The following is a 72,089-nucleotide window of genomic DNA, read 5'->3' as shown; positions in this document are numbered from 1 at the left end:
CAATTCATTGTATCAAAATAATTTTCACTCCCAGGCTTTCATTTCTAGCATTTTTGCCATATGTTATCATTATCACTTTATCACCATGTTAACGCACTCACACACATTCCAAATAATAATAATAATAATAAATATATAAATGCTTCCAAGAATTGCATTCACAATAAACATCGCACAGAGCCATATTTAAAAAGAAGTCAAGATTACTTATCTTATACATATTATCAAGAAAGAAAGCATTTACAAAATTAATTTAATAACAAATTTGAGTCCTATATCATTTTAGCAAGTGCTCTTCGCAGTATAGATATTGCTCTTCGCAAATGTCTTGGTAAACACATCAAGAATTAATGAAAATATATATTTTTATTAGTTGTTGCCTAGTTAGTTGGATTTTCTTGCCCAAAAAAAAAAAATATATATATATATATATATATTGCAAAGATAGAAAGAATGATAATACGTAGACATATTAAGCATATCATACAATAACTATGATGAAAGATATATGTCATACGTTTTTGTTTTTATTTTATAAATAATATACTTCATAATATTAACAAATATGCAGTGTAGAAAACGTTTATGTCGTTATGTTTATATAAAATTAAGGACTCCAAGTAAGTTTGAATATAAGAAAAAGAGATTTGTGAGGCAGAAAGAAATAGTGATGGAGTACTCTTTAAAAAAAAAAAAAAAAAAAAAAAAATTATTTTTATGATGAGCTATCCGATTTTCAAAGAAATTGTCGGACTTAAAAGTAACGATACAAATGACTCAAAGAGAAGATCGTTGTTCATGAAAGAACATGATAAAATATGAAGAAGAACAGTCTCCAATAAATATGGTTTTCAAACCAACAATGGAACCTTTCGTTATTGTATGGAACTATGGATATTGCTGATTGTTTTTTTAATTTATTTTTTAATTTTTTTAATTTTTTAGTTATACATATTTGTTTCTTTTTGGATTCATATTTGCTGAATTATATCTAACTATAATAGGTTGTTCCTTGAAGGCCTGAGAAGACCATGTGTATTGCATGTTCAGAAAATTTGGAGAAGGAAAGCAGTAAAAGAAACATATGGTCATCACTAATTATATAATTGATATAGTGGGGTTAATTTTTCATAACCATATGATGTCTTTTCGTATTGGTGTAACTAGTTGATCGGTCAACCGTGTAATGCACAAGAAAGTTAAATAGGCATTTATTACAATTGTATTTGTATATGAAACTATATATTATAACATTAGGCAATCATCATAATTGTGTTTTTATATGTTATTGTATATTTTATTATTTGAAAATATATATAATGTACCAAGATTTTAATAGAGGGTTCAAATATGGAATAAAATTTAAATTCAATTATAATATATATGAGAATAATGACATATAAAATTATGAGGCTTCAAAAACTTAGATTGCATAATATTATGCAGTCTGGTCACTAACAGTCAAGCCTTTTTGGTTTTATATAAATATATATATATATATATATATATATATTTGAAGCTTCTTTGCCCAATAGCACTTCTCTATTCCTTTTTTTTTTTCTTTTAATTTTCTTTTTTTCCGTCCTTTATTTAGGAAGAGCTTACTAATGGAAAACTTATCACTTAAGCATCCCTGCCATACAATTGAATGACACATTTCTAAAGGAATGTTCATGAGGATATTCAATGGAATTACATTAGCTTAGGAATGAACCAACCTTACACCACTTTGGTGGAAATTCAATTCCTAGTGCATATAATTAAGTAAGAATTTGACATCCAATTGAAGTTAGTCTAAAATGAAGAAAATTTTGAACAACTCAAACCTTCGTTCTATTATGCTCTGGCTTAAAGCTTTGAGTTTGGTTTGTAATTTTGTAAAGCAGGTGATCTAACAAACAGGAAAACCTTAGAACCTTTGTTATCTTCAATTTTCAAATACCAGATTATCCTTACAGAATGATGAAAAGAAATACAAACACAGCTCTATCATATATGCTACGGAGACAGAGAGAAAAGAAACCACACAAAGAATTACAAAAGTCAATTTGATTCAAATAATTGATACAGTATAAAAAGTTCAATCCATTTACAGCCATAAACATAAAAGCTACCATAGGAATGAGGGATTCAAATCCTTAAACCACACTTGCAGGCAGGATAAGGAAGAACATGGCATTTTTTTCAACTCTATTTACAATGATGGTATGTAGACGGATGCTATACAGCTGACTAATGTAAAGCAATCACTATGATTAATGAAATACAAAGAGAGGTGGGCATTAAATTTGAGTTGCTCTTTTCCGTCTGATCAGAAAATTATCTGGAATACCAGTCAAAATCTGAGGTTGATTCTGGGGCAGGAAATTGCAGGCCATCAGTAAATTTACAATCTCAATGACTTTGGAGACTATGGTCTTCAATCCTATCCTGATTATAAACAAAATTTCATTCCTTTCAAGGATACCCTATTTCATCACTCATCTTTCTCAGCAATTACCACAAATACATCCTTCAATGACCACCTTTGTCTCTCGCTTTTAGCAGGGGGATTGATGACAGCTCTCTCAGCATTGGCAAAATGATAACCAATCACAATCTCCCTCCTTTGTCGGGCTCGTAAGAGTATCTCATAGAAACTCAATTCCTCCCCTTCACGAAGATAGAGATCTGCTTGTCTTATATGCATCTCATTCCCCTGATATAAGCCAAAACATTTATGATTGATTAAATGGGTAACTCTCTGCGTGCGCGCGTGCATGTGTGTGTGTGTATTGATAGGTAAGCAAAGTAAAGTATGCAACCCATTTACATGGATAGTATTACTAAGGCATGGACCCCTGAAGCACTAGCCAAAAGCATGTGTTAACACCCAATCAATATATTCACACCTAATGTTCCTATTTCCCACCTCCATTTTTTTTTTTTTTTTTGCATTTTCTTCCATTTCAAAGATTTAGATACATATTCACATATTATAAAGCTCTCTCAATTGAAAGAGGAGGGATTGGGGATTGTTCAAAATTGACAATTAGGCCAACAAGCTTCTGGCCTCCCATGGCGTTTGTTGTCCAAATGAATCCATAACATTTTTGTTTCTCAGTTTTGGTATACTTGATAACAGCATGAAAGAAAAACAGGCTCAGATATCTTACAACTCAAAGAGAAAGCAACTGATAAAACCATATGGAATAGAGAAACGAAGAGGAAAAATATAATGTTGCAACTAACAAAGGCTACAAGAACATCAAAGAAAGATTATTGTTCAAACATCAACAGTCAAAGCAAAGTTTACCAGGCCTAACAGTTAAGTAGTTGGGAAACTACTAGATAATCCATAATTTAGTTAAAATGGAATTTCTGCAGACTTTTTGAGGATATTAAAATAAGGGTCTTGTTAATGTATGCCCTTTCTAAGAGAAACTTCTCTATCACTATAGGAACTCCATTAACTTATGCTCACAAAAGAATTGGCCCCCCAAAGGAACAAACTTTTAAGGAATTTTAACACCAGAAATTTGTCATACAACCTAGGCTGAGTGGAACAAATTTGGTCAGCTGTGTAAACATTCTGGCGTCTCAATTATTTGTGGCCTTTGACGAGTGTTTTTGTAGATATTAAACATACAGATTTATGTGCACGAGGATTCACATATGAACAATTTAAAAAGTTTCATGTGCATTCATTGCAAGTTTTCTATATGCTGTGTGTGCATATCTCATTACATTATCAGAAGAAGACTACCTCCTCAGCAAAGAGCTCTTCTAATACATCATTTATTTGTCAATCCTCTGCAACCATGGCCAGTGCCATGCTGACAAGCTCATTTGATAAAACATAATCGCTGATCTTTGACATGGATAATAAATTTTTTGTCCTTGGATCCAGAATTTCACTGATTATAACTGATTTATCTGAAGCTTGCTGCATATCTCCTATCCAGGACCCTTGTGAGAAGCTTCCTCTATGAACTTGAGTGTCTCTGAATGGGAGACGTTTTGCCTGGAAAAAAAAATTTGCTCAGAATTGATGAAAGGGTGAGAGATGAATCATAACTCAATCTCATTGGCAAGCACTGTGATATACTGTCTAACACTAATCTCAATAGTGCAATAAAGAAAAAAGCATCTATTTCAAATCCTGGCCTACTCTTAGTCTCAAATTATGGACAAAGGAACATAAGCCAACATTATCCAACAAATTCTATACAAGTATTGGAAAAAGTTTATAGAATATTTGAAATCTAATCTGATTCTTGAGTCCATTGTTGGTCTAGAGATAATGCCAAAACATCCAAAGTATAGAAAGCATTGAGATGGGTGATATTAGGAACAAAATTTGAAGAGCTAAGTTTAAAGCTGATGGATAAGCAGATAGATATAAGTAGAATTGATCATCATAATCAGAATTACTCATTACTAAAATGGAACACTCTAATAGGAAATATTAAAGTAGAAGAAATAATGCAAAAGAGGTAACGATCTTAATAAGGTTCACAAAGGTCCATTAGAAGATCAAATTTTAAGGAAACTACCTGAATGTCACAAATTAATAGTAATGTGGCAAGAGATCTGGAATCAGCTTGAATTGCAGAATCTTCCACAGATTCATCAGCCAGAATCAAGACCTGTAAAGACCAGAAACTACATCAAAATATCATAAACCTAATTTATGATTCTCACAGCCTGATTTACTACATTAAGAAGGTAAAATTATGGCACTGTTCAGGAGAGGTATGCCGTAGACCACTGACATGGTTACATTAATCCAGTTAGTTTTTTCCCATGGGAGATCCAGTTGGTGGTGCCAATACTTCCACAAGAATCACAAGTCCTCAATCTCATTAACTATGAAAATTGTTCCTGAATGCCACCCTAGTGCAAATGTTTATAGAGGAGAAGCTAAAATTTAATGCTACTTACTGAATCAAAAGATTGCAGGGGAAGGCTTTCTAAATGACGCCGTATTACAGCATTTCCCTCGCGATGAACCAAGGATATATTCACCAATCGGTTTATGTCAAGTCCACCATCAGTAAGCTTCTTCTCCCTCTCCTTTCCAAGAACATCATTGAACATCCAAAGCTCTGAACCAGGTGCTAGAAACGCATCCAATACCTTAAAACATTGACGAATAAATGAAAGTTGAGTATTTCAATTGTTCTACTGTAGCGCCAAAGCAGATATGGCAAGTGAAGACAGGGAAAGCTAGTAAAAACTAATTTACAAGTGTCCTGGTTACGAAGATTAAAATAAAAAAATTTTAAAAAGAAAAAAAGTTTTTGATTTGATTACCACCATTTCGTTTATACCAAGAACTGGGCCCAAGAAGTATTGGGAGCATGATTGCAGATTTTCGTGTCACATTACCATAATCATATCTTCCATATCTCGTCGCCAACTACATAAAAGTATCTTTTCTGTAGATTTTGGAACAAAAAAATCTTTGGGTAGACTTCCTCTCCAAACCTGCAGCATTCAGGCCAAAAGAAGATGGAATTAGGGGCTTCAGTAGAAATAACTTACCATAATCATATCATCAATGTCCCTTCTCCATCCACAAAGTAGAATCTTCTATGACTTTCTTGCTGGTTGGGCAATGTTTTTGAATGATGCTTCTTTGACCTGAACGATCAGATTGATCATGCTTTTGTAAGTTTTAATTATGGTATGCCTCATTCACTTAAACTCCATGGTAGGCATCATTCCAATGTGCACAAATTAGAAGATCTTTTATTTATTTTTTATTTTATATTTATTTATATTAGTTTGATTGGCCTAACTGTGACTTATTAACTATAATTTAACAGGAAAACACAAATCATGCTCTCGTATTAGATTGAAGTTATGACTTCACCCTCCACCAATTGTCAGTTATGAGAGAGATGTCATTTGGTCCCAAAAACATTACACTTACTCTATTTCCTACTGTATTTAGTTTGTCAAATCAAATTTAGCAAAATGGAAATGACTACCTCTGCATTAACAATGGGCACCATCATCAAAGTACAGTTGTGTATACGATACACAATCAAGGCATACATAGGTTGACAGATCCCACAGCATTGCACGCCACTTAAGACTTAAGAGATCAAGTAGGGACAACCCACATGATTAAAAAATTCAATTGGTCAAGTAGATGGGTTTGTTTAAACCTTCAAGTGCATTCAACAACTCTTTATTTCCTATTAGGTGGTAGACCTGTCTAATTTGATTAGGTTATTGTGATGGTATAAGCATTGGCATCTCAATTTTATGGAATATAACAACAAAAACGGACAATTGCTTTTTTATAATTGATAAGTTACACACACATCTAGTGGGTTTTGAACTCAAAACCTTACCCGCAGTCAACTCTTGCAAAAAGAGGAAGTGCCATTTGAACTAAAGCTCATTGGCAACAAACAAACATGCACAACATATAAATAGTAAAACCTCTTAGTGAAGCTACAATTATATTGTTGCAATATTTATCTTTCTTGCATGTACACTGAACATTTATGTCTAGGAAATCCTTTTTAGAGGAAAAGATCAGCCAATAACCAAAGGACTGAAGTTTATGAGGGAGAAATAAATATTTAAATCAATATAATTTGAACCTAACATCTAGCCAAATGCAAGTAACACTCAAATTATCAATGAAAAAATATTAGCAAAGTTGTCCAGTGCAGTCCAATGGACAATTTCACTTGAACACTAGAAAAGCATATATTTCAATACAATAGAAAATTCTGCAATATGCTGACGCAGATCTGTATTTCCCCAAGAGATATTGATCATTGGCTTCTTGTAATGTTGACTACTAAATCAACTATATAGCCTATATTTGCTCCTAGCCAAGTCATAGAAATGTTTTCCTAATTCAGACAGTTACTTTTTTCTAAGCCTATATTTGTTGCTTCCTTTCCCTTTTCAATTGAAGGGTCTGAATATCACCTGATGTGGACAAAAAGTAATCAAAGTATTTCTTTTTCTTGTGTGTGTGTGTGCATGGTAAGTGGAGTAAACTAAGTCTCCCACAACAAAATACCTCAACTATGCCACTAAACAAAAACAATTAAAACAAACTAGCAGAATATCAAGCAATTTATTTGAAATCTATATGTTCCAAGGAAAATGTAAGCACCGTAGGCAGTGCTGCTGGAGAATAGGTGTCATCATCCTCAGCTATAACAAGAACTTCATCGCCTTCTTGTAGGACATAGGAATCCTCAGGATTAAGAACAATTTTACCACTATATGATGCAATCTTGACTCCACAAGGAATGGCATCAGGAAAACTAATTAAGACATCCTCAAATTGCATGCCATCCAACTGTGGCCATCTCTTGATGTAGAACTCACAATTTTCAAACCCAAGAATATCTTCCCAGATCTGCCACAGACAACAACCCATCAGGGGAAAAAAGTATAGACATCCCATACTAGGAATTAAATGAATCTTATTATAGAACTTAATTTGCATAATATGATGATACAGGGCAGTAAATGAAACTCAAATAACTAGTAATATAAAAAAGAAATACTAAATTAACATTAAGAAACTATCAAAATAATGTTAAAGGGTATAGAGTAATGGAAATTAACCTGTGCAAGTCCTGGCTGCCGAGCACATTGAATCATCAAACGACCAATTACATCATGAGCCACAACAGTTTGTACAGGATCTCCGCCAACAAGTTTAACAAGGACCTTGTTGTCAAGATCACTAAGTTCCACAACTATGTGTCCTCGAAGCCCTTCCTTAACTCCGGCTAGACTTAAAACTGTTCTAAGTGCACGAGCATCACTCTGTATCAGATCAAATGTGAGTTAATAGCAATTTAACCTTGTCTCATATCAACCAAAAAATATCAATGTTGTCACTCAAGAAGACCTGGTCAGCATTTCCATCTTCAGCAAGGACAATGATCGCACGGGCCTTGGAGACAGATACCTATGAAGCAAAAGTTGTCAGCAAAATTCATGAAGCTTACATTGGTCTTATCATCAAGTAGCTCTTATCCAACAAAGAATAATTAGTTCAATGAGGCTGCAGTATATTGTACATCTAAAATTAAAACAACTGTTATGTAAAAATAACTGCTCAACAGACTTGACACTGGGGGCAGAGAAGCTAAAATCACAGAGTAGTAAAAAAGTTTGTGGAATAACTAATTTATATTTTCAAATTGACTTTCAGTTTTTGGACTTTTTTTTGGAGGGTGAAGAGGGGGGGGGGGGGGGAATGGTTATACTTATTTATTCAATTCACTTTGGACTGATAAGAAAATAATGACTTCATTCCCCCCCCCCCCCCCAAAAAAAAGAAGAGAGAGAGAGAGAGAGAGCACAAAAAAGGATAAACATAAATCTAAAATGAACTCAAAATAAGAATTATATATTAACAGACATAAAAGTCATTAAAAGTTATGTATTTTGTGGAAATCTGTAAACTCTTTTGCCAAAAGTCTTTAGTAGATTTATTGGAGAGTTACGAACACTTAGGCAGAAGTTAGTATACTGCATTCCAACCAATGATCTCTTTAATGATCCAACTTTGCCAGTGGATTGAGATCAGTCAGCAAACTTACAGAATGGGATACATAACCAGAAACTAGTAATATGATAAGGCTAATATGTTGAACAACCAAAGTAGGTAGACCTTTTTCAGGTCAGCTAGAATCAGAGGGCTCCCACTTCGGCATATCACTGATGTTCCTTTAAAATTGAATTCCATCTTAGCAATGTCAAGTTCCATTTCCTCTTTGTCTCGCTCGGCCATCACAACAACAATTCCTCCTCCCAAACTCTCATTGGCTATAGCAAGTTGATTAAGCAGTGATCCCTGAGTGCACAATGGCATCATTAGCAACGGGAAAATTTAAGCGTAGAAAGAAAGAAACAGAGTGAGATGTCTTCATACAATGAGCTGGTGGAATCCAAATCTTACCAATTTATCACTCCACCCAAGTATCAAAGTGTGGCTTTTTTCGACCACCTCACTTCTTCCTTTCCTCAATGAGTCAAGCTTCTCAGAAACTGCATCAGAAACAAGTCCAAGCATCATTGCAAATATAAGCATCCCACCAAAGCTAATGGAAACTGAAACTAGTTTCCAACCAATACCTTCAGAGTCAGCATGGTTGCCAGAATCAGCTACATATGTCCAAGATAACCAAAGACATTCTGCTAAGCTACCATCAGTCACTCCATGGAGTGCCAACCCCCCAAGACATATAAGTAATAGAGTTGCAACTAACAAACCCAATGGCTTAGCATATGGGTGTACCGATAAAAACAAATCCACCCAATATGCTAGTTGTTTGTTAAGAGAAACTTCTTCTGAAATATTGTCCAATGATCTTGACTTAGAGACATAATCAACATACTTGAAAATCAGAAAAGGGACAGATAAAAGTGTGATAGAGAGAATGAGAGCTAAAATTTTCAAGTTTTTGCTTGGAAGATGATCAATCTCCTGTTCAATGGAGTTGGTAGCACCTATAGAGATATTGCAATTGGAGATCTGGTCCTGTAAGCAGAAACTAGTTCCAATCATTAAGATTTTACTTTATAAATAACACACAAAATTAATAGGTCCCAGCCAAAACATAGACAACAAATTCAAGTCACTGCTAACCCAAAAACAAATCATGCAGAAGTATTTTTAAACAAGATCGCAGACCATTGAATAGTAGTAGCTCCTTCAGGCTTTATCACAAATATACAAATTAATCTTAAGCAGGTGTGAAATTTGATCGCTTAATAATCCAAGATTATGCAATGCCAACCTAGGCTTATTCAGGTCTTACCAAATGAAGTAATCATCATGAGAACATAAAACCATGACAAAACACTAAAAGGTGGAAAAAGCTTTTAAAGGCATTATGGTATCACAAATGATTTTGTTTTAAAGCAGTAACTACTGGATTAGGTCACTAGGATAAACATTTGGCTCATGAACAAGTCCAAGCATGGCTCTACATATGAACAAAACTTAAATCTGTTAGCTAAGCCTGAGCTCAAGCTCAACCTAAATTCTATCTAACTCCAACTTTAACAATACAAGAGAACATAAAAACTTCACTCAGTCCAGCTCACCATGCTTGCGCGTTCCTAAATTCATGCCGAGGAAGCACGGACACTTCGTTTAGGGTGTCATATCTGAGTTGTACCCGTTTCATACCAATGTCATACCGGCCATTTCATGTTTTAATTTTTCAAAATTTGCTCGTGTCACTGTGTAGTACTTGTGTCCATACCCGTACCCGTACCTGTACCAGTGTCTGTCTCTGTGCTTCCTTTAGATCAAGTATTTTCACAAGCACCTGTTGGTAGTAAACCCATGACCTCACCCTACAACCGATATAATGGAAGAAGGAAGAGATAGTTGAGCTATAGCTCATTTACAAAATGAATTAAAACGACAACCTGAGTCCCAAATTTTTTAGGGTCAGCTATACATCCTCAACAAAATAGTGTAATTGGTGGCCACATGTATTTTGTACCACCATTCTATTCTTAATCTAAAGTCATAGTCTTTGTTACTACCTTAATCAACCAGTCCTTTTTAACTACTTCTATGAAATGTATTAAAAACCGCTTCAACTAAAACAATCAATAATCCATCATAATAGTAAAAGCAACAAAAATAGAAATACAAGCCAAACCAGCTTTTAATTTAAAAAATAAAAATTGATTAAAGTTTGAAACAAACTTTCATGTACCTGAAGCTCATTGACTTGGTTCTGTAATGAGAAATTCTTGTACAGCAATGAAGAAAACACTGTTATCAAAACCTACACTCACACACACACACACACACACACACACATACACGTTTGTTAGCCATACAATTGAGAGAGAGATTATTAAAAATTCAAAATTAATACACAAAAATTAACAAAATTAATAGAAAAATAAAAAATAAAAATGATAAACTAAAATTTCATTGCAATGTTAGAGAGAGAGAGAGAGAGAGAGAGAAGTACAGCTACTGAGACCGCCATGTACCACCGATTTTTCAAGTCCCGAACCGAAACCCCGATAATTTTACTCACTTTCTTCACCGCCGAAACGTCCTCAATTTTCGCCGAAACGGCCGAAACTTCTGGCTTCGGTCCCGAAACGGCGCCGTTAGACTCTTCGGAAACCTTACTCCTCTGGCTCCGTTGAGATACGTCGACTCTCCGGCGAGTCCTCGCATACTTGAAATCCCGATACGGCGTCGGTGCGGTTTCCGAAACGTCTCGGAACGACGGCGTTTTGGGAGGAGGAGGAGGAGGAGGAGGGAAATATGGGAAGGAGCTTTGGGGTTTGCGGTGAATTTGCGAGGGCATTTTGGGTATTTCGGTGGAGTGGGAAAAAACCAGTCTCTGCTAGTCGAAGGAGGAAGAGAGACTGAGTCTAGGGACATGATGGGGATTATTGAAAAATATCGAGGGCCTTTTCGGTACCTAAAATTTTGAATTTTTTTGGGGTTGTGTTTTTTGCCGTTTTGGGTTGTGTTTGCTACTTTCTAAAAGTTCTTTTTATAATGACGTTTTACGTGTTGGAATTTGAAAGCGACTGGTATTAAAATATGTAACACAGTTTATTTAAATAAAACGATGTCGTTTTGGGATTTTCTAATGATTATTTTTGTTTAAGAGAGTTTCAACTTATAATGTCTACTCTTAATGATAGTTATTTATTATCAAACTAAAACACCAATCAATTTTTGGTGTAGGTAGAGATCAAACCCCAAATCTCTTATTTAACCATAAAAAACTTTACCAATTGAACTAATTGAAATCTACTTCTAATAAGTGGTTTGAGTTTGACCCAAATGAATTTTTTTTTTTTTTTTTGGTGGTTCTAAGAGAATGTATAGAGCTCTTTGAAACCGGACTGATGTGCGAGCATGTACCATTTTGACTCCTAAATTAATTAAAATATGTAAAATGATTAATTTATTTGAAAGAAACAATCAAAATTTGGATTGCATAATTTGACCAAATAGAGTTTTATAAGATTTTGAGGTTAAATTTCTAATCACTTATAATTATTTATAGTGTTAATTTCATGCCTTGATTTTCAAAATCAACTCAATTTTATTATATAAAATAAGATGCAGATTAACACAATTAATATAGAGATTTAGGAAGATGCAAAATTGAATTTTTTTTTATTTTAAATAATTTGTTATTTACAATTTTTTTTTTTGAGTTATAAAGCTCTTAACTGCAGAAATTGAGTTCATTTTAAAAAGATAAGGGACATAATTAATAATTAATACGACAAGTAGAATTTTTCCTAATAGTTGGTCGATCAAATTAAAAATATATCCCTTTTTTTTTTTTTTAATTCCCTAATGTGGTGTGTAGATAATTATAGTGCCCTTTGAGAGATAACCAATTGAGAATTCTCCCATTTGTGCAATCTCCTTGTCTCACATAAAGTAGGTAATTATCAAAATAATCATGTGAATGGGCCCAATGGTGGTCCAATTGAAATGTAACTTTTTATTTTTTAATTTTTGGGTAGAATTGAAATGTAACTATATATATATATATATATATATATGAGATGGGTTCAAGTTACACCTAGTGTAACTCTAAAGAGTTACACATTTTTTAAACCATTGGATTTAAGTAGATCCAATGGTCAAAAAAGACACTCATTAATACTAATATTCTAATTAGTATCTCATTAATTATCCTTTATTTATTACATTCCATACCTATCTCTAAACCCAAAAAAATGGTCTATGTTTTTCTCTCTCTCTCCTCCATAGTTCACGTTTTTCTCTGCTCTCTCTTTCTCCTCCATTGATTTTCCCCAAATCAATTCCACTGCCTTTCTCTTAATTCCAATCTCACCAGCATGCTCCTTGCCTCATCAACATGAACAAATAAAAAATAAAACCTTATTATTAAATGTATTTTATGGTCCACCTAATAAAAAATTAAACCTTATTATTAAATGTATTATTCCCCAAAAGGTTTTTGTTCTTATATTTGTTTGTTCAGAATTCAGACTTCAGCAACCCAAAAAATAAAAATAAAAAGGTTGGGAAAGTGTGACATATCTAGTATAACAACTCAAATAACGACTTAATTTAGTGTTACACTGAAAAGGACTTGGTGGATTTGTCACCTAACAAGCAAAAACTACTGGTCTAGGCTCTGGATATTCTTTTCAATTTTGCTTAATTACGAAAGGAAACATAGCAAAAGCACATGTAGGAGAAAAATTTTATGGACCAATATGTTAGTCAATTTAGTTAGTAACTTGGTATTGTGGTATTCGCATTAGTACTGATCATCTTCAAAATTTTGTAGTGGACGAGTTTACATTCCAATAATCATATATGTAGCACTAGTTCAGTCGCGTATGGGCCTTATAGGCTACAAAATATGTGAAATTATCAGTTCCTTTTGAATAAACCTAAGGCCCAAGCCAAGTGTGGTGATCAGAAATTCCAATTGTGCGTCCAGCGGCTGTGGCTTTTTTTTTTTCTTTCTGCTGGCAACCTAGCCATGGAGGTGGAAGAGCGGTGGAAGAGCAGTGGAGGAGAAAGAGAGAGAGACGTATACTCTTTTTTAGGTTTAGAGATAGGTATGGAATGTAATAAATAAAGAATAATTAATGAGATCATAATCTAAATATTACCATTAATGAGTGTCTTTTTTTACCGTTGGATCTACTTAAATCCAATGGTTTAAAAAATGTGTAGCTCTTTAGAGTTATACCAGGTGTAGCTCTTTAGAGTTACACCAGGTGTAACTTGAACCCATTTCTATATATATATATATATATATATTAATAGAAATGTAACTATTGAATCATACCCGTAGTTGTTTATATTTTCTAGTCACATTTACGATAAATAAGTTGCATTCATATGACCACTTTGATAACAATATTAAACCAAATGCATTGAATCCCTTTCAAGAAGTTATGAGTAACCATGAGAGAATGAATAACTGTGAGAAGCTAAAGTCTGAAGTAAATTAACCCTTTTTTTTCCTCCTCCAGTCTTTCTTTTTCTTTTTTCTAATTTTTTTTTTCAAAAGTAACTTAACTTGTTGAAACCCAAAGGCCAACTTATGGTTATCGCCATCATTCTTAATATGATTTGACCATTATTTTGGAAGTGTCAAGACTAACCAAGAGGCATCTACCATTTGCTTAGAAATTGGAAAAATCGTTTGTAGTCAAATATACCTACAACTCATCTCCATCAAAAAAATATACCTACAACTCATAGGCTTGGGTGTCAAATAAATTTTTTTTTATTTTTTTATTTTGCAATGATGGAAAGAAAGCTATATATACATGGCAAAAAGAGAAAAGAAGCTTATGGTCCAAAATGTATGTATTAACAATGTTGCAATACCATCGTGTATCATTGATGTAATGGTCACTCTAGGAGGGAGTTTTATATGTATATATACTTAGATTAAGTTAGAATAAAATTTTTATCTTATATAAAAAAATTTATTCATAAAATCATCAAATTCATAATAATTTAAAATATTATAGGTTAAAATTAACAATGTGGTCTGATAAAAATTACTTGTAAACAAATCGAGTCTCTTATGTTATGAGCGCTTAGAATTAACTCCCAAGACAGATAGTTTGATCTAGTAAAACTGTGATTATTGAATCACGCCCCTCATTTATATTACATTTACAGTCACATCTTTACCCCCTAGAAAGTATTAGTAGCCAAGAGGTAAGACTGTAAATGGGAGCAGTCAAAATGTAATTTAACTTGTAATCCAAAAGCCACCGTATAGTCTATCCAAAAAAAAAAAAAACACCATCTAGTAATTATTGTCATTCTCATATTATTTGACCATCTATTTGGGGGAGTTGAGACTAGCCAAGAGGCATTTATTAGTAAAATCTCTGATGGTTGTATAAGAGATCTGAGGTTCAATTCTCGTTTACACCAAAAACTGATTTGTATCTTGGTCTGATAATAAAGAGCTATCATCAGGAGAGTCATAAGTTGAAGCTCTCTCTCAAAAAAAGAAAAGAAAAAAAGAGACATTTACTATTTAACAGTGGAATATTGTTTATTGTTTATTGTTTTTTAGTCACGTGTGTATACCTGCAATTCATTAGATTGGGTGTTAAATAAGGCTATTATTATTATTACAGACTTACAGTGAAGAAAAGTAAAATTTTAAAATCAGCGAATTAAGAAAGGAGAGATATGATCAAAATTTATGTAGACATTTGGATCATTTCATCTTTAGAGCATGGAAAGCCTTGGATTAATAATTCTCTTTTTTTCTTTTTTCTTTTTTTTTTTCTTTTTAATGAAAGGTTAGAATTAAGAATATTGTCTTCAATCTAATAACTCTAGGCAAAAATTTTACATATTGACCATGAATATTACGTAAATCTCAAGGGATAGTACAATCAATTGAAACTCCAAACTTAAGTCTCGTGCAGTAGAGATCATTAATTAAAAGGTTAATGAGACAGAATTGATCTCACTTCTTTTGAAGTTTGGAATCACTTATCACTGGCTTTTGAAGCATATGATCACCATTCGAGAAACTCATCGGTTTCCACTTCCCCAGAGTGAAATTTTCTCCAACAATTGTTTAGTACATTTGGAATAATAATCTCTCCTAGCATTCTAGGGTTTAGTTCTTCAAAATTCAAAGCTTCAAATCTTCTAAAATTGCCTCAAGAAATGGTCTTTTTTTTTTTTTTTTTTTTTTTTTTTTTTTAACTTCTCTCTAGCTCACTTTACTAATTAATTGAATTATGCAACACAATAATTCATTTTTAATCCCTCTTCAATCTAATTTGGGTCTAGTTGTTTACTATTTTTGTTTGTAAAATAGGAGGTTAATTTCTTTGGTTACAATCTTGCCCCTTGGGCCGTCTTTTGTAATTGGAATTAGCACTTTCTCACCTTCTCTCTTCTGTCCTTGATTTTTTTTCCCAGAAGATGGAGATGTGCCTGCTGGGCCCTTCTCCCTTTTTTTATTATTTATTTTATCAATGATATATATTTATTCATTATAAAACTTATTTTATTTTATTTTTTGATAAGCAAGATTCATCTAAAATGATACAAGGTTCAAATTGGAAGCAACCCATTCTTACAACTTGCAAGCATGCCTGCACATTTGTTAGCCCTCTCACAATCCTGTAGGAAGAGAATACATGAATAAATAAATTAAATTGTTCTATAAGGAATTAGTTTCTTTTTCTTCGGACAATAATCAGATCCAAAATCTTAATATTTCAGCTCTGCTTGGGTCAAGGTCAGGGTCTAATCTATCTCAATCGGTTCCAATTGTTTACCTCAAACTTGTGGGCCTTGGTACCTTTACCACACCAATTCCACCATTGACTTGACTCATTCTCCTACCTAGTATAAAAACTGGTATAGCAATGAGCTTACATAGGAGCGTTAACACATTTCACTATTACTTCTACATTTTCATAATGGAGTGGCCTATACTAGTGAAGTGCTTAATGTGGGGTTTGATAGTTCAAATTCAAATCCATGGTCACAGAGGTTGCTTTGAAGAAGAGAGGATGGGTCTATCAGCCATTCTAATATCTATACTGAGCCAGGGGCCCAATCCATGGAAAAACCCCTCCTCGGACATGGAAAAATCCTCCTTGGATGGATATAGCCTAGGGTAAAAGAGGTAACAGATCACCGGTGGCGAGACTCCAAATCGTTCCACAGGGTAGGGAAAGCACGAAAGTAGAGATAGACAACAGATAGAACGGAAGCGTCTAAGAGAAGGCAGCCTTTATTGTATTCAGTGCCTTGTGTCTGACACAGCTATACTTCTCTGTCCTTACAACCACTCCCAATAACTGGAGGTAGGGGCGGATGGGACAAGTACCTACCTTAGGGACCCCAGCCAGGAGGAGGAAAATGACTATAAAAAGGGGAGTAAAGAGAAAGAAAAGGGGAGGGGGGAACCCCCAACACACCGGAAGCACCAAGAAAAGCTCCTCGGATTCTGCCGAGGACTAATTCTCTCTGTTAAATTTGGCCCATGGGAAATACCTTGATGGTGGTCATTCACACACCAAAACCCAGTTCTGTAACCCACCCTCTACAAATTCATTGTCTAGGGCTCCTTGGGCCGGAACCGCCTAATTGTTGGGCCTGGACCCCAAATCGAGACCCTACAACAAGGATAATTACATTAATTACTTGGAAACAAATCATACAATGTGGTTCTTGAACATTTCTTTATTTGATGTTTTCAATGAACTAAAAGTCTAAATTTATCCATGAATGAGTTTGAAGGTTGGATTGGGAATGAAGGTATAATTTATCCCTGTTATTGTTTCTTATGATTTGTATAGAATCGTATGCCAGCCAATGGATAGTTGGTTATACAAATATTTCTTCCAACTATTTGAAAACTAAGGATGCTAATTTTAGTTTCATATTTTTTTATCCAGCAATTGAATTGGTTTATTTGTGTTGATATTATAGTATATCATGTATGTATTATAATGAAAATTGGATCTCGGTATGTTGTAAAAATCTTCATGCTAATTGTAAAATCAATTTATAACACGTGTAATAAATCTCTACCATCACTCAAACTCTATTGGTTTCTACACTCAGTTAAATCAGAATGCTTTGCTATATAAGGTTTATTAAAATTTGATGCAGTTTTAACTTACATGAGCATTGTTTTTTACTCTCTTGCATTGCAATATATAACAACAAGCAATATTACATACAAAAAATATTTCAAACATTTTTTCACAACAGTTAAGTTGACAAACTTTTATTGTATTAGTTTTCATTTGAACTCACCATTGACATAACTTTTTCACATACTGTTAACAATTTACCACATCATTTGGGCTCACCATTAATGTCACTTTTGTATGTATAGATTTTCTTATATATAATACCTTTTTTATTCTAAATATGTTACATTTATGTTGCTATCAAGGAAGTTAATACCGTACCAGTACCGGCCGTACCGGCTGGTATGTACCGTACCGGTATCGAAACATTAACATTTCGTATCGGTTTAAATACTGGCCGTACCAGCCATGTACCGGCCATACCGGCCAATTTCGGGCAATACCGGCCGGTACCGGGCGTACTGGCCGGTACTGAAAAATGTTTTTTATTTTTATTTTTTAAGTTTTGTAATTTTTGAATTTTTGTTAAGGCAGAATGATAACTTATTTGCATTAACTTATTAGTATTATTTGTTTTCTTAGTATGCAATGGTAACTTTTAAGCTTTCTATTTTTTATATTGTGTTTTTTTTTTTCTTTTAATTGATACTAAAGTCTAAAACTATGAATAATTAGTTCTGAATTGAGAATATGTTTTATGGTAAAATTTTATATTTATTATAATATATATACACACACATACATACATATATATATATATATATATTTATTTATAAATATAAAAAATAGCGGTAAACCCGAAATGGTACAACGGTATTGACCGGTATCCAAAATATATCGTACCGCTGGCCAAACCAGTACAGCCTTCGGTACAGTATTAACTCCCTTGATTGTTACAGATCTTGCAAGTCTAAGAACCTTGGAGATCTTCATTTTGGGGGGCAAGGCTTTCAATGGTTCATTACCGATTCAATGTAATAAATTTTCTTTTTATTGAATCATATGGTTAAATTGCCTTTGGTTGCGCATGCCATTAAAACAATCTTTATATACACACACAAACACAACTATGTCAATAAAGATATCTTCTCAACACAAATAATATTTATTTTATTTTTGTGTATGTAGCTTTTGAAGCTTTTGATAGTTGGAGATTTTAGATTTAAGTTGGAATGGATTTACTGGAAATCTTCCTCATTCTATAGGGGCATTATCCTCTCTCAGATCTTTATTATTGTCCAGTAATTATCTTACTGGCTCTTTACCAACTCAAGGCAAGTATTTCATCAAGATTTTATGTAAAGATGTATTCCTATCCTCATTGCAGTACACTAGGAAGTGCCATCCAACCATAAGTAAATCGAAGAAAATTATGTCAAAACTTATAAATTGATGTATTACTAGTCTTAGAATTCTATGTTATTCAAAACATTTTATATATTATGTTATTGAGATGATACCAAATTACCAATCATATTCATTATCATGTAAATTTTAAGCTTTTTGTAGTAACATTGGTAATAGTTTTAGCATTTTTCTCTTAAGTTATTTCTATTTTTGCAGGTTTATGTGAATTGAAGAAACTTGAAGAGTTAGATCTTAGTAGGAATTCTTTTGAAGGGACCCTTCCTCATTGCTTGAAAAATTTGACATCTCTTCAACTGTTAGATCTCTCAAAGAACCATTTCAAAGGGAACATTTCATCTTTAATAGCTGGCCTCACACCTCTTAAGCATATAGATCTCAGTTATAATCTTTTTGAGGGTTAATTCTCATTTGACACATTTGCTAATCACTCCAAGCTTGAATTCATTCAAATTATATGTGATAGCAAGAAGCTTGATATAGAAACAGAAAATTCAAGGTGGGTACCTTTGTTTCAGTTGGAGTTCCTTGTGCTATATAATTGTACTCTGAACAAGCTCTCCAATCAAATGCCAACATTCCTCTTTCACCAGCACAACTTCAGAGTGCTTGATCTCTCTCACAAGCAATTGAAAGGACCATTCCCTAGTTGGTTGCTTGAGAACAACACAAGGCTAGTATTTGTCTCTCTTAAGAATAACTCTTTCTCAGGTCATTTCCATGTACCACTCAATCTTGACTTTGCTAGTTGGATGGATGTCGGACAATCAGCTCATTGGACAGCTTCAAGGAAATATAGGAAATGTCCTACCCAACATATCATATCTAGACTTATCGAAAATCAATTTTGAAGGTTGTCTCCCACACTCAATTGGTAACATGAGTCTCTTGGATGTATTAGACGTGTCCTTCAACAACTTCTCAGGAGAAGTACCAAAGGAATTGCTTGCAGGTTGCTTAAAATTGCTGGTTTTGAAGTTATCTTATAATTATTTCCATGGACATTTATTTTCAAGCAATTTTAACTTAACCAATTTAGAGGTATTGAGAATAAATGACAATAAGTTCTCTGGAAGTTTGTCAAATGTGTTATCCAAATGCTCTGGTTCCCAAAGTTTCTTGGATGTCAGCAATAATTACATGGTTGGTAAGATTGCCAGTTGGATATGTCACCAAACAAAGCTTACTCTACTACTCTTGCGGGATAAATTTTTTAATGGTCAAGTTTCTTGTGAAACAATTTCATTGATCTTTCTAGACCTTTCTCATAACCTTTTTTCAGGGTCTTTACCTTCATGGTCACACAAGGGATCTCTTAATCACATACATTTGGAGGAAAACTTCTTTTTAGGATCAATACCAAAAGCTTTTCTAAATGTGTCAGGTCTTTTGTCATTGGATATTAGTCACAACAAGTTGTCCGGCAACATTCCAAGTGCAATTGGTAAACTTTCTAGCTTGAAAATTATTTTACTAAGAAAAAACCGGTTAAGTGGAACTATTCCAACAAATTTATGTCAGTTGGTCAAAATAAGCCTAATGGATCTCTCTAGCAACTTCTTTTCTGGGTCCATTTCTCATTGCTTTCAAGACATTATTTTTGGGAAGAATCATTCTTATGAGTTCAGCCCTAATTATGTAATAATTATGACATCCACGAAATATGGAAGTGTCTCGGAGGATAGTATGCCTCCTAGTAGTTTTTGATGACTATAAATCAACGGAAGAAGTTAACTTCATTACCAAAAACTTGCTTAGCTCTTACAAGGATAACATTCTAAATTACATGTCTGGATTGGACTTGTCTTGTAACAACTTAACAGGTGAAATCCCACTTGAGCTTAGGAAACTTTCTTCAGTTCGAGCATAGAACTTGTCTCACAATCAATTGACCGATTCCATTCCACAAACATTCTCAAACTTGGTTGAATTAGAAAGCTTGGACCTTTTTGAGTGGACAAATCCCTCCAACACTTATTGAGCTCCATTTTCTAGCAGTGGTTAGTGTTGCTCATAACAACTTATCGGGTAAGACATCAGAAATGAAACAACAGTTTGGAACATTTAGCTAGAGTAGCTATGAAGGAAATCCCTTTCTTTGTGGTCTACCATTGGATAAAAAATGCACTAGTATAGATGATTTGCCTCGGATGCCGCCAAAATCCTCAAGCATAAGTGATGGGAAATGGTATGAAGTAGATCAAGTGGTTTTCTATGCCAGCTTTTCAGTATCATACATCATGTTCTTTCTAGGAGTTATTACTGTTCTTTATATTAATATTTATTGGCAATTGCGATGCTTTTAATTTGATTGAGTTTTAGTTGTATGCTTGTTATTATTTTGTTTCTGATACTCTACGGGAGTTATCAAACTGTCTGTATAATTAGGCTATGGATTTCCAAGACTTAAATGCTTGGCAACTCTTGTTGTAGCAAGCTTTGCATATATATGCATATCAATAATGAAAAATTATTTCAAAAGCTAAACAAGATGTTCACTTACATTTCGAATATAAGAGGATTTGTATTCATACATTTCCACCTTGTTATTTTTCTTAATGTAGTCTTATTTATTATTGATGTTATGCTTTGTGGGATTGAGCATTATTGTACACTAGAATCGTACTTTGCAAAACGAGACACTAAAAATCATGTTGTGACCTTGGTCCTACTCATAGTTATTGACTTTAAGTTATGATTTCAATTCAAAATCTAAAATTTGTGTACATTGTGTATAACAAGTAGTGTATAATAGACGCTACTCTTTAGTTTTCCCTTACCCTATGTTTGGATGGAGGGAGAGGGACTTCCAACCACCTCCCGTCTACTGCCTTCTCTTTTCTCCTTCATTCTGAACAAACCCTTAACCTTGTCAACTATATCTTGATAGTTAGATCGAATCGCATTTAATATCCCAATTAGTTTCCACATTTTAAATGATAGTCATTATAACTATAAGGAATCCATATTGAGTAAAATAGTTATAGATGACTAAGATTAAAAAAAAAAAAAAAAAAAAACTTAAAAATGATTTTTCACCTCAAATCGTGACTATTGAGGTAAAAAGTTAACTTATTAACTTTTCATCTCAACCCATCTAAATTGATGTGGCTTAAGCATTGACCAATCATTTGGGAATAAAGAATCCTCCCCTCTATTACTATGGCTAAATTCAAACAAGATGTCATGTGCCTATATATTCTTTTTCTTTTTCATTTTAAATTTTAGTTATTTTATGAGATTAAAAAAAAAAAAGTAATTAGTGGAGTGAAAAGCCGAACAAAAAAAATTAGGGTAAATTGCAAAATATACCCCTAACGTTTGGGGTTGCTTGGATTTTACACCCTGAAGTTTGAAAAACTGGATTTTACACCCTGAAGTTTACTTCTGTTAGCAAAATCAGACCCTTTGTTAGTGGTTTGCTGATGTGTCCGTTAAGTGCCACATCATATTGTGACATTTGCTAGTTGAACCAATTAAATAGTGACATGTGTTATTAACTATTTAATATCTTTAACTCAAATTAAAATAAATCTATATTTTTTTTTATAGCATTTCTGATTTTCAGGTTATTCGAAATTTCCCCAAGAAAATCAAGAAGCTCTTTCCAAAGAAACACTGAAAAATGACAACATGATGCAAAAATCTAAATGAATCCAGCCATAGACAAACAGGAAAAAAAAAAAAAAAATCCCAGCATTTTCTGAGTAACCAAACAGAAAATTTTCCCAAGAAACTCAACACAAAAATTAATGAGCAAAACCAACAACCAAAATACTTAAAATACAATATTTTGGGCATTCAAAATTTTCTCAAGAAATCAAGATTTTCTATCCAAACAAACACTTAAAAAAATTACAACTCAAATTAAAAACCCATTCGAAAACACATAAACAATTTCAACAGGGCACATATCAAAACCCACGGATCTACAAGCCCTCATTTTCCAAACCCAAATGAAATTCTCAAGCTTTCATAACCTAATCACCAAATCAACGAAAGGATAAAACAAAAAGAGAGAGAGATCGGCGGCCATCAGTGGTGGAGACCCCGTTGACTTGTGCTGGCTTAATCTCCTCTTCACTCTCTCTCCCTCTGTCTTTGATGAACACATCAGTTTGTGGTTTATTGATATTTTGTTGGTTTGATTGTTGCTGTATGAGAAGTTCTTGATGTTCATAAAATCTGAATGAACATTTTCTAACATTTTCTCTGGCTACCAACAAAGGCTTAAGTTTAATGGAAGGGAAGAAGACATTAAAGAAAGTGAACAATTCCCATGAGAAACCCAGCACGATAGTTGCCAAGGAAATTAATTATTTTATTTTAAAAAAGGTTTTATTTAATTATTTTTAAAAAGTTTTTATTTTATTTTATTTAAAGTTTTTAAGTAATTTATTTGATGTGGATTTATTATGTCCATATGTCATATTTTAATTGAATCAACTAGTACACTTCATCAATTTATGTGGCACTTAACGGACAAGTCAACAACCCACTAACGGAGGGGCTGATTTTGCTAACGGAAGTAAACTTCAGGGTGTAAAATCTAATTTTTCAAACTTCAGGGTGTAAAATCCAAGCAACCTCAAACATTAGGGGTGTACTTTGCAATTTACCCAAAAAATTAAGACAAAAATATTTGTATATACAGTTTCACACTATTAAATACAAGAAAGAAAATCTAAACAGTGTAAGTTTGGACCAAAACGACGACGTGCAATGAAAGATATTAAACCGGGATCCAAACTCTAAAATAGAGTCAGATCCCAAATCTCCTTCACTATCGGAGAAAAAAAAAAGAACTCTCTAGGGTTTAAGCTCAACACGCAAATCTCTACCAGGTACTCTCTCTCTCTCTGCAAAAACCCTAATTCCGTACAATTTCTGTCATATTTCTCTGCTATGATTCCATGAATTGGCATTTTCATTTCTGTATATGTATTACTCTGCTGTTATTGTTATTGTTTTGTTCATTTTGGGAAGTTAAAGATTTTGGTCTGTTTCGTTGTTATTAGTGTTTGGGAGTTCGGGTTAGATTAGCTTTTTGTGGTTTATTTGAATTTCTTTTGGGGGTGAGGGGATGGTTTAATGCTTTAGCTGTCTGTTTGGTTACTGAGAAAGTTTTTGGTAATGGATACAGTAAATGGTTGAATATTAGGTATACTGGGTTTAGCTTGAAGACTGGGAAAAAAAGGGGAAGTTTGATGATTTAGTTTTAAATCTTAGTCATCATATTGGCTAGTTCGATTCCATGAATTGACATTTTCCTTTCTGTAAAGGTATTACTCTGCCGTTTGGTTTCTGAGAACCTCAATAACCGAGCTTGATTTACCTTATTGTTTGATTCTTTTTGGAAGTTAAGATTTTGTTCTGTTTCGCTGTTTTTAGTGTTTGGGAGTTCGGGTTAGATTAGCTTTTTGTAGTTTATTTGAATTTCTTTTGGGGGATGGGAATGGTTTAAGGCTTTTTAGCTGTCTGTTTGGTTGTTGAGAAAGTGTTTAGGTCATGGAAGAAGGTAAAGTGGTTGAATGTTAGGTATACTGGGTTTAGCTTGAAGACTGGGAAAAAAGGAATTTTAATTATTTAGTTTAAATCTTAGGTATCATATTGGCTAGTTTGATTCCATGAATTGACATTTTCATTTCTTTAGAAGTATTACTCTGCTGTTTGGTTTCCTAGAACCTCAATAACTGAGCTTGATTTACCTTATTGTTTGATTCTTTTTGGAAGTTAAGATTTTGGTCTGTTTTTCTTTTTTTAGTGGTTGGGGGAGTTTAGATTGGATTAGCCTTTTGTGGTTTATTTGAATTTCTTTTGGGGGTGAGGGGATGGTTTAATGCTTTAGCTGTCTGTTTGGTTGCTGAGAAAGTGTTTAGGTCATGGAAGATAGTAAAGTGGTTGAATATTAGGTATATTGGGTTTAGCTTGAAGACTGGGAAAAAGAAATGAAAAAGAAATGATTTTAATTATTCAGTTTTAAATCTTAGGTACTGCATGAGAAGCCTTATTCCTTGGTTGAAAGAGCGCCAATTTTACTAAAGATTTTGATGCATGCAGTTTATTTAATCTTCTATTTTATAAACATGGCCTGGATATCTAGATTTGTACAATGGAGTATGTTAATGGGTGCCCTTGGGGAAATCGTTAAAAAGGATAAAATGGGTATCAACTACATTGGGAAGCAGCTAAAGTAGCAAAAGTTAATAAGAAGTTGGGACTTTTTTACTGGAAGTGGCTCTGACTGCCTAGAAAAATTGGTTTGACTGCATTGGGAATTCTACCTTAATGGTTTCCCTTAGGTCCACAGTATTGCAATTGGGGTTATTGAGTTGTAGGAACTTAACTATACACACAAACATAAAGAAATAGAAGAAAAATTAAATTGTATGCGGCAAAGGATATTGGAATATACATGAATCTTTATTACTTATCCAAAAAAAAAAAAAAGTATATTGGAATATACATATTAAAGTTTCTTTTCGGTATGCAAAATTCAGGTATTTTATATACTTTTTTATTGAATGTTTGTTCCTAATTCTGGGACTTAGGATTTTATTACTACTACAATTTACAAGTTTTATGGAGTTTTATGTCTGAAAAATAAAGTATCAATCTAAAGAGAAAGAGCTAATGGATTCTTTGAGTGTACCAAGTGTATTTAAAGTTTTAAACTAACAGTTGACTGAGTATACATACTCAGTTGTCTAATAACCGTAATAGTTCCTTTCTCTCTCTATTTAGTCTTGTTGAATGATGAACTCAGGAATAACCAGAATACATTTTCAAACTAGTAATTGATATAGCTGAATACTGTTTTTGGGTGCACATGAGCGTGTATTCTCTTTTTCTTTTTTCATTATTAGTAAAGAGGTAAGATATGGTTAGTGTAGATTTTAGGTCCAAATCTTACTAAGTTAAAGAAATTAGTAAGGCTTGAACGAAAATCTAAATCAGTCCCATCTCACATCTTTATCACATTCTACCCTTACCTCATGGTGTTGGTTTTATTCTTCTTTGATCATTGTCTTAGGATTTATAAAAAGGAGGTAATACCATTGAGGATTGAGCTCTAGCTCAAGTGGCATCTACTCTACTTTTTAAGAAGTAGGTGGTGGGTGTTCATGTACCAAAAAAAAAAAAAAAACACGTCTACATGCTCATGAGTCATGAGTTTATGTATATTATTGTTCTCTTTCCTTTTTCCCCCTTAGTAAAGGGGTAGGATTTGTTAGGCTACATCTTAGGTTCAAATCTTTTTGATAAGTAATAAGTTTATTGATATCAAAAAGGGGAGCGCCCCCTAGTACACAGGGAGTGTACAAGGGGTCAAACAATCAAGGACAAAAATTACAAGAATCTAGGAAATCAAGAAAAGATAAAAATGATTGGTTCCGCAATGCTGCCAACCAATCCATTAAAGTTCTAAAGAAAAATAGCTTCTAGTCTGATATTGATCTCTCCTTATCTTCAAAGCACCTACTATTTCTCTCTCTCCAAAGACACCACAATAAGCAATGGGGAACAATCAACCATATATACCCATTTTGATGACAACCAAATCTGCCTTGCCAACATGCTAAAAGCCCCACTACAGATTGCGGCATAACCTAGCTCACTCCAAACAATCCGAACACCATAGCCCACATATCCATTGCAACCGGACAATGAAGAAAAAGATGATCAACTGATTCACCATTACACTTGCACATGTAGCACCAATCCAATATCCAAACCTTCCTTTTTCGTAAATTGTCAATTGTTAAGCACTTCCCCAAAGCATCAGTCCAAACAAAGAAAGCTACTTGAGAAGGGATCTTCTGTTTCCAAATACTTTTCCAAGGAAAGCAATAGTCATTAGAGCCCACTAAGAGACTATAATAGTCTTTAACCAGGAAGCCCTTCTCTCTATCAAGTTTCCAGCACATCTTATCCTCACCAAACCCTTTCATTGAAGCACCATAAATGGTATCCATGAAACCAGCCAGTGCCTCTAATTCCCGAGCATGCACACCCCTAAAGAAACTTACATCCCAAAAAAGGACTCCATTATCAAGCTTCATAAGCTCAGCCACACTAACCTCCTTGTCTCGGCAAACTCTAAACAATTCAGGATAGCTGACTGCAAGAGAAGTCTCACCACACCAATGGTCTTGCCAAAATTTCACCCTAGACCCATCCCCAATATCATATAGAATGTGGCGAGAAAAAGAAAGCCATCCCTGACTAATATATTTCCACAAGCCAACACCATATGGACCATTAACAGGCCTAGAACACCAGCCACCCCATTCACTGCCATATTTCACCTCTATCACTTGCCTCCAAAGGGCAGCCCTCTCCGTCCCAAATCTCCATAGCCACTTCCCAAGCAAAGCGTCATTAAAAAGTCTTACCTTCCTTATCCCCAAGCCACCCAAAGCAATGGGACTGCAAATCTTACTAATTTGATCATTTAGTAAGATTGGAACCTAAGTCCTCATCCATTCTTTCTTACCAATTGATGTTTACTTATAAAAAAATTATTAAAAAAAAAAATTGCAAATGGTCAGTCCTTGACCATCAGCAACATTGTACTTGTACCTCATGGTAATAATTTTTTTACCCTTGTTTTGTCATCCCCTGGATGATTATAGTGAAACATAAAAAAGAAAAAACTTTTCCTCATGCACTGTTAGGATTGATAAGAATGAACATTTCTTTTGTGTGCTTATGATTTTGTTTATTCCCCTACTAGGTGTAATGGTGTAAGTAAGCAACTTGAGAAAAATTAATGTTTCACACATAGTACGTCATGGACCCAAAAAAATAAAAACAATGATAGTAATCAACACTGTAGAAGTATTTTTAATTTTTTATGTTTAAACTTTGTATGACTATAGTTAAATAGGGCCCAATTCATTTAGTTTTGACTGCATGTATGCACTAATCAAAGTTTAACACGCACCTTGTTAACTTTGATTGAAGCATGTGATCAAATCTAAATGCTTTTCAGTTTCTTTTGTTGCTAACTAGATCATCATTTCTATTTATAATGATTTATGCCTATATTTAATTGTATGGGTGATTGTCAATTTTTGTGGGTTGACCATGCAATACAAAAATGTTTTTGTTGTAGTGCTTAACAAATTGATACATCTAGTGCAACGTTAAACATCATTGGCAAGAATAATTAACTCATCACCCAAAAAAAAAGAGTGCAGATTGTAACAATTGCTTAGTTTTACTCATTTTCCATTGTCTTTGCATGCGCAATGCTTTAGATTGGTTGTGACATGACGTGGTGGAGATTCATAGTATAGATGAATTTTGATCATTTTCAAAGTCATACTTTTAAAGAGAGAAAAGGGCGGGGGTGGGGGGAAAGGCTGCACTAACTTTTAGTTTTTGGATTTTTTTTCCCTAAACTGGTTGAAAATTGGAAGTTCAACATTCTGTTCTTCCAACATTCTACCAGTTTAGGGAAAAAAAATTAAAACTAAAATAAGATAGCACGGTCTAGTTGTTGATTTCCTGTTTTTCTTTATTATGGTTTTGATTTTTTACTTTTATCTTGTTTAACCATTGACTTTATGAGGTATCAGAAAGACTGAGAAAAAATTATAGCCTATGTAGGATGTAGTCATGATAATCAGTTTAAGTTATGTCATCCTGCTTTATTTAACATGGATGACTAATTTCTTTAGTTTTTATATCAGGATATACGCCATAAAGATTAGATTTATCACTGGTTAGAGAAAGCAGAAGACAAAATGGAAGTTATTCCATCAGGGGGTGAAAATGCTTTGTCTACAGTTGGTCCAAGGCCAATGGAATGGTCTACTGTCCCATATAGTACTCCTCAAGCACCTGGACCAAATGGAAAACAGCGGACATCAAGTTTGGAATCGCCAATCATGTTGCTGACGGGCCATCAGAGTGCCATATATACAATGAAGTTCAATCCTGCAGGAACAGTTGTTGCATCTGGGTCCCATGATAAAGAAATTTTTCTGTGGAATGTGCACGGGGATTGCAAGAACTTCATGGTTTTAAAAGGGCACAAGAATGCAGTTTTGGATCTTCATTGGACCACTGATGGATCACAGATAATATCAGCCAGCCCTGACAAAACGCTGAGGGCATGGGATGTTGAAACAGGAAAACAAATCAAGAAAATGGCAGAACACTCCTCATTCGTGAATTCATGCTGTCCATCTCGGAGAGGGCCACCACTTGTTGTCAGTGGATCTGATGATGGAACTGCCAAACTGTGGGATATGCGTCAGAGGGGTGCTATTCAGACATTTCCAGATAAATACCAAATCACAGCCGTCGGTTTCTCAGATGCATCTGATAAGATCTTCACAGGTGGTATTGACAATGAAGTAAAGGTATGGGACTTGCGCAAAGGTGAAGTTACAATGACACTTCAAGGTCATCAAGATATGATAACAGGTATGCAGTTGAGTCCTGATGGCTCCTATCTTCTTACAAATGGTATGGATTGCAAACTCTGCATATGGGATATGCGTCCATATGCACCACAAAATCGGTGTGTAAAGGTAATGGAAGGGCACCAACACAACTTTGAAAAGAACTTGTTGAAGTGTAGCTGGTCACCTGATGGAAGCAAAGTCACTGCCGGGAGTTCAGATCGGATGGTATACATTTGGGATACTACATCTAGACGCATCTTGTATAAGCTCCCTGGTCACACTGGTTCAGTCAATGAGTGTGTCTTCCATCCCAGTGAACCTATTGTTGGATCTTGCGGTAGTGATAAACAGATTTATTTGGGGGAGATCTGAGAATCGCAACTTGAAGAACTTACACCTTAGTGACCGTTATTTCAGCTAATTGTTGGCTCTGTAAGGGCCCCTCAAAGACTTTCGAAAGGTTGTATTCATATCTCTACTGTAGTTCCCCAAGTTGACTTTTGGTATCTTTATTGGCAATGTTGGAAGATTATGTTCCATTTTGGAAAATTGATTCTACATGTATTTGGGCATCTGTGAATACATCTAGGTTCTATGATCACCTCCCACATTCCTTTAGTCCTGTCAAAACCTTATTGAGAGGAATTTTTGTAGAAAATCCTTGGCAATTTTAAGGGGAGTTGTGTCACTCACAAATTTAAGGCCATGAAAAAAAAAAAAAAATCCTGACACTGAGGGTCTAACTATAATCTCATCCAAAAAAAGGTAAAAGATCTTGCATGGTACTTTTAATATTTTCTTCTAGTATGCTCGGTGAAAAGATTTTATATATATATATATATATTGACAAAGTTTCTCCAAACTTTGGGTTTGATGATGTGTATTAACCCCCAATAGGAAGATAATGTATGTTTTTGTCGACTTATTTAATAACACTTGATCCAAGTTCCAACCAACCAAGTGAGTGTTCTTTAATAGGGATGGTACCACAGCTTGAAAGAATATATTGTGTTCTTGGCATCGTACACAATTTGGCCGGTTCATATTTATTAGTTCAAGCTATATGTAATGTATACAATGGTTTGTCTACATATTTTAGTTCATCACTCTAATTTCAAAAATTACACCATGTTTAATTTTTATTGTTTTTATTATTTTTTTCGGGTTTGATTTCTTGCAATGTTTTTGACAAATTGTGGCCACTATCCAACCTCTATACATCCTCTAAACTTAAGAAAATAAAATACAAAGCCTAAATTAACTATTTAGTAAGAAGACAACTAGAATAGTAAATTCTAGAACTCAATTTTTCTACACAGATAATTCATCATTACAGCTCATCAAGAACTTCTGCTTTCACTACAATTGTAAACAAAATTGGATTGGGTATATTTAGAGTTTGCTTGACAATGTTTAGTCCCACTCGATGCCCAATACCACTAAAATCTAGCTTTGCTCGAACAATTCTCTTAAAGATCTGGAGCATCAAAGAGTGAATAAAATTGTTTCAGTTTTGGGAGACAATGTCGATCAATCCATCTTTATGAAAAGATGCCTATACTTTTCAGATTTGGTCAATTCCCAACGGTTAACAATCATGCAATTATAAATTCTTACCTTGAGAAGACTCCCCTTGGTATTAGGTCTAGCTAAAATGGACCGGGCCGGATGGTGATATAACAACACTACCTCTAGTGCATGTGATGTTATCAAGAGCATGTGATCCTACGTAGTTCAAACCTTGACCAATTCATGGACCACATCATTTAGAACTGAATGATGGATCTGGATGGTGATTAGTTTATAAATGAAATACAAGATACACTATAGTAACAGCAGATAATAGTCTTCCCTTCCTATCCAGAATTGGTTTGCAGTTAGAACAAAGCAGCCACCTTTGAGGTTAACATAGGTTATTAAAGCCTGCCATGTCTCCCTTGCTTTGCCTGTAGGTCCGAAATATATTTCAATGCCTACATATGGTACGAAATATATTTCAATGCCTACATATAGAAATCTGGATTGTGAGAATAGTGATAATTGATGATAAATTATTTTATAGATATAGCAAACAATTTCGCAACTAAATGGTGGGAAACATCCTCTGGATAGCACTTCCATACAAGATTAATTGTGAAAACTAGTTTGGATTTTAAAAAAATCTCCAAACAAATTAAAAATACCTAAAAGAAAAGTAAACATTTACAAAATCAACAAAGATTTACATGGTTCAACAATAGCCTACATCAACGAGTGATGGTGTGGAGAAAATTTCACTAATCAAATATGGAGATTACATGAGAGGCAAAAAGTCACTTTCACAAAACTCATACCCCAAATATACCCTAAAAAATCTCTAAAAAATACAAAGTTTTAAGGCTTCACCTAAAGAGAAGTTTTTCTACTCTCTAATCGTTGCACAGCACTGCAGCCCTCTCTTTAGTTAAAGCAACGTATATATAAAAGTTGTCGAAGTCAAATAGTTTTCCTAGTTATGTTGAATTTTCAAGATCATGCTCCTGATGATTCCCAAAGTCCTCAATCAAACCGTGTGGCCAAATATCCTCCTTGATAGCTTCAATCATAGCCATGTATTCCACTTCACTGGTTAATAATACAATAGTTGACTGCAGTATCGACCTCCAACTCACCGGAGGTCAACCTCTAGCTTCAGAGTAGAACAAAGATTATCCAGATCTTCTCCAGCATAGTCTGAATCAACATATCCAGCTAAATGTCTTCCAACAGATTCATCTCTCAATTAACTTGAGAATGACCATATCCTAATCTTGCACATAGTGACTAGGTTCCACATTGACAGCTTGAGAAATGTTGGGCCGAGACGATGAGTGCGTACTACTGCATATGCAAGGCTGCCAACCAAGACAACCAAATCTGTATTAGAGCTTCTGATATCACAACAATAACATCACAAGGTACACAAAAACACACAAAAGACATTTCTTTATGTTCTACAATATCAATGGTTAAACCGAATGACAAAGGATAAGGCATTAAATAACACTAGTTATTCTTTTACAAGTCAAATATGACTGTAAAAACTGTAACAATGACAGTAGGTATACCTTTAGTATCTAAGTCAGGTCTTGGAGAACTCATTCTATTGCTGCAGCAGATGAGGTTACCACTTTTCCAGATTGGAGTCTTATATACATGCAGCAATGATTCCTCTACTGACCACCACAATTCAAATTCAGATGCAATTGCCATTAGCTTTTGATGTTTTCCAAGATATCAGCCCAACGAATTGAAGAGCAGAACAGCACTAAGGAGTGAGCATCAGCTATTGACATCAGCTTCCGACAAGTGAAGTTTAAATTTAGTTGAGATTGTAGCAAATCAGACAACTTCAGGACCTGTATAAACAAATATTCAACATAAATTTAACCAGGAGAAGAATATGATAAAATGTGCTAGTGGGTGTTTTGGGTTACAAGATAAAGTAACACATTTATTAATAGCAAAGCTTGAAGCTCAAAATGTTGACTAGGCATAAAGTTGTTCGGCCTTGTTTAGAAATTAGCAGCTATAGCTTCATTTTGGGGTAGAATGTAAAATTAGTAACGTAAGACATTTTAGATCTAGCATTCATACCGGTATGTTCTATCTTTTTCCAAGAAAACTGCATATTGACTTATAAAAAAAAATGAAAACTGCATACTGTACCATGTTTCAACTTATCACCGACGGTGAGGCTTTTAGTGTATAGGAGCTACAACTGAAATTGGATTAAAACAAAGTAAGATATTTTAGTCATGGCTGACTTCATTGATGGAAATTTTAAGTCATATTTCTGAGTAGTACAATTAATTCCAAACCTAATGGTACTAATTGAATAATTGCAAATAAGAGTCAGATTACAGAGACATGTTCATTTGCCTTACCCATGCAGTGTAGGCTAGTTCTTTTAGAACTTTTGAATGAACTAGATCGCCCAAGCAGCATATCCTCTTAGTTAAGACAGCAAGACTGCTGAGAAGAGAAGACTGTACCAGACAAGTGAAACTCAATTAAGAGAAGCTAGTATTATAAAATGTAATATGGCTTGCCAAAAATTGTGTGAACTTGAAATCAGACACAAAATTAAATTTGCTAGTGGGTTGTTTAGGCTACAAGATAAAGTAACAGAGTTATTAATAGTAAAGCTTAAGTCTCAATATATTGACCAGGCATAAAGTTGTTCAGCCTTGATTAGCTATTAGCAACTATCACTGCAAAATTAGTTTATGTAAGCAATTTAGATTTAGCTTTCATACATGTATGTTCTATCTTTTTCCAGCAAAACTACATACTGTATCTTGCTTCAACCATTCATTGACAATAAGTTTTTTACTTTTTAGCATAGGAACTAAAATTTTTTTTTTTTTTTTTTTTTTTAAGTGATAAACTTTATTGAGACCAAAATAGTATCTCCCAAAGTATACAGGAAGCATACAGTTGGTTATTAAAATTATATAATAGCACAGTAAGATATTTTTGTCATGACGGACTTAATAAATGGTGGTTTTTAGCTCATATTTCTGAGTAATACAATTAATTTTTTTAAAAAAATGGTACTAATTGATTGCAAATAAAAGTCAACTTACAGAGACATATGTTCATTACCTTATCCAGTCACTGTAGGCTAGTATCCTTCAAACCCTTGTATGAATTGGAGCACCCAACGGGTTGGCCTCTTAGTTAAGACAACAAGATTGACAAGAACAGAAGGCTGTAGCAGACATGTAAAAATCCATAAATGAAGCTAGTATGTTAAATATCTCTGGTAAAGATATGTAGAAGTGATTTTATGTGGAACAATTTTGACAATCAATCAAGCGTGCAAGATGGCTAACCATCAAATTCATACCTTAGCAAGCATTGAAGTGTTGAAGTCACTAGAACAAAGGGTACTAGGTGAGGCCACAATAACCGGATAAGATTTGATAGGTGGAAGATCTGTTGGGAATCTGTGTAGCTAATTTTGGTTAGCATCGTCCACAATCAATTTCAAGGAATCTAACCAACTTATTCACAAGAAACATAGCTTACCAAAATGCAGAAATTCAAAAAGCTTTTAATAAGCCACCATACTCATGAATATGTGTAGCTTCTCAAGTGGCAAGTTCATTGTAATTGTACCAGCCCAATTGAAACAGGAATATGCCATCCTGCCACACTGTTGGAGTATGTCATGGATCTTGCCCTCTTCTAATTGGTTAGGGGAGTCATCAAAATCTTTTGGGAGAGTGGCCATTCCCTGTTTTTATATCCATACTCATACATGACTTAATGTGTAAAACTTTCAAATCATTCAGAGTAACAAAATGAAATTTTAAACCAAATGGTAATTTTTGAATAATAGCCGATAAAAGTTATATGTCCATTACCTTATCTACTTACTATTAAGAACTGTTCTTCCAACACGTTCATGAATTGGAGCATCCAAAACAATTGGCCCTTTCATTAAGGAAAAGCTTACAAGAAGAGAAGAACAAAACTGACATTAATTGAAGCTAGAAAGATATGAAGAAGAAATTATTTGGGAATTATTTGGGCAGATATATACCATAGAGTGCAGTAAAGTTCAGATGTTGATGAAAAAAAGGTCCCTAGGTTAATCAACCATAACCCAGGAAAAAAAATAAGATTCAATGGGTGTATGACATACTGGAATTCATTTTATTAGAAAAGATCCATTGCTAAGTACGTAGGAGATGGAATGTAAAAGCTGGAGAACTTGGACTCACTTGATATTTTGTTGGTTGACAAAGGTAGTAGAGCTATCACGCAGAGTAAACTTGTAAACATTTGCAGATAGACACAATAATAGTCCAATTGGCCAGCAACCAGAAATTTCACAGGTTATAACGAAGATGGCTTACCAAAAATTTGGAACTTGATATCAGACACAAAATGAAAAGATGCTCTCTTTTGACTTGAATCTCAGGTTGTTCCTCTTTCTTGGGGAAATTAAACATGCCATTTAAAGAAAAGTCAAATGATAGAATTTCACAGCGCTTTGCTCAAATCCTTTGTCAGCTGTTTGAAGGGAATGAAATAGATTGAGAGCCTATTGATCAAATGTGACCTTTTATTGGAACATTGAAAAATAACTGGCATCTTTAAATTAACGAGGCATTCCACCACATCCAGTGCTGGTAGAAGTTCTGGCTTCTTGCAACTGTTAACAGACAGATGATGTATAAAGGAAAGGTTCCCCAACTACAAAACAAAAAAAATTCCATTCTTTCTAATTTGTGGTTTTAACTTTTAATTGTTATGGTGCTGTGTGTTGAAGTAGATGAGGCAGAGACTTGAGGTAAGCATAAAATCCCTAAGCATTTAGTCTTGTCCAACAGAAATCGATCGTTAGTCCTAACGTCTAGGCATTAAACTGAAACAGTGATGCAGATTCAACGTCTAATGCAAAGATATGATAAAACATTCATTAGAGTTTTCCAAATATCTATCATTGAGCTCATCTATAGTCTTAAACATGTGAAGAGAAAATCTCCAGGATGCATGATTTCATTCCAATGCATAGAAGATGCATAAGAAAAAAAAATGAGCAGCATAGAAAAAGATAGATTAATAAAACCTTCAAGAATCCAACTTCAATGACAATCATAACATGTGCAGGGTCCTCAAGCTCTAATTGACATTAATTTGCCACAAATTTTGAACATAACAAAGAAGAATGAAATATTAGAAGATAAAGGATGGTGCCTGACTTATTAAGTTCAATAATCTTCACGAACACAGTCATTTTGTTCTATTGCATTGTAGTCACAGTTTTTATAAATTCAAGAAATCTAGCATGCACACAAAATAGAGAAATCTGAAGGTTTCGTTTAGTTAAGAGGGACACCTCAGAAGAGAAGAATATGAGATTGGAGGAAACTCACAAATTTTAATTAACTTCAACAAGATGGGAATCAAATTAACACCCTGGCATTACAAAATCCAGCTATTTAACCACTCTGGCAGCAAACAGTTCGAAATATTCAGCTTTTCTTGTAAAGTGAGCATTAGATGGTAGTAAATTCTATTAAATTTCCAACCACTTTGGCAGACCTTCCACTTAGCTAACAACAGAGAGCATCTCTATTGGCATGGATTGCGCTTCTTCCATAATTTGCTCCAGAAATTAGCCATCTTGTTCCCAAAAATTCAGCTCTTCATGAAAGGAAAAGTTGCCCCACCAATCCAGCAAAGCGTTAAGATCATCCAAATATGATACCTTCACCTAAGAATATTATTAAATGTCAAAGTTTGACCAATTTGAATAGAAAATGCAAAGTACCACCCATGGAAATACATATACACTACGCTTGCTACTTTCACAAGGTTTAGCAAGAAAGATGTTGTCTTTAGCTTTCATTTTCGCTCACAAATTTTTTTAACCATGGCAGATGTTATAAATCTTGATTTTAAAGATTAGATATCATGTATAGAATGCAATAGAAACAAAGACACAGGAACTTGAAGTACCTGAACTTGTTTTGCACATTAATGCATTTCAGTTCTTTCCCCATTTGCATAACAACCACGGAATAACCTACAAGCACATCATTTTATATTTGGTTCCTTAAAAAAAAAAAACGGTTTACTAGAAAAGAAGAGAAAGAGATGTTTAGATGGAATTACCACATTATTTCTTCTGTATAATTGGAACACGGCCAATGTTGGGCCATTTTCTGTGACTGGGGATGCTGAAAATTCAGCGGCTTCTCTAATATCTTGATTATCGTTTATTTGGAAAAGTGAAAAGAGTATGAATGATATATATATAATTTGTTCATTCAAAGGAGAGTATATGAGAAGAGGATTTGAGGTATCAGAAAAGTTACATGTGAATATTTGGAATGTGGGCAATCTTCAACCACTCAGCCCCGCTCCGCTCTGCATATCTTTCCTTTAACTTGGAGCAACTCGAAATAGTTAGTTCTTTAAGGGAAGAAAGGTTGGCCAACCACTCAGGTAGAGTTTCTATTCCATCAAAACGAAAGATAACCAGAGTTTGAAGGGCAGTGAAATGTTGAATTTCGGCCGGGAGAGAGTTGAGTTTAGCCCAACCTTTCAAGTGTAGAATTTCGAGCGTCGTATGAGAGTGTTGGATGAAATTGAGACTGGGAAAAACATCCAGCTCCTCACAATACCCACCAATCACCAAACTCTTCAAGCATTGTAATGACCCCTCTGGCAGACACGTGATGTTGCCGCAACCTTCAATTTGTAATCTTGTAAGAAAGCACAACTCTCCTAGATGTGGAATTGATTTGAGATTATCACACCAGTAGATCACTAATTGGGCAAGAGAATGGCATTCTTGTAGATCTGGAATTGATGTGAGATAATGACACCCGTAGATATCTAATTGGGCAAGAGAATGGCATTCTTGTAGATCTGGAAGTGATTTGAGATTATGACACCGGTGGATCTTTAATTGGGCAAGAGAACGGCATCCTCGTAGATCTGGAAGTGATTTCAGAGCAGGACAACCTTCTACATGCAATTGTGAGAGAGACGTACATAATTGTAGCTTAGTTAGATCTTCAAAACCACACTCTTTTATACTCAAGCGGCGTAGACGACCTTGTATACGTGGAAAACACTTCAGCTTAGGACAACATCGTATTTTCAACTCCTCGAGGAAAATGAGGGGTTGCGAGGTGTCCGGTATATAACTCAGATCCTTACAATCTTCTATAGCGAGTGATTGGAGAGTAGTACAGAAAAGTTGCTCTGGCACAAAAGTGAGTCCTGACGCACAAATAATATGGGCGGACTTGAGTGTGGTAAGATTGCTGCTAATCTTTTCCAAAGCCGTGTTGTTGTAGACTGCAAAAATCGTTAATTTCTGTAGAGACGGAAAATGACATATTGGGGCACTCCTCAGTTGTTCACAATATTGAATGGTCAACTTCTCAAGACAAGGAAACACTACACGTGCTGGAGGTGCATCCTTCCACTCCACTAGTTTCTTCATACACCAAAACTTGAGCGTTCTTAATTTCGGAAACAATACATTATTACTAGAGCCGTAAAACTCAACTCCAATACATGTCACGTCATCCATTGCCAATATTTCTAGAGCCTTAAGGCGGGGTAGATGCCCGAGGGTGGGAACTTGTTCACATTTGTAGCACCTATATAAAATTATCTGGATCAAATTGTCAAAAAGCGACATCCATGATGGGAATTTCTTTCCAAGAAAGCCAGAAATTTTTATGGATTTCAAATTTTGATGAGGACGGAGGCCTTCCAACACTTCTTCGTCATTACAATGGTTGACTTTTCTATTTTCATAAAGACTCCAGTGAAATCTTAACTGGTTCATTTTCGCCTTTATTGCTAAATTTGCACTTCTAGCTTCTTCTTGATCTCTCACATTCTCTAGATGCGTAATGTCTAATTCTCCACTAAGTTGATTCAAGCATCCCAATTCCTCGATCTGCTCACCTGCATCTTGACCCACAATGAAACATGACAAAGTTTGTAGACAATTCAAATTCCCCATATCTTTAGGTGCTCGCTTGATCTCATCATAAACATTAATATAAATATGCCTCAAGTTATCCAATTTTTTTAGATCTTCTGGAAGCTTTTTGAGATAATAGCAGCCTTCAAGTCTTAAAGTTTGCAAATTGTAGAGCTTGGTGATGGAGTTTGGTAATGCTTTGATAAAAGCATTTGAGATGTGGAGAAGCCTCAAGTGTACCAAATAACCAATTGAGTCTGATAACTCTGTTATCTGATTCCCAGATAATTTTAGAACACGCAAGCATTTAAAATCTGATAATATGTTTACAGACATAGCATTTTTTGAAATAAGTGTGCGCATTCTCCGAACATGGTCATTTGAAAGTGGAATTTTTGGTACTATTTCCCCATCATATTGGATTAATAAACGCCGTACATGATTGATGTCATCCTGTACATGATTGTTATTATCTTGTGAATCCTCCTCCAAAACCAAAGTTTCAATTTTTGAAATTGAGAGGGCAAGATCATGTACCAAATCATGCATCTTACAACTCTTAACATTATCATAATCATCCTTTTCCACATCCTGAAATAAGGAATTTGTTAACAAGATATCAAAATGCTTGTTACCAATATCCTCCATTACTACACTACTTCCTTGAGCTGGTTGAAGAAACCCTTCAGCCATCCAAAGCTGAACTAATTCTTCCTTGTTAATCACATAATCTTTGGGAAAAATTGAACAATATGCAAAACATTGTTTAATAGATGGTGATGGAAGATGATCAAAGCTCAATTTTAATATCCGAAACATTTCATTGTTATCATGTAGAGATTTCCAAACTTCACTATTTTGAATTGCCAACCATTCATTTTTCTCTTTTTTATTATACATCATCCCTCCTAAGACTTTTGCAGCTAATGGAACCCCCCCACATTTTTTGGCAATATCCATTCCAATAGCCTCCAAATCTGGAGATAGTGGAACTCTTTCATTAAGAGATACTTTTTTCTTGATTATGGACCAACATTCAACGTCTGAAAGTATTTCCAACTGACACTGGGGAAGTGTCCCCGTGATATTTGCCACATTGTCTTTACGGGTCGTTACAATAATGTTGTTTCCAATATTTGAAGTAATTCCCAACAAACAACTTACTAAAGCATCCCATTTAAGTGACTCTTCATTCCATACATCATCAAGTACTAGAAGATATCTTCCTCCCTCCAACTCCTTTTTAAGTTTTTCAAGTATTGCATTCTTTGTTTCTAATAGACTTGAGTTACCTGTAAGTGATTCTAGAATGCCTCTTAAAATTTTTTTTTCATCAAAATCATCGGAGACAAATACCCATATTTTCTTATTGAAATAACTCTTTACTGACTCATGATTGTAGACCAGTTTTGCTAAAGTTGTTTTCCCCAAACCCGCCATTCCTACTATGGGAATGATTGAGAGCTTTTCACTAGTTGTATCTGTCACTAACTTCACTATTTCTGAAACACGATCTTTCCTTCCTACAACTTCTGAATTATCAATAAAGCAGTCTGTCTCTCGGTTTAGCATAGTATCAAGATTAGCATTTATTGATTCGGCTCTAATAAGTCGAATTTCATTTATTGCTCGATCATAAATCTCTTTTAGTGAATCAGCAATAGTCTTAACTTTGTTGGCCATCTTGAAACTGAATGCAGTGGGTTCTGAAAATGAAGAGGAGCATACCTTTCTCTTCCTTTGGTTTTGGATCTCTACCTTTCGCCGAAGAAGCTCGTAAGCATGCTCATCTAGCACGTCATCAGCATCATAAGCAACATCTTTAAGCCTCTGCAGCCAAAGCCTCACGCTCTCTTCTTCCACTTGCCTTTTCTCTGCATCAGCCAGCAAAGCTTGAACCATCTCTACATTCTCGCGAAGCCGTCTCAGCTCATCCTCAAAGCCCCAAGCAAGGCCAATCTGGTCAGTAACCAGTGTTAACAGATTTCCTAGTATTCCCTTAGCAAATTCAGTAACAATAGCCTCAGCAGCCATGATTTCTTCGGTACTCAAGTAAGTCACAAATATGCTGGTAGTATTTGGGAAGTAGAGAAGAATTGTGACGATAAAGAATAGCAGTTACTATTTACGGAGTATTTATATAACTTTCCAAAATATAAATTTATTAACTTTTTTAATAAAATTTTTCTAAAAGTAAATTTATTAATGTACCTTAACCGAACCTTTTTATTTATCCGAAAAGATAAAAAGCATCTACTATTATTTTTAGTGGACAACTTTTTTTTTTTTTCTTATTTTTTAGTGGGGATTTTTTTTTTTTTTTTTTTTTTTTTTTTTTTTTTTTTTTTTTTTTTTCACGCGTCTTTCAGGTCCGTGTCTTTTTTCTAAAAGGATCTCTATGGGATGGGAGATAACCATGTGCTGGAGCTTGTACTTTTTTTTTTTTTTTGATAGAGAGTGCTGGAGCTTGTACATCATCCTTAAAGATTTGTTAAATTTTGATATACACTCATACATTTTTAAAATTATGTATTAAAATTTTCTCAAAAGAAATATATATATATATATATATCTATATGTATTCAAAACACAAATTCGGTTTAAAATGTGAAATCAAGAAATTTTAGATAAAATTGTGAAATTATCTGAAATCATATTTTAAGGACACTTTCAAAAAAAAGAGTATGAAATGTGTGCAACAGTAAATATGTAATAGTTAATACGGTTAAGATTTGAGATAAATATAAATATTAGATTATATCTAGGTAGACTCAAAGAGAATCTCTAAGCTGGTTATATATATATATATATATATATAATTAATTAATTAATTAATGTTCTTAAGACGTTTATTAATGAACTATTATTTTAATCCCAATTTGAGATTTATGTTTTAGTTCATTGGGATTTGTGTGTTTGTTAATCACCAAAATAGTCAAGCATGGGATAAGACATAATTAAAAAAAAAATGAACAATAAAATAGCATTGAAGTTATTAACCGGTGTGTGGGTGTGGGTTTATTCATTTTTTGGGCTAGGTCTTAGGGTCTGTTTAGATTGAACTTATTGTTACTGAAATTGAAAACTGAAAACTGAAAGTACTGTAACAAAATAATTTTTAAATATGTGAATAATATCGTGGGACCCATTTTTAATATTTTTTAGTGCATGAACAGTGCTGCTACAGTACTACTACAGTGCGCTACAGTGCTTATTGTCCCTGGAACACGTGAAGTGAGGAAAAAAGGAAAAGAAAAAAAGGAAAAAAAAAAAAAAAAAAAAAAAAGGAAAAACGCAGCTTGGATTCAACGGAAAACGCTGAATCCAAACGGCACCTTAGTTTAGTTGTTTTTTAACCCTTAAATTCCTTCATCCTCTCTTTCCAATCAAGAACAATTTGCAAAAAAAAATTCTGCATTCGAGGCAATATACATTAATTTTGTGAAAATGCTCCAAAACTTTTTTACTTTTTTTTCCTTTATCATCATTTACTACACGAATGTAGAACAGAAATGGATAAACCGAAAGAACAAATATGCAAATTAACAGTAAAAGGATATGTAATTTTGTAAAACCAAAATCCCAACTGAGCCTAAATAAATAAAATAAAAAATCCCATAATTGAAGCATTGATAGTGATTAGGGCCTCTAATTTTAAGGATAAAAAGGATGGTAGCATAAAGAGAACCGATACCGTGTTTGTAGAAAGTGTGATTTTTCTAGATAATGATGATTAACGTTTTGGATAGTTTTAACTTTTAAGAGTGACAAACTACTATAGAAGAGTAATGAACCAAAAAAAAAAAATTACACATCTTAAAAAATATAATAAAAAACGAATGAAGAAGATGAATTGAAGTGGGAATGTTTTGATTTGGAGGCTTACATAAATAATGTTGTGACATTTGCTTTAAACAAAACACTTGCAAAATAATTATCTTTGACTATTTAATTTCATCTTTGCGAGGAATATTAAAAAATAAAAGGAAATAAATAAATAAAATAAAAATAAAATCTCAAAAGCTTACCGATAAATTAAGTGAGATTTATAGATATTACATTGTAAAAAATTTATTTAAAAAAAAATTGATGTTTACCATGAAATACTACCGGCGAGGCAGCAACTACTCGTATTAATTATACCATCATTTAACCAAAAAAGATAAAAAGCAACAAATATTTTTTTTCTTTCTTTTTTTTCAATGGGGAACATCTTTTTTCACACGTTTATCAGGTACGTGTCTTTTTTCTAAAGGGAGCCTTCTGGGATGGGACATTACCATGTGCTGGAGCTTGTAGTCTTGTAGATACTAGATCTGTCATTAAGATTTGGTTAGATCTTGATAAAGACTTGGACACACTCGCTTTAATCATGACTTTTTTTTTTTGGAGGATCACGCTTTAATCATTACTTTGTTGCTCTAGTAAGACACAGATATGGTAAGTATTTGGAAAGTAGAGAAGAATTTTGATGTTAAGGCTCCGTTTGGATTGAGCTTATTGTTGCTGAAACTGAAAATTGAAAACTGAAAACTGAAAATACTGTAGCAAAATAATTTTTAAATGTGTGAAAAGTACCGTGGGACCCATTTTTAATATTTTTTAATGCCTGAACAGTATCGCTACAGTATATAAACAGTACTGCTACAGTGCAAAACAGTAATTTTTGTCCACCAAAGTCAACATATGCGGGCAAAAGAAAAAAAAAACAAAGAAAACACAGTGATCAAAACGTGGACACAGAAAACGTGGGATCCAAACGCCCTCTAAATATATATTTTTTAAATCTAAATGGAGCCTTGTAGGACCCAAGCCCTCATCACTATCTTCTTTAATTTTTCATGTTCACATTCATGCTTAAAAATTCGTAATTTTTTTTTTTAGACAGAAAAATGTCACCGTCCTTATTACAAATTGCCTTCCACCGATAGTGATTCACGTTCTGCTATATCTCTTCTCATCTTCAAATAAATTGTTCTTTTGGGAACTCCTCTTAATCGCAATGCCACTCGTTGGAACAGTATTTCACCCTTTCAAACATTTTTGAATGGAATAAAAATAATGAATTCTCTAAAAATATTGATTTATGAATTATTTTTAGAAATTTGATTAATTTATCATTAATGTTTAAGAGAAAAATACATCTTATGGTTTAATGATGATCTAAACTAAACTCTTGGAGGTAATGTGCAAAACAACAATGCAAAAAAATTGTATATAGTTAGTTAGATAACGTTTGAAACAATAAAGGAAAGTAGCATCTCGAGTTTTAGAAACTCGAGATCCATATTACAAAAAACCACATGAATCTCGAGTCTTGAAGACTCGAGTTTTATGCGAAAAAAATTTCACCTATAGTGGCGTTTTTAAGCTTTTCAGTGACGTTTTAAAACCCTATAGCGACGTTTTCTTGGAAATTTTTTTTTCTTAAGTACAGATTTATGGAGGCCTATAGTGGCATTTTTAACCCCTATAGTGACGTCTTATAGACCTATAGCGGCGTTTTTATTCAATTTATGGAAATCGAGTCTTTAAAACTCGATTTTCAGCTTAATTTTTTCCCACTTTATACTAATCCACTTACAAATCGAGACTTAAAAACTCGATTTTTATCTTGGAAATCGAGTTTTAGACACTCGAGATGCTAGTTTTCAACATTGTTTTGAAACGTGACAATTAACTAAATTTTTTAATATTTATTGTTATTTAGAAAAAAAATTCAAACTCCTGTCATTCGTGTTTAAAAGTAGTGACTCCTTTTGATTGAGGTAGTTTTAATTCAATACAATCTTGAGCCTAATCAAGTTTAGGTGAAACACAAATTCAATCACGTAGGAGGAAAAAAAAAATCAAATCTTACCATTGTTTAAATTTTGGTCCTCTTCACCATATAAAACCCAAACTTAATCATGTAAAAAAAAAATTAATAAAAGAAAAAAAAAAAAAAAAACCAAAACAAAGAATCTTAGTCGAAGTCCAAATTTTGGTCATCGTCAATCGTTACCATCATGATTGTCAAAATCACTATTTAGATTGTAAAATTACACAATCTTACGATCTCACCTTATCAAAACATTTAGAATCACACTAAGACCATAAAAATTCTAGGATTGTATATGACCATAGGATTATATGGGATTCTATCGATCTTACTATTCCTACCGAAATATAAATTTTTTGTTTTCTTTATGAGATAAATTTTTAGTTTTGATGAAGTTTTAAGAGTTTTTATTTTTTCATATGATGTGATGGAATGAATTTTAGCTTTTTCTAGAAAATTATGTTCACAGATAGGGAAATGCTTTCTAGTTTATAGTGTTTTATGTTCATATTCATGCATTGAAAATTTTTCAATATATATATATATATATATTTTTTTTTTTTGGAGACAAAAAAAACTTTACCTTCATTATTAGAAATTTGAACACCGTTATCTTACACCCCTTTTAGGAATTAGGATTTGGTGCAATAGTTATGGCTATTGCATCATGTAATACCTCTTACATCATTTTTATATTTTCAAAATTTTTAACTTTTTTTTTTTTAACTCTCAACTTTTTTTACTTTTTTTATTCAATGAGTGGTACTAAAAATTAACTTTTTAAATTTTAATATGAACCGTTGAAAAAGTATTCCATTGTGAAATAGCTAGCCAAATCTCAATCCAACCTGAAAGGTACTTATTAATGGTTCGCATGCAATTATCTTCCACCGATTTCATTGTCTTGACGGTACAATGTGCGTGCATGCATGCGGTACTTTCTGCTCTATTTTTTTTTTCATTTTCCATGAAATTTCTTGTTTGGCAGGCTCCTCCTAGATGCCATTACTCTGAAGAAATCTAATATTCAAATCCCCTTCTATTATTGTAACAATTAAATTATTAAAATTATCTTCTCATATTTTTATGGTAATTGATTGAATCAATTGATCTAAATAGTTATAAACTGTATTATCTTGTGATATCATATGTTAATTGAGATATGGTTTTGTGCATGGTTGATAGTTTTGTATTGGTGTTCAATACTTGTGTGTATATAGTACTAGTAGCAATCGTATTGAATTACTGTGTTAATATGTGTATGTATCGTCTCGTATTTCAGGTTTTATGGTAATTTGCTGAATTAATTGATTAAATAATTTTTAATATTTAGGTTTATTTATTTATTTTAAGACTCCCATAGGTTAACCTGAATTTACTTTGAATTATCATAGATCTAAAACAAACAGTAAATTCAGATACTTTTGATCCGAAACCGATCAGTTTCTCATGTTCACATTCACGCTTTAATAATTTTCACCTCAATTATTACAAATTTTGATCACCTATGGAAACCAAATCCGGAGTGAATCGGATGAAAGGTTTACGGTAGAAGTTGGAATTAACATAGGGTATCACGGTACCAAGTGATGGGCGAAGCGGGGGTCTGGCAATGATGTGGCGTGAGGGTGAGGCGGTGTGCTTGAAGAGCTGCTCAAATACCCACATCGATGTGGTGGTGCAAGGTGAAGGCAGGGCAAATCCGTGGAGGGCAACAGGCTTTTACGGCCACCCCGACTCTAGTAAAAGGTACATTTCTTGGGATCTTTTGGTGGCTCTGAAAAATCAGTGTGACATGCCTTGGGTGGTATTTGGTGATTTCAACAAAATCACTCATCCCGATGAAAAGCTGGGTTGGTTGGATCGGGATGCACTCCAAATGCAAAATTTTAGGAATTGTTTGAGTTATTGTGGACTGCTTGATTTGGGTTTTGTGGGGCAACGATTCACGTGGTGCAATGAAAGGTTAGGGGAGCAGAGAACGTTGGTGAGATTAGATAGGATGCTAGCCAATGAGAAATGGCTTGGGAAATTTCCAATGGCACAGGTCCGGCATGTCTCTATGGCAGCATCAAACCACTGTTTGCTTGACTTGTCGCTTAGGAAGAGCAGTCCCTCAAAGCCGAAGAAAAGGAGATTTGTGTTTGAGGCGATGTGGGTTAGGGATGAAAGGTGTAGAGAAGTGATCGATTCGGCGTGGGAGTCTTACCAGGACGTTACAAAAGATAGCATTGTTGACAAAATCATAAGATGTCAAGCTCAACTTAAATGGTGGAACCAGCGAGAGTTCGGGAATGTGAATACAAGGTTGAAACATTTAAAGGAAAGATTGCAATTCCTAGAAGCACAGAATCTGCTCAATGAGACAGCAAGCGAAATCCGAGGATTAAGGAAAGAAATAAATGAGACATTGCAAAGAAAGGAAGTGATGTGGAATCAAAGGTCAAGGGAACTTTGGCTGAAATGTGGGGATAGAAATACGAAGTTTTTTCATGCAGCTGCTTCTCAACGACGAAAGAAAAATAGGATTGATGGGATTACTGAAGAAGGGGTTCGGTATGAGAGGCAGGAGGATATTGAGAGGGTGATTCTTGGGTACTTCTCAAACATTTTTAGCTCGAACCAACCAAGCTCTTTTGATGCATGTTTGAGTGCAGTGACGCCTCGGGTCACCCAAGAAATGAACTGTGAATTGTCGAGACCTTTTAGGGAGGAAGAGATTAGAGTGGCATTGAACCAGATGCACCCAACAAAGGCTCCCGGCCCCGACGGTATGTCTCCAATTTTTTTCCAAAAATATTGGGATGTGGTGGGTCAGTCTGTAGTAAATTGTGTTCTCAAAATTCTGAATACGGGTGTTATGCTGAAGGGCTTAAACGAAACATACATCTGTCTTATCCCAAAAGTTGATTGTCCTCAAAATATTACTGAATTTAGACCAATAAGCTTATGTAATGTTGTGTACAAAATTGTTTCCAAAGTTCTTGCGAACAGGTTGAAGAAGATCCTACCGGTTGTGATAGATGAGTCTCAAAGCGCATTTGTCCCGGGAAGGCAGATCACAGATAATGTGTTAGTGGCATTTGAGATGATGCATTGTATCAACCAAAGGAGGAAAGGCAAAAAAGGTCTGATGGCTATTAAGCTCGACATGAGCAAAGCCTATGATAGGGTCGAGTGGGCATTTTTGGAGGCAATAATGAGGAGATTGGGTTTTCAGGAAGGGTGGATCAGGCTGACCATGTTGTGTGTATCCACAGTTTCCTATTCGGTGCTAATCAATGGGGAACCAAAAGGCAATATCATTCCAACAAGGGGGCTGCGACAAGGGGATCCGATATCCACCTACCTTTTCTCTACTGTGTGCTGAAGGTTTAACTGCTATGTTGAGAAGGGAGGAGAGGGAAGGGCTGATAAGCGAAATTTCAGTGTGTCGAGGGGCACCTAGGATCTCTCACCTCTTTTTTGCTGATGATTGTATAATTTTTGGGGAGGCATGTGTAAAGGAAGGAAATAGGGTGCTAAAGGTTCTAGCAGACTATGAAAAGGAGTCGGGGCAAAAATTGAACAGAGAGAAGACGTCGCTCTTCTTTAGCAAGAATACATGTGGAGCTGTCCAAGAGGAAATAAAAACTAGCTTTGGGGCACAAATTATTCATAAGCATGAAAGGTATTTGGGATTGCCTACCCTAGTGGGGAGGGGAAAAAAGAAGGCGTTTAACCGTATAAAGGATCAAATTGGGAGGCGGATAGCGGGGTGGAAGGGTAAGTTGCTATCTGCAGCAGGAAGAGAGATTCTTATTAAAGCGGTGGCTCAAGCAACAACGACGTATACTATGAGTTGCTTTAAACTTCTGGATTCCTTGTGCAAAGAGTTAAACTCCATGGTTAGCCAATTTTGGTGGGGACAAAGAGACAAAGAAAGGAAGATGGCGTGGATGTCTTGGGAGAGGCTTTGCACACCAAAATCGGAAGGTGGAATGGGGTTTAAAGATCTAAGGGCCTTTAATATGGCGCTTCTTGCAAAGCAAGGGTGGCGGCTTAAGCAAAATCCAAATTCTCTTTCCCATAGAGTGTTTAAAGCCAAGTACTTTGCGGGGTGTTCATTCATGGAGGCACAGGTAGGAAAGAAGCCATCCTACGTATGGAGGAGTATCATGGCAGCAAGGGAAACCATCGAGGTTGGCTCGAGGTGGATTGTGGGGAATGGGAAAAGCGTGAAGATTTGGCATGATAGGTGGCTGCCTTCACCAGAGTCATTCAAAGTGACGAGTCCCCAAGGACTGGGCACGGAGCTGGAGAGGGTGGATCAACTCATTGACAGTGAGTATGGAGGGTGGAAAACAGATTTGATCAAAAAGACGTTCTTTCCTCTGGATGCGGAAAAAATCCTTAGTATCCCATTGAGTCCACGGCTGCTAGAGGACTCTAAGGTGTGGGTTTGGTCAAAAAATGACCTCTTTACGGTTAGGAGTGCTTATTGGGTGGCCTTAAAGCTATTGCAGAAGTCAGGTTCCTCCTTAGAAAGAGGAGAAGGGTCGGACAAAGATAAAATGTCTCAGTTTTGGCAAGGAATTTGGAAGCTGGAATGTCCAAATAAAGTAAAACATTTCTTTTGGAGGGCTTGTAGGGATATCTTGCCAACTAAATTCCTTTTGGCTGCAAGGAAAGTATGTACTGATGACAGGTGCGACATGTGTGGTGGCTGTGAGTCTTCTGGTCACATTTTATGGGACTGCAAGTTTGCAAAGGAGGTTTGGAAGGAAGCTGAGCTCGGGGTGCCTGTGCTAAATCACCCAATAAGGGATTTTGTGGATGTGGTTTGGGCTTTGAGAGAAAGAAAGGTGGATTTGGATTGGGTTTCTTTTGCTATTACGGCGTGGCTCATTTGGAACAACAGAAATAGTTTCAAACATGAGGGGAAGTCCAAAGAGGCTAAGAGAATTGCTAAGGAAGCCCGTGAGTTGGTGAAGGAAGTGCAAGAAAGTCAGAATCCAAGTTCGCAGAGAATGGCATTGGGCTGCAACCAATGGAGACCTCCGTCGAAGGGGAGGTATAAGGTAAATGTGGATGGGGTGGTATTCGCGAAGATAGGGTGCTGTGGTGGTGGGGTGGTCATTAGAAATGAGGAAGGACTGTTAATGGGGGCAATGAGTAAAAAAGTACATTTCCCCCTTGGGGCCATGGAGGTTGAAGCGATGGCGATGGAGGAGGGAATTCAGCTGGCTAGGGACTTAGGACTGAAGGATATTGATATGGAAAGTGATGCTCAAATGGTAGTGTTGGCTGTTGGAGGAACTGACCCAGGCCCGTGCTCAATACAGAAAATTGTGGAAGGGGCGAAACAGGGGCTGTTTGCTTTTAGCTCGTGGAGTTGTTCTCATGTGCGCAGACAGAGCAATATGGCTGCTCATCTTATGGATAAGGAAGCTAGTAATGTACAAGAATGTCTAATTTGGGTGGAAGATACCCCCAGTGTTATTGTATCTCAAATTCATATGGATGTTATTGCATTGGACAGTTGTCCTAAGTAATGAAAGTTAAGTACTGGTTTACTATCAAAAAAAAAAAAAAAAAAAAGTCAATTATTACAAATTCTGCTCATTTCTGAACACTTCTGGTTAGGTATTTCACAGTTCACATGCAACTGTTTTCCACTGATTTCAAAGTATGTACAAAGTGCATGAGTCACTTTCTGCCTTATCTCTGCACATCTTCCAAGAAATTATGAAATTATATTGTGCTTGTTTGGCGGAACTCCTCTGACTGCCACTTCTTGGGCAACAATATTTGACCTTTTGACTATTATTATATAATATTAATTAAACGATTAGTTTATCTTTAATGTTTAAGGAAAAAAAAAAAAAAAAACTTATAAGTTGACATTGATTATGGGTTGCAAAATTTGAGACAATCTGTGAATCTAATAAGACTAATCCGTTTATAAATTAGTTATGGGTTGAAGTTAAATGGGTTTAGATTATATTTAAGTTGATATGGTTAACTCGTTTAATAAATGGGTTGTATTTGTGTTTAACATGTGAATCCGTTTGACTCATTTAACCCATTTAGTTTATAAAGTTATTAGTTATTTTGATATAATTGCTAAATTTATTATTGTTTTTATATGTTTATTACTATATTTATAGTTATAATTGTATTTTAATTTTAGATATATGAGATAATGAGAATTGATAAAAATTATATAGAATAGGTATGACCTATTAATCAAATAGATTATTAAACAAGTCATACGTATTGACCTTTACATGAATTGTCAATTAAACAAGCTAAACATGTCGGATTAGGTCGACCTGTTTAATAAACAGGTCGTGTTCAGGTTAAGAATTTTTAACATGTTTACTAAACATGTCAGATTCAGATTAACTGATATAGTCGAATACTCATCACTCAACATGACACAATCCCGCGAACTAGAATTGCCATCCTAAATGTTGATCTTAACTAAACTCCTGTTTTCATTGTCTAAAAGTAGTTTGATTAAGGTAGATTCAATCCAATCTTAACCCTAATCAATTTTGGGTGAAACCCAAACTCAATCATGTGGGAGAGGAAAAAAAAAATCAAATCTTATCGGAGGTCTAAATTTTGGTCCTCTTTTTCGAGTATCGTGTCAAACCCAGACTCAGTCAGGTTAAAAAAATAAAAATAAATAAAATCTTACCCCAAGTCAAATTTTAGTAGCTGCTTTTTGTGTAGGGTCTGGTTGTAGTTTTTTCCCTTGCACTTGGGGTAGTTGTTTTCCTTGGCTAACTGCCTGTAGTTAAGCCTGGGATTTATACATTTTTTTTGGTTCGTTTTTAATGAAAGTTTCCAATTAGTTCTCCAAAAAAAAAAAAAAAAAAAAAATTTGGTCATCATCGCCAACACACCATCCACTTGAATAATTTTCACCCCTAGGGGTGAAAATTTGGCGACGATGACCAATATTTAGGTTTTTTTATTTTTTTTATTTTTTTAAAGACTCTAATAGGTTCACCCAAACTTACTTTTAGGGGTATGCAGAAAATCCACCGACTCGTCAAATTCGATTTGACCCAACCCAATCTGGTGGGTTGGGTTATAAAAATTTTTTTTATAGCGGGTCGGATTAGGTTTGGGTCATAAAATTACAAACCCGCCAAACTCGACCTGATCCAACCCGCCCATATTTAATATATATTTAAAATATATTATATATTTCATAATTTTTTTTAAAAAAATCAGCTGTATGACACTTTTATATATATATATATATATAAATATATATTATATATTTAATAGTTTTTTTTAAAAATCAATTGTTGAGTAGCATTTCCTCGATTCCTCCTACTAATACTAATTTAATATATATATAATATTATATAATTAATAAATTTTTTTAAATAACCAGTTATTTCTATCCTATATAAAATACAATTAATTCACACAAACCCTAATAAATTAATAAATTACTATTATTTTTTAGTTATTAATATTGTGTGTCTTTAAGAAGTTACATTAATACTAATCTTTAAATTTTTTAATATATTAATATTTATATTTTTTTCTACTCAATTTAATAATAATAAAAATAAAATATCAAACCCAGGATTCCATCGACGATACACACCCCTACTTTGATTTTTTATAGATCTAAAACAAACAGTAAATTCAGATACTTTTGATCCGGATCAGTTTCTCATGTTCACATTCACGCTCCAATAATTTTCTCCTCAATTATTACAAATTCTGATAACTTCTGAACACTTCTGGTTAGGTAGTTCACACTTCACATTTAGGTCTGTTTGGATAGAATTTATTATACTGAAATTGAAAATTGAAAATTAAAAATATTGTAACAAAATAATTTTTAAATGTGTAAATAGTACCATAGAACCTATTTTTAATGAAAAATTATTAAAAAGTGAAATTTGTGAATTCATAAGAAATGCACAAATATACTGTTTACGGACAAAAAGCCAACAAGTGTAGCTAAAAAAGAAAAAAAAAGGGTTGAAATGCATTGAAAGTAAAACGTAGACGCAAGAAGCCGAATCCAAACAGTCACTCAATTGTCTTCCACGGATTCCAAAATCTCTTTTGACGGTACAAGTGCATGAGTCACTTTCTGCCTTATCTCTTCGCATCTTCCAAGAAATTATTTTGTGCTTGTTGGCCCTTCAAGTGCTCTTCAAAGACTTAAAAAAGCTGTATCTTTATTGAAGTTCTTCAAGTGGAACGTTGGCATCTTTACTGGCAGTATAGAAGATTATGTTCCATTTTGGAATATTGTCGTTACATGTATTTTAGAATTTATAAATGCATCAAGGGTTATATGCGCCCTCGATCCCCTTCCCAAATTCTCTCTCCATTTTTTTTTTTTCCAGTCAAATCCTGATATTGAGAGGAGTTTTTGTAGAAAATTGTTGGCATCTATGACTGATATTGAGAGGAATTTTTGTAGAAAATTCTTGATACCTATAATGATAAGAGGATGTTAAGGCCTGTTTGATTGGAGGTATAGAAAAGTGAAGAGATTGAAGATATTTTAGTTTTTCCTCATGGTGTTTGTTTGGGGGTAGAAAAATGTTGGGATTGAAAACTCTTTTGGTTGGTTGAGAAGATAAATGAAATGATAGGAAACAAAGTTTATATAAATTTACTATTATATTCTTATTAGATAAAACAAAAAGTAACTGCGTTATATTTTTATTAAAATTTTGTGTATGATATTCTATGAATGAGGTCTTTATTTTCTTTAAATAAAATTTTATAAAAAAAGAAAACACAAGAAATTCAAGACCCAAATCTGACAAGAAAAGTCACAAATGAGCACTGAAGAAGAGAGAAGAGAGAAAAAAAAAATGAGACAACATAAGAAAAAGCCACAAAAAAAGAAGAAGGGAAAAAGCTAAAAAAAAAAAAAAGAACATGCTAGGGGTAATATTGTCAGGAACAACAAGGAGCTTTTATCATTGTTTTCCATCCTATATTTTCTTCCCAAATTGGGGAGATAGAGTTTAGTTGGGGTCAGGGAGGAAATTATTGGACCCCAACATTTTCTTCCCCCTTTTCCCCTCCAACTAAATACATATTTCATTTATTTTCTCTCTTTCATTTTCTATCCCTCCTATTTTCACCCAAACCAAACACATTCTTAGTATCACTCACTAATTAAATGACATGATGGTCATGCTTTCAAACCTGAATACTTAAAAAAAGGTGAATTATTTTATGTGATCAATGGAAATATGAGGATTATGGTAATATATTATGCTCAATAGTTGATGGCATGAGTTGAGTACTTGAAGTATTGCCCTATGTAACCAAATATGGATTTTATTTCCTTTAATTCTTATGCTTGCTAGAAACAAATCGGTACACTAGTAGCAAATCGGTGCAATGCATGGAAACGTATCAATCTATATGTATATATAAAGAATTTCTTTTGAATGTAGAAATTTTGATATTCAATTGTAGCAATTTTATTGATTTCTTAAATGATAAGCAACATAGTTATATGTTAGCTTTTAATTTGTTCTCAATAACCTATTTGGTCCTACCAAAAACCTTGTAGTTCAAATCTCTTTCCTCTATCATAATTATCAATTATCAAAAAATAACCTATTGATCTAGATACTTTGTACGTATTTATAGCATGGATGTTGTAAAAATTTGAAATGTTATTCAAATATGTATTCTCAAGCCATACGGTGATACAACTGCCTTCAATTATTTCTTATTTTTTTTACTAGTTTTCAATTTTCATTCGCAAAATAAATTTATAAATAATTTTTTAAAAAAAAAGAAGGAAAGAAAGTGCCTAAAAACACCTAGTATCGAATGATATTAATAAAGTACTTTGAATAACCATTAAAATCCGAAAGCTATCTAGCTCTAAACTTTTAATATATTGTATGGCTATGAAAAATGGAATCACCGATTTGTTAGCTTAATAAGCCCATCACTCCAGCCCATTAGCCTTGAGAGTAATTAGGGGAAACTGTTTTGTTCGGGCTGACAAATTAACCCCTAAGGCCCATAAATTTTACTAGTTAAAAGAACACTCCACCATGGAGTAATTAGGGGAAACGGTGTGAGCACATACATATTCCGCCCAGTGGGTAAAATGGTTCCAGAAAACCGGCCCATGGAAAGCCATTGACGTTGTCACGTGTTAGTCGAAGTGCACAAGAATGTGATAGCCAAAATTAAATCCCAGGGAACCAGCTAGCGAGGCCGATGAACTTGGGCTTATTCTGTATCTGCGACAAGCCTAAGACAAGCCCTACGAATGCTCAGTGCCAAAGCCCATCCAAATGGGCAGTAGGACCACAAGACACTGCTAAGAGCATCTTCAATAAAGTAGCTGAAGTCATTTTTTTGAGAGCAAACCCAGAAAATCAGCTCCAATTGATTCTCTAAAAACAAAACTTTTTTAATTTTTTTTTGAAGTTGTTACAGTAATTCTCTTGATATAGAGAAAATTGTGGCAACTTCAAACAATATTTCTCACTTAAAATAATCATTTGGTTGAATAAAAAAAAGATTTTTTCCTCTTTCCTTACTTTCTCTTTCTTCCTCACGCTCTCTATCTTCTTTATCTCAACGGCTAAAAAATGCAGAACACAATCCAAACATGAAAACAATTTTTTCTCATAAACCAAATGAAATCAGAACAATAAAAAGAAAAAAAAGAGAGACCCATCTGGTTTTTTTTCTCCACTGGCTCTCGCTCCCTCTCTCAAATGAGATTTTTCATATTATGAACTTTTGTCTGTGATGGTCCGTCGAGTTGTAAAATTACGCAAGAGGTATGTGGTGAGAAATTAACTATGTACTGTCAGGAGTAAAAGAAGTAGAAAAACAAGAACAAAAGTGAAGATAGCGAGACGAGAAAGAGAGAAAGAGCTGGGTGTTCTGGAGTGAGGTAGAAAAACAAAAAAATAAGTGAAAAAAGTGAACATAAAGAGAGGAGTGGGTATATGTGTGCGGAGGAGAAAGAACAAGACAAAAAAAAAAAAAAAAAAAAAAAAAAGAAAGAAGAGACGTATGGATGAAAAAAAATAAAGAGAAAAAGGAAAAATAAAATAAAGAAATAAGAAATCAAAATTGAGAAATGCTACCATAATATTTTCACAATAAATTTTAAGTGAAAAATTGTTATTAGCTAATATTGGCAAGTAAAAAAAAATTTCAGTAATAGATTCAAATTAAAACTAGTAACAATTTATCACATATAATTTTTTTGTGAAAATATTGAAAAAATATTGTTGACATAACACTTCTTAATAAAATTAAATTAATCTTACAACTCACTTTATCGTTGTAATAAGTGCTCAATGATATTTGTTAAAAAAAACATTATTGGAAAATTTAAAAATATTATCGTTGGAAGATTAAAAAATATAGATGTTGAGAATTTGAAAAATATAACCATTATGAATGAATGAAGGAAGATTAAAAAAATAATAAAGAAATAATGAAGAAATAATATTTTAATGGGATAGAAAAAAAAGATAGAGAATCTATTGGAAAATGTGTTTGAAAAAATAAGTGAGCAAAAGGTAAAAGTCACTGTTCATTTTTTAAATAGTACAAAAATTTGGAGAAATTGCTGAAAATGCTCTAAGACCCACAAACTGCTATTTTTGCAAGATTTCATGGTTGCTGCCCTTTCACACTTGCTAATGTAAATCTTTCGGACTTGAACTTTTTGCATGTGCGTCACGTTTATTTCCGCGAAGAGAGAAATACATGGTACTTGCAACCAAGATAAATTTTTATATATCTTACTCTCTTTATATATTATTACTACACATCTTATATAATATTGCTTAATCTCGCTAAATATATTTGTTTATCCTTGATAGGCTATCATTGTAGGCACAACACATTTGTTGAAGCACTAATGTTCGAATCACTCAACTCTTGCCAAATATCATGTGACGCGATACGAGGACTCCTATCACGCCAAGCCACCACAAGATGGTAAGCTCCTAATCAATATATTAATAGAGAAATAGTTAATAATTAATTAATCATGCATGAGATATGTGTAGCAGATTACAGAGTATTGTACTACCAAATCTCTATGTGCTCTCTTAAAGTTATAACTTATAAGACTTGTACTATACAAAAAATGTGTCGCTCTTCTAAATTCTCCTACCTACCATCCTTTCTTCTAAACCCATTTTTTCCAGAGACCCCGTAACTCCTCTCTACCTTCTCACAATACAAATTCTTCTTAGCGGCATCTTCTAATTTTGATCGTATTGAACTAAAGTTTCACAAATACAAATCATTCTCATCACAAATCATCTCATTACTTGCTTTGTCGGACTAGTTGAGGTGGTTGTCCAAACACTATCATTGCAACTAAGCATGACTCATCAAGGTATGCTACAAAGGCTTTAAAATCATTTTCTTCTTGTATTTTCTCTCTATCTAGTACTTCGTGTTATGTTTTTTTATCTATCTAGTTTATATGTTAGTGCCATCTAGCTATTTGATAAAAGTCCATAATGAAAAATTAGTACAAGAAACTCTTAGATATATGTGTTTTTTTATTTTATATTTTTTTTTTCTTCCCTCTTTATCTTATTTATAGGGAAAAATGCGCATACACCCCTGAACTTTAGACTAGTGGCCAAGGCACCCCCTTAACTTTTATATTAGCCAATTTACTCCTTAAACTTTACATAACTGTCAAATTAATACTTCCATTAGTCTACTATTAATGTGATAACAGAATAGTCACGTGTAACTTTAAAATATAAACTCATCCTATGAAATTGAAACCCAAAGGATTACCATAAAAAAATAAATAAATAAAAACCAACGGAGAAAGAAGAACAACCTAGGTCTAACCGGCGGCGGAGAGAAGAGAGAGAGAAACGGTAGAATTAGAGCCACCACGGCACGACGTTGAGTTCTTTATCTGGCTGTTGTCTCACCGTCCTCGTCCTACTTGCCCTCGTGGTCCCACCACTATCACAACCTCTCGCCCCTGGTATTTTTTCTTTCTTTCTTTCCAATGCAAGTATTATTATTTCAAATTTTCAAGTACTCTCGGTTTTTCAGTTGGAATTTATTGGTTTGATTTAATTTTTGGGTTGGGGTTTTTGTGTGCTTGTTTCATAGAAGTTAATGGAAATAAATGAAACAAACATTAAATTTGAGACTTGAAATTACCGTATACATATCAAGTGAGGTGATTCTTTTGTCAAATTTTCTTCTTCTTAGTGGTTCAGGTGAAGTGATTCTGTTAGTTTGATTTCCAAAGAAGAAGAAAATGATAATTTCATCAACCCTTGAGTCTGTTCGCGTGTCAAAAATTTTACAATGGACAATATTTGATGCTATGATCCTATTGGTTTATGGTTTGCTTCGTCTTTCTATTGATGAAATATTTCAATAGTTTCATCTTTCAACAGTCCTTCAATTTGTTGGTCTGTGAAAGTTTGGCCCTTTGTGTGTTGATTTTTGAGTAGAAACTAGAAATGGCATTTTTCCCGCATGGGAAAATCCATCATGTGCTTCTGGTAAGTGAAGGGATTATAAGTTTCATTGCTAAGAATTGCTACTTGGGGATTTGCAACAAATAAGTAATTGTAGTGAGTAATCTTGTGTCTTATATAGAATTGCAGGTAGTTTAAGTGGTGTATGAAAAAGTTGTTGCTGGGGTTTCAACTCAAATTGTATTGAGTGATAAAACTATAATGAATTTTTAAGCAATAGCAAAGATTGACAATACTATGGAGAAATCTCCTTCTTGGTTTTTTTAATAAAAATGTGTTAAGTGAGTAATCTTTGTTGGTTCTTGCTTATATTGTGCAAGTATCATGTTGGACAAATTTGATATTTGTACTTAAAATAAAAAGGTCATCTGCATGTATTTCATCAAAATTAGCTCACTTTGACAGTGGTATTGGTGAAATTGAGGTTTTCTAATTGAATGCAAGGATTGTGACAGGTAATTGATTGGTGGAATTCTGTCCAAAGATAAGATATTTAGGGCAAGTAAAACCAGAACTATGCTTGAAGGTCTAGCAAGAGAAGGATCATTCAGACGGTTTCTCAACAAACAAAGTTCTTTCAGTGAAAAATTGGATACCAGTGCTTTCTCCAGTTGTAAATATTCTTATTCGCAGATGCTTAAATTAAGCTTGTACTTTGTACTTCTTACATGTTTACTTTAACAATAGATGTATCTTGTAGAGTTTAGTTCTATTGTTATTTGAAATTTGTTCGTAATATTGGGTTTTAGTATGGACATCATGCATCCTAGCTTATTTCAAATCCATTTTTTATGGCACACATATGGTCACGGTTTTCTATTTATATTTATGCCAACAAATAAAAACTGAATGATGCAAAATCCTTGGTATTTCTTCAAGTGAACTTCAAGAAAGCTTTAATGTAGAGGCTGCCAAAAGAAGGGTTTGTGATGTAATTTAATATAAAAATGTTCACAATTATGTAATGTACAACTTATGCAATTAATGACATTCCATTAATATATGGGTTCCTGAAAAAGCTTATAGCTTGAAATACTAATGTATCGATGCATATTCTTTGTTATGCTCATGAGAAATATTTTTTAAAAAAATTATCAAGGAAATAGTGGAAATTTCTCCTATCAAGAAGAGGCCAATATATGACTTGTGTAAGTCATTGTGGTTTGCATTAAGTCACTACCAGGTATATAAATTGGGGATCAAATCATTCTCCTTAGCTAACACTAACAATGTCACCTTATTCCATCGCTTTGATTCATATATTAAGCTTAAAAATGCAATAAACACTAAAAGATGTCTGTCTCCCAATAAGTGAAGAAAGTCCCAACCAAAAAAATGAACATTTTCCAATTTGCCATGAATTGAAATATCAGTAAGTTTTTACAAATGGTATATTGTTTCACAAAAATAACACCAAACGAATCAATAATTACACTTTTCTACTACACCACTCCTTTAGTGCCTCCTTGAAGACTGCATGTGATGCAAATACGAGTCCCTTTGTTAGATGTACATTCTTCACGTTAGTGTGTTGGATAAACTGGTTAAATTCAGGGAATCTAGACCTTGAATTCCTTCATCATTAGAAAACCCTTCTACAATCCTCAACTTATCACCAAGGTCTGAATCTCCTTCACCATTCCAACTCAATAGAATCACATTGGGATTGAAGGGCTGGTACATTTGGTACAGAAGGTGAATTTGCAGGGAGTGACAGTGGACATTCATCCATGGCTGTAACACAAAATTAACAAGAAGATTAATAGTAAGAGTTGGAAAAAGAAAAGGAAGAAAAACAATATAGAAAACAGGGGGTAAAAATACACAAAACTCCCTATCCATAAACTATTCCCTCAAAGCTAGAGATTTTTACAAGTGTACTTATTTGAATGAAACAATATGGAGAATATAATTCATTGTAAATGGCTAATACAAACAAATAAACACCTCGCACCCAGTGCTTGCACCAAAGGATTCAAAAAAAAAAAAAAAAAACAAAAATATGTAATACTCTGGATCAGAATGCATATGAAATAAAATCTCACCAATAACATGTCACTCAGTGATCAAAAAGATCTATGCTTCAGACACACCCCATATCTAGGTTAATGAAATGAGTGGTATGAGACCTTTATGCACTCAACAAGATGCTCACTGATGAACTGAGTGGTATTGGTCCATCATGGTCTAGGTTGTGCTATCAATGAAGGCTTGGGATTGAGTATGTGTGTCCTTCGTGTATCTTGCAACAAGAGGTTGTGCTTGCAATTGTTATGCTAGAAGAGCCTAGAAGCTTGAAACGATTTTGTGCACTAAATTCAAATATGTAGCTTTGACAAGGTGGCTATCATTATGTATAGTATCACAAAATACGATCAAACAACAATGTATTATAATCACTTCTTTTCCAAATTTTCTTCTTCAATTCCTTACTTTTGAACCAATAAAAGTAACTTCAAAACGCAATCTTCCACTAGAGAGCAGAATCAATACAGCTGATATATTAGAGCAGTAGCCATATTTCTCTCAAGCATTTCATCAAACAGTTGTATAGCAAACTCAAAAGCAATAATGCAATACATGTTCACTATAGCACTAGCGACATAAACATCAATTGCAAAACAATATAAAGAATATCATTCATTCACCTAATATGTATACTGTAATTACAACTCCAAATTTATAATGTTCGTTTCATTTGTAAATTTCATTTTCTATGAAACAAACAAGCTCACAAGACCCAACCCCAAAAATTAGACCAAACTAAGAAATTCCAATAGAAATTCATACAAGGAGATTAGCAAAACAGAGAGCTTTTTGTGGATTTGAATAATAAAAATACTTGGATTAGAAAGAAAAATAGAAAGAAGAAGAAGAAAAAACAAACAAACCAAGCGGTGGCTATTAGACAGCGCGGTAGAACCATTAGGCGTTGTCGGGACACGGGTGGCGAGATGATGGGATCACGTGCCGCGGTGGCTGTCTCTCTCTCTCTCTCCCCTCTCCGGTCAGACCTAAGTTTCTTTTCCTTTCATCAATCCATAGTGTTTCAAATGAAAAGGGCACTACCTTCTTCAGTCAAAAAAAAGAAAAAAAAGAAAGAAAAGAGCACAGTTTGTTTTTTAAAGCTCATGCGTCTCACGAGACCATTCCGTTAGTTTTTTAATGGTAAATTAATTGGGGTACTGATTTGACAGGTGGGTAAAGTTTATGGAATAAATTGGCCAATAAAAAAGTTTAAGAGGTGTATTGGCCACTACTTCAAAGTTTAGGGGATGTGTGGACATTTTTCCCTAATTTATATATATGGTGCCCTCTAGCTATTTGATAAAAACCCCACATGTGAAAACAAAAGTAGAAAATGAAATTGTGTGTTTGGATATCACTTATTTTGCTGAAACTAAAAAATTATTACTAAAAGTATTGTAAATAAAGGTAAAGTTAGTTGAAATAATACAATGGAACCCATGAATAATGCCAAAAAGTGCAGTGTGGGTCCCATGAATAGTAACAAAAATAAACTAAATAGTGAAATAATTTTAATTTTTCATTCTAATCCAAACACACACTAACTCTTAAATAGTTAGATACAGCGTTTTTGCCTTGCCCCAATTGTTAGCTTAGTGTTCTATGACTTCTGTCTAATGCATAGACTGAACCGACAAGTAATCCACCATAATTAAGTGATCAATTTTAAAAAAAAAAAAAGAAGAAAAAAAGAGAGGTGATAACCACGTTGTATTGACTGATCAAATTTACTCATAACCTGTTATGTAACTGAGCACCCAGCCAAAACAAAATTAGAAGAGATGATGGCCATTTAAAATCTATACAACAAGAGCATTGAACTTGTGCACCATTTGTCATGGGTATGAGGTTTTTGACATGATAACTTCCAAGAGTAATATGCCATAAATGTTGAGATGGGAGGTGATGTTTGAAATTTTAAACTAGTTACGTTGTGATTGCCACTGTTGAATATTTAGGCCATCTAGTAGGTCATAAGTTCTAGCATGTCATTTATCTTTTTAGTTCATTAGAATGGCTACAAATGTTGATTTCTTGGACATGCAATTATATAATGGATTTCTGAGTAAAAACTAGCGTGTTATTTGTGGTCAGTTAGTGTAACAAAATCCCATAGCATTATAATAAAAGAGTAAATATATGAATGTTTAACCGTGGGTGTCGTTATGACCATGTTTGTAATGTGCTGTCCTTTGTTAAATTTGATCTTATCAAATCTGTATCTAATCTCCCTCAAGGACTCATCATTCTATATCCAATGGTGTATAGATAAGTGGATTGTTGAATCAGTCTTGCATATGTAATGCTAGACTTTGGTATATTCTACCCCTTATGTTTTATTGTGTATCTCAAATCCCAAATTGCTATTTACTCTCAATTTTATTTTTTGTGTGCCTTTCTTCATTATTTTTGTTTGTTTATTTGTATCAATGGTTATTACTTTGTCAATAATAATTGAAAATGTCTTTCTAATTGTGCAGGATTCTAACTCGAATGGTTTTGGACAATTAAATCCTAAACAAAAGTGATTCAATATCTGAAGATTTTTGAAAAGTATTCAAGTTAGAAGATTACTCAAGCATGGATTGATGATTGCCTTGAAAGTTACAAGGAATAGTATTGTATTTGAAGGCAATGAAATGGAAGATTAATCAAGTTTGGATTGATGATTGGGGGAGTGAAAGTCTTTTTGTATTTTGAAGGCAATGAAAATAGGTCTATTTAGAATTTTGTGAAAGGAAATGTTAGAATACATTCATTTTTCCACCTTTTATTTTGTTATGTTTTCTCATACTCTAATAAGATATTGTATTCTTTGACATTTTTACTCATCCAATTGTATAAAACCAACTAATGAAAAGTATTTTCTCTTCAAATAATCCTTGTAAACAATTTTTTTGTGAACTTGTATTGTGGTGGTTAATTGGGTAGGGTAAATTAATTTCTTTCACGAGTATTTTAATTTGAATCATGCCCATAGTATAACAGGTTAATGAAGTGAGTGTAATATTTGTAATGTCAAATCAATTCACTAGCCTTATTCTTTATGTATGACTTTAAAGCTATGGTGTTTTCATTGCTATAATAGTATTTTTATTATAGTTATTTTTTAATTTTTAAGATGAATGAGCACCTTATTCCATTGAATCCATCACAATAGGATAATTTATATGAGCATATTCATTTACAACACAAACTAGCTTTAATCCCTAGAACCCCTATTCAATACAATCCATTTTGAATATGGCTAAGCATATAACTAGGCACAACAAACTACCCTGTTATAAGCATTTTACAAGCAACACATACCATTGACAAACTTTTTTCCTATTTATTTGGATAAAGGAAAAATTTTATTATTAAAAAAAAAAAAATTTACAATGACATCAATTCCAAACACCAAAACAAAATCAACTCCTAAAACATAAATCATTTGCAAATCCTAACCTACTAAGTACTAACTTCTACAAATACCACCAACCTTCTAATAAACCAAAAACATTTCAATTTCCAAATTAAAACAAATATTCCAAACCACAGAAATACATCACAATATCACATTAGAACCAACGTTCAAAGCTCACAACAAACCCACAACTGAATATAACAATTACAATCTTCGATTCAAAACTTTGACATCAGTCTTTGCTATTAGATGATAGCTGATTCTACACGCACATCAGTTAGTAGCCATTTCTTCAAAATTGTTAATGTAAATAATTTCAAAAGAAAGTTAGCTGATAAATAATTATTTGAAAAAAAAAAAAAACCTAAGGGATCAAATCTTGAAGGAGAGAGCACCCCACCCAGTCGTTTCGCTCTTGAAGAGTTGTCATCATATGCGCTTTATCAAAGAGTTTTGAAATGCAACCATGGAGCTTGCGGTGTTTCTTGTTGGAGAGCCTTTGACTCATGGTGTTGCTTCTTTGACATCATCTCGTAGAACATCTGAGACTGACAAAACCAATCTAGAGTTTTGATAGACGACCTCTCTCCATAGAGACAAATTTGGTCACTAATAAGTGTGAGCTTTTGGATTTCAAATTTATTTGTGTTGACTATTTAAAGTTTAAGCCTCAAATTTATTTCAAGTTTTGAATCTTGCCGGTTTAAATTTATTTGTGTTTTCCGCTTAATTCTTTTTAACTAAAGTTAAATTTAGGTGGTTAAATCTAACATGAGTTTGGTTTTTACTTTGCCATTTAGAAAGTTGAGTCAGCATTATTTTAAATAGGTGTCTTTTTATTATTGGTTGGGACTACATAAGAGGACCAGCTCAATAGTCCTCTCGGAGGTGCTAATAATTTCTCGTAAAGGTCTTAGGTCCCCATTCCCTTCTTCTTCACATCTACACTCAATTTTATATTTCTAACTTCCTCAATGTCTCAGTCATATGCTTCTCAGGGTAACACTTCTATTTATATTTGTTAACAATAATATAGCTTTGCTCTGATAATGTTTGGTCTTTTTCATAAAGGCTAAGGGATATCAGGTTCAACTTGGATTTTTTTTTTTGAAAATAACTATAAAAGCCAAACTATTTTGTTAGTTAGCAACGTTTCCAAACAATTTAGGAAACTAACAACTCGAGTTTGTGAGACTCGATTTTACTGTAGCAAATCGAGTCTCAAAGACTCAATTTCTATGAGGTGTATAGCTGAGGTGGATAAAAAATCAACGTGGAACTTGAGTCTTAAAGACTCGAATTCCCTCAACCTAGAAATCTGAAAACACAAACCTATAGCAAAATTGAAAACACAACCCACATAAAAAAATCCCAGAAAACACAAACTCGCAAAAATGAAAACACAAACCCACAACAAAAAACCCAAAAAAACACAAACCCACACGAAATTTTGATTTTTCAGTTGCCGAGTCCAAGTGCTACGCATAGCTGTGGGTCTTCCTCAGTCCCTCTTTTACCCACTTCTAGTTGTGGCACTGATATGGATCAATGGGCTTCAATAATGGAGGAGATTCTATTTCTATTTCTGGGGCTCTCGTCCAACCCTTCCAACTGCAACGCTTAAGTCTAGGTTCCTTTTTTTATTCACTCTCTATTTGGAAAACCAAAGAAAATGAAACAAACCAAGTTTTGTGTGTTTTCTGTTTTGGTTTTTATTTTTTGGAAACTCAAGGGATCTAATAAGGGAATTGGAAGAGATAGATCCCAGGTTTTAAACACAAAATGGAGGAAGATGACGAAAATCGAGTCTTAAAGAGTCGATTTCCACGTGGATTTTTAATCCACCTCAACCCCGCCAGCACACAGAAATCGAGTCTCTTAAACTCGATTTGCTACAGGAACTCGAGTCTAATAGACTCAAGTTGCTAGTTTCCTAAATAATTTGGAAACGTTGCTAACTAACAAAATAGTTTGGCTTTTATAGTTATTTTCAAAAAAAATTAGCATGATGAGGGCATAGAATATAGTAAGTTAACATAGGTTTGAAAGGTATTTGCAAACTAGCATCTCGAGTTTTAGAAACTCGAGTTCTATATAAAACTCGAGGCATAAAGACTCGCTTACTACTTGCTGAGTTGGACACTATTATGCCACATAGATCTCGAGTCTTAAAGACTGAATTTGTAACTCGAGTTTTATAGACTCGATTTATGCTGGTGCTGCCCCATGTTCTTCATTGTCATCATCATCTTTCGGCAACAATCAATCCCCAACAAGTTATTGCCTTTTGCTGGCGGAGGCAGTGACGGTGGAGCTGGGGTGGAGCTGGGATCGGACATGGCGGCGGTAATGGAGGTTGGAGTGGAGGAGCTAGAGGAGATGGGAATGAATTTGGTAATGATTCTTCTAAGTCTTTTGGGGGAGGATTTGGGCTTATGGGTTTGTTTTTGAATGGATGGAGATCGAGGGTTACTATAGATCCACAATTTGCTTTCAAGGTTCTAATGGAAGAGTTGGTGGGTGTCACTGCTTGTGTTCTTGGAGACATGGGTTGCCTTCGTTTGTGTTTAAGGGTTTGAGATCCACTGAAAGAACAGGGGAAGAAGAAGAAGAAGATGAAGGCTGATCTGAAAAGAAAATGGTGGAACTCGAGTTTCTAAAACTCAAGTTCTACGTGGATTTTTTTCCACATCAGATGCCACTAATTACAAATCGAGACTTAAAAACTCGAGTTTTATCTTGGAACTCGAGTTTTAGACACTCGAGATGCTAGTTTTCCACATTATTTTGAAACATGACAACTAACTAAATTCTTTGATATTTAAGGTTATTTGGAAAAAAATTCCAAAATCGAGTCTAACAGATTCGATTTGTTAGATTGCTAAATAGTTTTAAAACCTTGCTAACTAATGAAATTATTTGAGGGATTTGATTATTTTGAAAAAAAATCCGTTTTTGTGCAGTGCTACAACAATTGGTATTGAAATCAAGTGAGAGTTTTAGTTGGAAATTGAGTGTCTCACACTCGAGTTTCATACTCGAGAGTAAAACACTTGAGTTCCATAGCAAAAACACCAACCCAGAGCAAGCAACTAGACCTCTTCACACTCGATTTAGCACAACAAAATCGAGTTCTCTGTACTCGATTTGTTAGATTATTAAATAGTTTCAAAACCTTGCTGACTAATGAAATTGTTTGAGGGATTTGATTATTTTGAAAAAAAATCCCACAGAGAGAGGAAAGGAGGAAGATGGGTGTGTAAGCCAACAAAAAATTGTGGAATATTTTTGTTTTGGTCTTTTGTAAGACTCAAATTGTGGAATATTTGATTGGCAGTTCAATTTATAAATTATTTTTATTTTTAATTTTACTCAATTTATAACAATCGTTGTTTTCTTTTTCTAAAAAATCTCTTTGGATTTTGGTGGTGTAGCACTGTGATTCAACGATAGGATTCACCTTCTTGTAATGAAAGATGCGGAAACAGACAAGTAAAATCACTTAAGAATAAGTCTTGGCTAAAATGATAACACACAAGCCCAACAAATTTGTGGTGGGTGGGTGTGTCACCGGAGAGATGAAGAGGGATGGAGAGGGAGATGGACTATTAGTTAGTGCAGTGGTTTTCCAGATTTGATATATATATTTTTTTATTATAAAAAAATAGCTTGTGATGGAAATTCCATTTGAGTTCTTTTAGAAACACAACGTGAGCAAATCCATCTTCCATGAAAAGATGCCTATGTTTTTCAGATTTGGCAAATTCAAAATTGTTAATAATCATTTAAGGGCCTTGGTAATTAGGCCAAGCCAGAATGGTCCTGGCTGACGGTGATATAATAACATTATCTCCAACACATGATTTTAAGAGCATTAAGGACGTGGCCCTCTATGTGATCCCTACTTAGCAAATTATTTTGCAAATAACTGTTGTCGAAAACAACCTCTGGATAGATTTCCATACAAGATTAATTGTGAAAACTAGTTTTGATTTTAGAAAAATCTCCAAACAAATAATAGAAATGAAAAAACTCAGAAGAAAAATAGACATTCATAGAAAAAATAAGGATTTACGTGGTTTAGCAATAGTCCACATTCACTGGGGATGGTGTGGAGAAAGTTTCACTAACCAAATATGGAGATTACAAAAGAGGCACAAAATCATTTTCACAAAACCCAAACCCCAAATACACCCTAAAATCTCTCTCAAAAATACAAAGTTTAAGGCTTCACCTAAAAAGAAGATTTTCTACTCTCTAATCGTTGCACAGCACTGCAGCCCTTTCTTTAGCTAAAGCAATATATATATATATATATATATATATATTTATATATATATAAAAGTTGTCAAAGTCAAATAGAACTCCTAGTTATGTTGAATTTCAAGATCATGCTCCTGATGATTCCCAAAGTCTACAATCAAACTGTGTGGCCAAACAACCTCCTTGATAGCTTCAATCATAGCCACGTATTCAACTTCACTGGTTAACAATGCAATAGTTGACTGCAGTATCAACCTCCAACTCACTGGAGGTTAACCTTTAGCTTTATAGTAGAACAAAGATTATGTAGATCTCCAACATAGTCTGAATCAACATATCTAGCTAAGTGTCTTCCAACAGATTCATATCTCTCAAACTTCAAACCCAAATCAGCATTCCCAAAATACATCTCAAGATTCATTTAGCAACTTGTCAATGACCTTTATCCTAATCTTGCATATAACGACTAGGTTCCACATTGACAGCTTCAGAAATGTTGGGCCGAGTGCGTACTACTGCATATACGAGGCTGCCAACCAAGCCAACCAAATTGGTATTAGAGCTTCTTCTATCACAACAATAACATCACAAGGTACACAAAAACACACAAAAGACATTTCTTTATGTTCTACAATGTCAATGGTTAGACTGAATGACAAAGGAGAAAGACATTAAATAACACTAGTTATTCTTTTACAAGTAAAATATGACAATGTAAAAACTGCAACAATGACAGAAGGTATACCTTTAGTATCTAAGTCAGGTCTTGGAGAACTCATTCTATTGCTGCAGCAGATGAGGTTACCACTTTTCCAGATTGGAGTCTTATATACATGCAGCAATGATTTCTCTACTGACCACCACACTTCACATTCAGATGTGATTGCCATTAGCTTTTGATGTTTTCCAAGATATCAGCCCAACAAAATGAAGAGCAGAACGGCGCTAAGGAGTGAGTATCAGCAAGTGACATCAGCCTTCAACAAGTGAAGTTTATATTCAACTGAGATTATAATCAGAATACTTCGGGACCTGTATAAACAAATATTCAACATAAATTTAACCACGGGAAGAATATAATAAAATGTGCTAGTGTGTGTTTTGGGTTACAAGATAAAGTAACACAGTTATTAATAGCAAAGTGTAATGCTCAAAATGTTGACTAGGTACAAAGTTGTTCAGCCTTGTTTAGAAATTAGCAGCTATCGCTGCTTCATTTTGGTGTAGACTGCAAAATTAGTAATGTAAGACATTTTAGATTTAGCATTCATACTTGTATGTTCTATCTTTTTCCAAGAAAACTGCATAATTTATCTTGTTTCAACTTAGCACTGACAGTGAGGCTTTTAGTATAGGAGCTACAACTAAAATTGGATTAAAACACATTAAGATATTTTTGTCATGGATGACTTGATTAATAGAAGTTTTTAACTCATATTTCTGATTAATAAAATTAATTTCAAAACCAAATGGTACTAATTGAATAATTGCAAATAAAAGTTAACTTACAGAGACTAATGTTCATTACCTTATCCAGTCACTGTAGGCAGGTATCCTTCAAACTTTTGTATGAATTGGAGCACCCAAATGGGTTGGCCTCTTAGTTAAGACAACAAAAATGAAAAGAAGAGAAGGCTGTGACAGACATGTAAAAATCCATTAATTGAAGTTAGTATGTTAAATTGCTCTGGCAGAGATATGTAAAAGTGATTTTCTGTGAAACAATTTTGACAATCAGTCAAGTGTGCAAGATGGATAACCATCAGATTTATACCTTGGCAAGCATTGAAGTGTTGAAGTCACTGGAACAAAGGGCTCTAGGTGAGGCCATAATAATGGAATAAGATTTGATAGGTAGATGAACTGTTAGGAATCTGTGTAGCTAATTTTGGTTAGCATCCTCCACAATCAATTTCAAGGAATATAACCAAACGAAATTCTAAACCAAATGGTAATTTTGAATAATAGGCAATAAAAGTTATATATGTCCAATTCCTTATCTGCTTTCTATTAAGATCTGTTCTTCCAACATGTTCATGAATTGGAGCATCCAAAATAATTGGCCCTTTTGTTAAGGCAAAGCTTACAAGAAGAGAAGAACAAGACTGACATTAAATGAAGCTAGAAAGATCTGATGAAGAAATTATTTGGGAAGTATTTTGGCAATCAATCAACATGTAAGATGGCTTTTCAACAGACATATACCTTAAGAGTGCAGTAAAGTTCAGGTGTTGATGAAAAAGGGCCTCTAAATTAGCCAACCATAACCCAAAAAATAAATAAAAAGATTCAATGGGTGGATGACGTACTGGAATTCAGTATATTAGAAAAGATCCATTGCTAAGTACATAGGAGCCGGAAGAAACCATGATGTAAAAGCTGGAAAACTTAGACTCACTTGATATTTTGTTGGTTGACAAAGGTAGTGCTACCATGTAGAGTAAACTTGTAAACATTTGCAGATATAGATGCGATGTTAGTACAATTGGCCAGCAACCAGAAATTTCACACAGTTTAAAAAGAAGAAGAAGAAGCTCAGAAAAAATAATATGGCTTACCAGAAATTTGAGAACTTGATATCAGACATAAAATTAAAAGAGGCTCTCTTTTCATTTGAATCTCAAGTTGTTCCTCTTGCTTGGGGACATTAAACAGGTCATTTACAGACAAGTCAAATGAAAAAATTTCACAGCACTTTGCTCAAATCCTTTTTCAGATCTTTGAAGTTTGAAGGGAATGAAGCAAATTGAGGGCCCGTTGAACAAATGTGCCTTTTATTGGAACATTGAAAAATAACTGGCATCTTTAATTTAATGAGGCATTGCACCACATCCAGTGCTGGTAGAAATTCTAGCTTCTTGCAACTGTTAACAGACAGATGATGTATAAATGAAAGGTTCCCCAACTACAGAAGAAAAAAATTCCATTCTTTCTAATTTGTGGTTTTAACGTTTAAATATTATGGTGGTGTGTATTGAAGTAGATGAGGCAGAGACTTGAGGTAAGCATAAAATCCCTAAGCATTTAGCCTTGTCCAACAGAAATCGATCTTTAGTCCTAACATACTAGGCATTAGACAACAATAGTGATGCTTGGGATTCACCGTCTATTGAAAACAACAATACAACTCCACATAAACCAAAAGTAGATATAAAACATTCATTACAGTTTACCAAATATCTATCATTGGGCTCATCTATAGTCTTAAACGTGTGAAAGAAAATATCTCCAAGATGCATAATTTAATTCCAATACATAGAAGATGCATAAGAAAAAAAATAAGAAATATGAGCAGCATAGAAAAAGATAAATTAATAAAACCTTCAAGAATCCAACTTCAATGACAATCAAAACATGTGCAGGGTCCTCAAGCTCTGACCACCAACAATTTGCCACAAAATTTGAACCTAACAAAGAAGAATATGAATTTAAGGAGAAATATTAGAAGATAAAGGATGGTGCCTGACTTATTAAGTTCAATTATCTTCACGAACACAGTCATTTTGTTCAATTGCATTTTAATCACAGTTTTTATAAATTCAAGGGACACATCAGAAGAGAAGAACATGAGATTGGAGGAAACTCACAAATATTAATGAACTTCAACAAGATAGGATTCAAATTAATTCCCTGGCATTATAAAATTCTTGGATTGTCCATGTCTGTTATTTAACCACTGGCAGTAAACACTACGAAATATTCAGCTTTTTTTTTGTAAAGTGAGCATCAGATGGTATTGAAATTCTAATAAATTTCCAACCACTTTGGCAGACCTTCCACTTAGCTAACAACATAGAGCATCTCTATTGGCAAGGATTGCACTTCTTCCATAATTTGCTAAAGAAATTAGCAAATCTTCTTCCCTAAAATTCAACTCTTCAGGAAAGAACTTGCACCTTAGTGACTGTATTTTCAACCAATAGTTGGCTCTTTAAGTGTCCTTCAAAGACTTTGAAAATGTTGTATCTCTAATGTAGTTCCTCAAGTAGAATTTTAGTATCTTTATTGGCAATGTAGAAGATTATTTTCCATTTTGGAGTATTGTTGCTCATGTATTTTGGTAAGTGAAGTTTACATTTACCAAAGATTCTAGTAAATTTGCAAATACAGGACCTGAATAAACAAATAATCAACATAAATTGAGCCATGGGAAGAATTGAATTAAATTTACTAGGGG

At 34.0% G+C, this 72,089-nt stretch overlaps 4 protein-coding genes, 3 long non-coding RNA genes and 1 pseudogene across 10 annotated transcripts in view; 3 read left to right on the top strand and 5 right to left on the bottom strand.

Moving 5' to 3' along the window:
• Positions 1 to 2,193: 2,193 nt before the first annotated feature.
• LOC115963961 (probable ion channel CASTOR) lies at positions 2,194 to 11,471 on the bottom strand. 2 transcript variants are annotated; one of them, XR_004085966.1, is made up of 12 exons: positions 10,974 to 11,471; positions 10,710 to 10,781; positions 8,933 to 9,514; positions 8,645 to 8,827; positions 7,877 to 7,936; positions 7,588 to 7,791; positions 7,127 to 7,375; positions 5,371 to 5,469; positions 4,924 to 5,118; positions 4,536 to 4,628; positions 3,727 to 4,003; positions 2,194 to 2,698 (listed from the first exon to the last, which is right to left on the bottom strand). XR_004085966.1 is itself a non-coding variant. In XM_031083227.1 (12 exons), exons 1-11 carry the CDS (start codon positions 11,319 to 11,321, stop codon positions 3,785 to 3,787), a joined length of 2,304 nt encoding a protein of 767 aa, XP_030939087.1. In that variant the 5' UTR covers positions 11,322 to 11,471; the 3' UTR covers positions 2,194 to 2,698; positions 3,746 to 3,784. The 2 variants fall into 2 exon arrangements, 1 of the variants encoding a protein (XP_030939087.1); XM_031083227.1 differs by having other exon boundaries at positions 3,746 to 4,003.
• Positions 11,472 to 19,559: 8,088 nt separating this feature from the next.
• LOC115965046 lies at positions 19,560 to 20,697 on the top strand (annotated as a pseudogene).
• A 3,032-nt stretch (positions 20,698 to 23,729) lies between these two features.
• On the top strand, positions 23,730 to 30,030 carry LOC115964055 (U5 small nuclear ribonucleoprotein 40 kDa protein-like). Its single transcript, XM_031083345.1, has 2 exons — positions 23,730 to 23,834; positions 28,689 to 30,030. The coding sequence occupies exon 2, from the start codon at positions 28,743 to 28,745 to the stop codon at positions 29,778 to 29,780; it is 1,038 nt and encodes a 345-aa protein (XP_030939205.1). The 5' UTR covers positions 23,730 to 23,834; positions 28,689 to 28,742; the 3' UTR covers positions 29,781 to 30,030.
• A 774-nt stretch (positions 30,031 to 30,804) lies between these two features.
• LOC115962669 lies at positions 30,805 to 31,387 on the bottom strand. The gene is made up of 2 exons (XR_004085568.1): positions 31,026 to 31,387; positions 30,805 to 30,885 (listed from the first exon to the last, which is right to left on the bottom strand). It is a non-coding gene; the product is annotated as an uncharacterized LOC115962669 (long non-coding RNA).
• A 201-nt stretch (positions 31,388 to 31,588) lies between these two features.
• LOC115963429 (disease resistance protein RGA2-like) lies at positions 31,589 to 41,007 on the bottom strand. Its single transcript, XM_031082424.1, has 12 exons — positions 37,262 to 41,007; positions 37,059 to 37,150; positions 36,903 to 36,969; positions 36,317 to 36,657; positions 34,799 to 35,592; positions 34,461 to 34,668; positions 34,279 to 34,378; positions 34,035 to 34,140; positions 33,314 to 33,415; positions 33,096 to 33,147; positions 32,495 to 32,785; positions 31,589 to 32,281 (listed from the first exon to the last, which is right to left on the bottom strand). The coding sequence occupies exons 1-2, from the start codon at positions 40,924 to 40,926 to the stop codon at positions 37,144 to 37,146; spliced, it is 3,672 nt and encodes a 1,223-aa protein (XP_030938284.1). The 5' UTR covers positions 40,927 to 41,007; the 3' UTR covers positions 31,589 to 32,281; positions 32,495 to 32,785; positions 33,096 to 33,147; positions 33,314 to 33,415; positions 34,035 to 34,140; positions 34,279 to 34,378; positions 34,461 to 34,668; positions 34,799 to 35,592; positions 36,317 to 36,657; positions 36,903 to 36,969; positions 37,059 to 37,143.
• A 16,510-nt stretch (positions 41,008 to 57,517) lies between these two features.
• Positions 57,518 to 58,940, top strand: LOC115963433. The gene is made up of 2 exons (XR_004085832.1): positions 57,518 to 57,707; positions 58,671 to 58,940. It is a non-coding gene; the product is annotated as an uncharacterized LOC115963433 (long non-coding RNA).
• Positions 58,941 to 59,557: 617 nt separating this feature from the next.
• On the bottom strand, positions 59,558 to 60,522 carry LOC115963431. The gene is made up of 2 exons (XR_004085828.1): positions 60,261 to 60,522; positions 59,558 to 59,949 (listed from the first exon to the last, which is right to left on the bottom strand). It is a non-coding gene; the product is annotated as an uncharacterized LOC115963431 (long non-coding RNA).
• Positions 60,523 to 68,726: 8,204 nt separating this feature from the next.
• LOC115963430 (putative disease resistance protein RGA3) overlaps positions 68,727 to 72,089 on the bottom strand; it is a 7,537-nt gene continuing 4,174 nt past the window's right edge. Inside the window, exons 4-7 of one of the 3 annotated variants that reach the window (XM_031082426.1) lie at positions 70,311 to 72,089; positions 69,687 to 69,786; positions 69,422 to 69,547; positions 68,727 to 68,944 (exon numbers count right to left, since the gene is read on the bottom strand). The exon at positions 70,311 to 72,089 is cut by the window's right edge and continues 499 nt beyond it. The gene's annotated coding sequence lies outside the window, so the exon portion shown is untranslated. Of the gene's footprint in view, positions 68,945 to 69,421; positions 69,548 to 69,686; positions 69,787 to 69,913; positions 69,995 to 70,310 lie in introns of those variants that run through there. The other 2 variants (XM_031082425.1, XM_031082427.1) reach the window with 2 other exon arrangements.

This window comes from Quercus lobata, chromosome 10, assembly GCF_001633185.2.
Source record: "Quercus lobata isolate SW786 chromosome 10, ValleyOak3.0 Primary Assembly, whole genome shotgun sequence".
NCBI lineage: Eukaryota > Viridiplantae > Streptophyta > Magnoliopsida > Fagales > Fagaceae > Quercus > Quercus lobata.
The sequence above is the reverse complement of the archived record's forward strand: the minus strand, read 5'-3'. Positions and strand labels throughout refer to the sequence as shown.

Excerpts from the sequence above, each read along its gene's own strand:
- LOC115964055 (XM_031083345.1), top strand. The coding sequence starts at position 28,743 with ATGGAAGTTATTCCATCAGGGGGTGAAAATGCTTTGTCTACAGTTGGT.
- LOC115963429 (XM_031082424.1), bottom strand. The coding sequence starts at position 40,926 with ATGGCTGCTGAGGCTATTGTTACTGAATTTGCTAAGGGAATACTAGGA.
- LOC115963961 (XM_031083227.1), bottom strand. The coding sequence starts at position 11,321 with ATGCCCTCGCAAATTCACCGCAAACCCCAAAGCTCCTTCCCATATTTC. Across the intron at positions 5,119-5,370 it reads ATATGGAAGATATGATTATG|GTATTGGATGCGTTTCTAGC; the intron begins GTAATGTGACAC and ends CAATGTTTTAAG. Across the intron at positions 4,629-4,923 it reads CCCTGCAATCTTTTGATTCA|GTCTTGATTCTGGCTGATGA; the intron begins GTAAGTAGCATT and ends TGGTCTTTACAG.